The sequence below is a fragment of the Rousettus aegyptiacus genome, unplaced genomic scaffold (genome assembly GCF_014176215.1).
Source record: "Rousettus aegyptiacus isolate mRouAeg1 unplaced genomic scaffold, mRouAeg1.p scaffold_m13_p_14, whole genome shotgun sequence".
Taxonomy (NCBI): domain Eukaryota; kingdom Metazoa; phylum Chordata; class Mammalia; order Chiroptera; family Pteropodidae; genus Rousettus; species Rousettus aegyptiacus.
This window is the reverse complement of record NW_023416289.1, coordinates 33,924,256-33,987,160: the sequence shown is the minus strand read 5'-3', so window position 1 is coordinate 33,987,160 and position 62,905 is coordinate 33,924,256. Positions and strand designations below refer to the sequence as shown.

Here is a 62,905-nt window from a genome sequence, read left to right as displayed (position 1 = left end):
CGCTGCTGGACCGTAAAATCTCACAAAAGCCGTCAATGGCGGAAACATACAGGTCTCACCCCAGGGGCCTAAGCACAGGTCATGTGGCACCAGAATGCGGTCTGCACTAGGTGACTATGCTGACCCCAGAACTTTCCCGCCCGGACACTGACGTCGTGCTCTGTTGTGTGGGAGCTCCATTGGGTTCATAGCACTTCGCCATCCACAATACAGGCCGCGGGCCTGGAAACAATATGTCCCCTTCCAGAGAGACCAGTTTCACTCCGGGGGGCGGGGGTACTCCACGTGCATGCAGGTGAGGCTGCAGTTGGAGTTCAGAAAAAGGCTTCAGGTGCAATCAGTTCACCTGGACCCACCACCACGAGGGCGGCCCTATGACACCTGGGACACAGCACCTTGAGCCTCCCGTGCCCACTGTGAGGCCCTTGGCTTACTCACCACCCCAGTTCATGGGTCACATCTCTGGGACAGTCCTGAGCTAAAGAACATGATCTGCACACCCCCACGCCGCCTATGACTCAGGACTGAGGGAGCAGGGATCTGCCTGTGGCAAGGATGAGGTTGGACTGTGGCCTCGCCTTGGCGGGTGATAGAGAACCGCGTGCACTCTCAGAGGCACAGAACCAGACGTGGGCCCAGATGACCTCCCTGACTCGGAGTGAAAGGTGAGGCCCTAGGCAAAGAGCAGGCCAGCCCTAGCAGCTCGATCCAGGCCACAAAGGACAGCACTGTGCCCACACACCATGTGAGCCACAGCGCTGGTTGTGGGGTCCTGAGCTCACCCTTACTGATCACGGCCTCCTAGGTGGCCAGACAGCAGGGCCGCAGCTCACGCTGCAGGGAGTGCTTGGTTGGCTGAATGCCCGCAGTGGGGTCTGGAGCCCGCTGTCCCATCCACTAGGGTTCTCATGTTGCTTATGAGTAGCGCTTTCATTATGAAAACACAAAGTTGACTCATTAGAATTGGCAAAACAGCAGTGTCTGAAGATGCCTTTCTCTGGTCAGTGCCTAACCGCCACGCTTGCTCCCTCAGCCGGCACACTGCGCACACTGTCAGTTTTCATGGGGGGTGGGGGGGTGATTTGTGCGCTTCCCACTCTGACTGGGTCTCATTCCTCAGACGCTGTTGTGGTGGCCCGCGAGGGTTGCTAGAACAGTGGAACAGAAAGGATGTCAGCGCTTGGCCTTGGTAGCTAAGGGGCCATCTGTAGCCTCCAGAGACATCACAGAGAGCCCCGCAAGGCAGCCTGACCCTTGTGGGGAGACATGACCAAGGGCCTAGCAAGGGACCACTGAGTCAGGGAATTCCAACTGCTGAGGGCGCCAATCGTTAATGCCATGAGCATGAGGCTCAGTGTGGGAGAGCGAAGTCACCACCTCTGCAGCCTGCCATCCACTCACAGCCACCACTGGTGCCAGGAGAGGAGGGTACCGCAGAGTAAATAGTGCCCAGGAGCCCACCTATTGTGAACGCCCATCTCTGCTCTGGTGCAGTTGAGGCCCAGGGAGCATAGCCATTTAGGGAAGCCCTGAAGAGAGTAGGGAACACAGCACCTCGAGATGTCGTGTTGGCTTCGCCACCCCTTTTTCTCAGGGAAGAACCGCTGAAAATCTCGGGAGGTAATGCCTGATCAGCGACATGAAGTTCCACATAGTAGGGTCGTCACAGCCCCACAGGATACCTGTGGTGTAGAGCAAACTGGGTGACAATAGTGCCACCACTCAATTCTGGAGACCAGAGGCAGTGCTACTGTGAGAGACCTGAGCACAGGAGATACAGGCCCACGCAGGCCCACGCAGGCCCACGCAGGCAAGTTCCACGAGCAGGAACAAAGCTGGCCATGAAGTGGTGGTTAAGTCCATAGGCCTACATGTTCAAAGAGCCAATCTCTTCGTCCACAGACACTGGAGACCATGTTCACATGTCTGGTGACAGAAAATACCAATTTCGGGTGGAAAATTTACTGCGCCTGATGATAGGGACAACTCCATTACCCTATAACGGCAGCCCCACTTGGCTCCCGTGGGCAGAAGGGCACTGACAGGTGCTTGTGTAACAGTTTGGGCAGCCCCTACACATGCATGGTAAGTCGAGGCAAAGGCCACTGCCCCACATATCTTTGACTCCATATCTAGCAAATGGATAATGACACACCAATGGCCAAGTTAGGCCTAGAAATTCCTTGTAGAGCCACCGGCCTCCTGGAACTCTACCACTCACACTGTGGCCAAGTCATATCTTTCCAACTTTCCCGGAAGCAAGAAACAAAGCAGCCACCAGGTAGCGCTCGACAACCCGTGAGAAAGACAGCAGGAAGGACCCGGATGCAGCGTTAGCTGCCAGGTTGCCCAATGTGACCCTGCCCATATCCGAGAGCGTCTCTTGCCGGGCCCGGGTGGGAGGGGCCACGGGCAAAACGGTTGTTCCTGGTCTCCGCGGGTTTGTCTCGGCCAGGGGGAGTACAGGAAGCCAAGAGGGGAAACAGCAACCAAAGGAGCTGCACCATCACCACCACCACCCTTTTTCTCAAGTGAGGTCAGTCAACGACAACAGGACACCTGACACACGGTCCAGACCCTGCAGAGTGAGGTTGCAGAGTGATCACACCAGGTATCCGCTGCAAAAAGTGTATGGGCTGGGGGCACCCTGCTGCTCTTAGGTGCCGGTATCTAGATAGCAGCAGGGTAAGAGTCCCCGGCGAAAGAAAGCCCGAGTGCAGGCCCAGGCCGAATATTCGGAGCAGAGGCAGGGCTTGGTGTCGGGTCACTGTAGAACCTGGAGGACCTGGAGAGCCTGGAAGGCCGACCTCGACCTCTTCAGCCACATTCACCACATAGTCCTCTCCTATCTACCTGGAAGCAGAAAATATCAGTTTTGGGCTCGCTTGCTGAGTGAGCCAGTCCACAGGTCATGGCAGCCATTTAGAACTGCAGCCAGTCCACCAGCCCCACCCACCTGCTCTTGGGGCTCCCGGGGCCATCTAGTAGACTTCGGAGCTTGGCGGCCGAGGGGACTAGAGTTGGGAAGGCCAGGTGTGCTCTCGCCTGCCACTCTTGCGGGCGGGGCTCAATCCATCCATATCTCTGGATGCAGACTTGAAAAAATTCCGTGGAGGAGCCTCTGAGGACAGAGCCTCACAAGGGACCGCGGAAGGTCGATAGCTTGGTCTTGTCTCCACCTTGAGTTCGGATGCGGCCCATCCTCTCCGGTTCTCTACGGAGTCCCGTTTGGCTCCTGTAGGCGGAAGGGCATCACCGTTGGTCGACGTGTCTGGAGGGCCCTAACACTTGGAATGAGTTGCAGCTATGGTCACACCACGACCTTTTGGAATTGTGGTCCTCCCAAACCTCTGCAGATACAATCTCCAGTGAACGGACGCAGAGCCGACGCCCATGCATGACCGCGACGATCCTACTAGTGCCGCCGGTGTCCTGAAACTTTGCCTCGGGCACCTGGGCCAAATCCCATCCTTTACCGATGGATTTCCCGGATCCCCAGAGGGAGGAAACCACGTATATAGAAGCGGTCGCCAGAGGGCGCCCGAGAACCTGCGCGATTGTCAGCTGGATGGATCCAGATCGCCGCGCGGCAAGGGCGCGGCAGCGGTACACTCAGATCTAGTCCCCGCGTGTCTCGGAGCGCGTCTCTTGCCCGGCGGGGTTTGGAGGAGAGGTTAAGGGTTGCAGGCAGACCGCCCTTCTTATTCCATCCGTCCCCTGGCGCAGCTTAAGCCCAGCCTGGAAGAGCGCGGGCGCCACATCTACTGGTGAACAGGAAGCCCCTGGTAGACACACCCGGAGTGGCTGCATCGGTCGAACGCGGCCTACAACACTGAGAGGATCCTGCCACATGCATCGGAGCCCGTGGGCTAGAGGCGCCGAGAACTCACAGCGTGAGGACTCAGCCACCCTCGGGCCCTTGAACCCACTGGCGGCACCTTGGTCAAGGCCCCGGAGGCACTAGAGCAGGCGGGCGGCACCAGCAGAAGGGGAGGGCCGAGTCAAGCCCGGAGCGCCAACGGGTTCAACCTTCTTGACCACAACCACCAGACGGCACGCCAAACTATCTGGCTGCAAAATATTTCAATTTCGTGTAAAAATATTACCACGCCTGTTACGGAGCTGATCAACAGGTCACAGCGACCTTCCGGAATTGTGGTCTGCCCACAAACTCCCCTACACCACCCCATCGCCATCGTCCTTGAGCTCCCAGAACCATCTGGTCGACCCCGGAGCTCGGTGGCAGAGGCCAGGAGTGTGAGCCGGCGGGCTAAGTGCAGCTTCCCTGGTTCCGCCGTGTGGGTAGCGGCTGGGTCGTTGTCTCTCGATGCGAACTTGGGAAGATTCCGCGGAGACACCTCCGACGACCATGCCTTATGAGGGCTACAGGCTGGCCTGTGTTCCCTACCCGGGTCTCTACGTATGGCTCTGCCCGTCCCCATCTGCGGAGCAGAACCTGGAAAATTTGCTAAGTCGAACCTGATGACCAAGATCCCTGCAGGTACACATTCAGGAGAGGCGCGTCCTCCCCGTCCTCCTCCGCGAGCAGGGGCAGCCTATCCACGTCTTTGGTCCATGACTTGGGATCATTTTCAGTGCCGCTGACGCCCGGGTCCCACGCGTTCCCCCTGTCAAGCCCGTTGTGCCCTCCATGGCTACCCTGCACAGCCTGGCCTCCATCTTTAGAGTGGGCCAGCCTTCCCGCGCTAGACACCGTCTCCCTTCCCGGTCAGGTCCCCAGTCGGTTACCACAGCGGAGGAGCACAGGCCGGTTCTGATGGACCCATCTGGATGGGGCATTGAAACAACAGTCACACTCATAACTCTGCAGTACAATCTCCAGCAAATGGATGAAGCGCCAATGCCCGTGCATGACCAGGACGATCATGAAAATACCGCCGGCCTTCTGGAACTCCAACCCAGGAATACCGGCCAAATCCTATCCCTTACCGATATGCTCGGAGCTCTGGCCAGAGGAGAAACTACCTGTCTAAAAGTGGCCGTCAGATAACTCCTCGTGGCGCGTCTCTCGCCTGTCCTGGGGCGGAGAGAAGAGATGATCAGAGAGCCACGTATGCCATGAATGTCTGTCCCTTGCCTGGCATGGCTTAAATACGGCAGAGGAGGAGCACACATCTATCACTAATACAAAACCCCAAGGAGAGCCGGGTGAGGACACTCACACCCGGAGATGCTGCGTCAGCCTCGCCACCCCTTTCTCGTGCGCGGCTCGGAGTCTATATTGTGAGAGCCCACACAGGCATCGGACGCTGTAGTCTGGAGACTGCACCACGGTGGTGTCCCCGGATGCACAGATCTGGCAGTGGGGGCAGAGATGGGTGTCAGGTTGTGGTCAAGCCCAGGGCCTTGCGTCCCCAAACTTCCAACTTCTTGTCGGCACCCATATAGCAAAAAATACCAATCTCTGGCAAAAAAAAATTACCGCTCCTGCTGACGGGGCTGATCCACAAATTACATAGCTTCCTGGAACCGCGGCTGGGCACCAGCCCCATCGCAATACCCCATAACTCCCTCTCATGGAGTTTCTTGGGGCCATCTGGTGGATCCCGGGATGGAACGGCAGAGCGAGTGGAAGCGAGCGGGCGGTGCGCGCCCTTGTTGGTTCGCCCTCACGGGCTCCTCAGGGAGGAAACTATATAAAAGCGGCTGCCAGAGGGCGCCCGACAACCGGCGCAAATGGCAGTGGGACGGATCCGGATCACTGGCCGGCGAGGGCGCACCGCGAGCCCTCCAGATGCCCGACCTCCACCTGGTTCACCTCGGAGCGCGTCTCGCCCACCCGGAAGTCCTATTACTAACTTTCCAACTACGAACTATGGACTGTGTATTTTTATTTTCTGCCCAATAAGAAGGCGTCCTTACCTAGTTCCTTCCTGCCACTGTGATCATAAAAGCACAGTCCCAGTTCTTCAATTTCTGCTTCCTGACCCCTGCATGTGGCAGGCTTCACGGCAGGCTATGCTCCTCATTTCCAAGGGAACTATGAGTAATGAAAGGTCTTTTGATGGTATTAGCCTCTCCTGTCATCTCTCAGTCACCTCCATTAATTAAAATCCCAAGGGCACGGCTTTTACACAGTTGTAAAACTGGCAAGAGGCTATACTTGCATCTCAAAGAGAAGAAAAAGAATTTAAAATTAGAAGTTGCTAAGAGAAATGTCCTAAAGAAAGAGATTGGAGAAAAGTTTCTATCCCCTTTTTGCACCTGAGAGATTATTTTCTTATTTTTAATTTGCTTTTTACTCTTACACCCTTTCCCCATATTTCCTGTTTCCCCTTATTTCCTGTACACTAGATATGAATGAGATGGGTGGTTCAGGTGTTGTCCAGGTGGACAGCTGTGCAACGGTGACACTCCTGGAGATACATGGGGTGAGACGGTCTGTGATAATGACATGAAGGCCTCTGCACATATATCCCAAGGACACTGTGACAAGTGTGACACACTGACACCCCTCAACACAGCCTACACACATATGTATATATTAAACCACATCTATGATAGAAGAGATGAGTGATACAAATGAGACACACAATGGGCATATGCAAGTCCCACCAGGGACTTGTCGGAAGTGGGGGAGGTGCTGGCCCATCCCAGCAGGTATGAGGACACAAATGCACAAATACTTTGGGGAGACTTGTGAGACAAGAATGAGATAGGCACGTCCAAAAGCCTGGTGTGTGGATAACACACACACAATCACTCAGTCCCCATGAACTGAGTGTGACTAGGTGGTCTTAACCTGGGTTGGAGAGAACAACCACCCTTCTACTTCACCCCACCCATGCAAGTTTGCTGATCCCCTGGTGGTGGTCAGGCAGTGAGCCAGTGCACACCTTGGCACAATCTGGACACATATTTCAAGACTGAATGTCAACACAGTGACACGTGATGGGAGAAAATCAGCCCAAGCTTGAGTAGCAGGAAAATGTGACTCAGAAATGGTGGCTAAGAAGGCTCAGGAGTCAGAGTCTGAGGGGGCAGGGCTGTAGTCAAGGGAGGTTTTGGGCTCTACTGGAGGGATCAACATGCATGAGTCAGTTTCAGGGATAGTGGACCAAGGCTGTTCTGAGAGGGGAGGAACCATTTTGGTGGGTTATTAGTTATTGTTTGGGTGGAGATGATTATATTAGCAGTATGGCCATCCCGGGCAAGACCAAATTCTTTCCTCTTTCTGGTATTTAATGGGTTATTTAATCCTGAATAGACAAGTATTCCCACAATGGTCATATCAGTCAGGGTGTTTTGAAATGCCTCCTCTGGGGTTGCCTTCGGGGCTAATTTCAAAGCTGCATGAAATAATTAATGTGAACATTCGTTTTAAAAATTATCGTCTAGGTCCTTTTGTAGCTCTAAGTGTGATGATTGGGTGGTCATGCTGTTGTGTGAGATGTTCCTCTCTCAGACCTTGTTACGACAGCACATTACCTGTCTGATGTGAAAAAAAAATTATGTCCAGAAATATATAAAAATAATTATGTCCTCACTTTGAGCCCTCCTTAGAGCCTTTAATATGATCACATACATACATTATGCTGCTAAAGTTGGCATGAACTCTCTTTCGTGATGTTTTACCATTATTGAACACACCCCTTTCAGTAAACAAAATTCAATTTTTACATAGATTTATAGTGTTTTCAGGATAGCGTGTACAGTTTCTATATTGTTGGGGGAAGGAAGTTGTCTTCTGAGGCCCCTCCTCTCCTGTCTCCTTTCAGGAGGCCTGTCTGGGCTATAGCTGTATCCACACATGTAGCTGAGCCCTAGGATCTGTGAGAGTCGGAGATGCTACTTTCACTTCTTGGTTCAAAGCAGAGGGCTATCCTTTCCTTACTTTGGAGCTCTTTGGCACGAGGTGGCCCGTGAAGACTACCTGAAGCAGGAGTAAGATGCACCCTGTGGGTAAAAGACCCATGGAGGTTTATTCTTTCATCTTCTAGTTCTCTCTGTCTAGTGTTCATATATGTGGGCATTCATGGAGGCCTGCTGTGGCCTTGCTTCTATGAACCAAAGTGTCAGGAGACCCCTGTCCTTTTCCCACACACCAAGCACTGCGTTCTCTGTAGTGCAGCTACACACATGACAGAGATATGGGCCCCTGCCCTTGGGCAGGGAAGGAGCTCATCATTAAGTATGGTAAACATGTGTGGAAACAGATGAGTGCAATGACATTCCTGCTTCTATGACAGAAATGTATCCAGAGTTGATGAGACAGAGGAGAGTCAAACTTTGAAGTCATGGCATGGTGAGCAGGGGGAGCATTCCTCAGTGTCTGAGAGCTTTGATTCTGGGCATGGAGAGGAATTAAAACCTTTTTAAACTCTGCCAATAACCATGGGGGGATGCCATTAACTGTTAATTCTTCAAATGGAAACACCACTTGATTGTGTCCTCCCCAGGGATTCGTGTCATTCTCACGTGGGAATGTGTAAGGCACGGGAAAATAGCAGACATAAATGAAAAGTAGTATAGAGGTGGGGCCCCCTGAGCTGGTATGTCTGGTAGATTATGACCTGCTATGTGAGGAGGCACAAACCATCCACACGGGGGCAGCATCACGCTCCCACTTTGGGGCCCTTTTCAAAGAAGCAGCAGTTTCAATAACTTACACAAAGTTTGTTACTTGTAGATCCCAGAAATGCGGGGGCAGGAGGCTGGGTAGCAAGTACCTATTACTCATAAGGCTCAACTCTAAGTGGTTATTTTAAAGGCTCTGGGAAAATCAAGGAGGGATCTCGTGGTGGGAATCCTAAACTCTGCTCCTCACCTAATGTCCGGACTCTGGTGTCAGTCGGGTCATCACACAGTGAAATGCCCAGGGGGTAACTCAGAATGGCTGTTTCCTCATCACAGGACTGAGTTGTGTGCCCCAAATTCATGTGTGGAAGCCCACCTGGGTATCTTAGAATGTGAGTGTATTGGGAGACAGGGCTGTTAAAGAGGTGATTTAGTTCAAATGAGGCTAATTAGGACGGGCACTAATCCAATCTAACTGGTGCCTTACAAGAAGAAATGAGAACACACACAGACACTAGGGGCGCCTGTGCGCTACGAGGCAACAAGGTGGCGGCCAACTGCCAACCAAGGAAAGAGGCCTCTGGGGAAACCAACCCCTCCAGCACCTTGATCTTGGACTTCCAGCCTCCATAATGATGAAGTAAATTTCTGTTGTTTCGGCCACTCAGTCTGTGGTATTTTGTCATGACTGCCCTAGAGAACTATTACAATTACCCATTCACCTATGGATGAACATTTGCAGAATTTTAAAATTTTGTTACAGCTGTTGGTTTTTATCAGTAAAGATGCTGTTGATGTGAACATTCAAGTACAAGTATTTCTATGGACACACAGTTTTATTCTTCTTCGGGATATATCTATAAGTGACTATTGCATAAGTGAATGCTTAGCTTTGTGAAAATTACCACTGTGTTTTCTGAAGTGTCACATGTGGCATTCCCACCAGCAATGTATGGGGATTCTTCTATGCAACTTCACAGACTTAGTATTGGCAGTCTTTGAATGTAACCATTCAAATGAATGTGTGCCTGTGTTTTGTTGTGGTTTTATTTTGTATTTCTTTATGATTAATGATATTCAGCATATTTTCACATACTTAATCATTCACGTATCTTTGATGAAACATGTAATCAAAATTTTTGTTGTTAAATTGGGTTGTTTTTCTTGTTGTACAGTTTATTTTAAAATTCTGGATACCAGTTATTTATCAGATATATTTTGCAAATATTTTTCCCTGGGTATGGCTTGCATTTTTACTGGCAAAGTCTTAATTTTGGTAAAATCCCAATTTATTACTTTATTTTCTCTAGATTTTGATTTTTATGTCCTTTGTAAAAACATTTTTTTTTTGGTCTAATCCATGTTCAAAGAGTGTTCCAATACATTATCTCCTATCATTTTATATATATCCATTTCAAGTTAATTACTAAGTTGAGTAATTCAAGTAATCAGTAAATTAATTGGTAAATAACTTGAGGTGTTTTGAAGTTTTGTTATTTGTCTTATGGATATCATAATTTTAGAGCAATTTGTTGAAAACATTACTCTTTTAGTCTTGAAATACTTCTGTATGTAATTTTATTGAAAATAAATATACAATATATATAGTTTCTGGATTCTATTTTCTTGCTGTGTTTAGCCTTTCACCAATATTATACTTTTCATTAGTATAGCTCTATAGTGATTCTTAAATAAGATACAATCTTTCAAATTTGTTGTGCATTCCAAAATTTGTTTGGGATATTTTAGGTCCTTTGAATTTCCATATGAATTTTACTATGTTCGTCAATATTTATTCCCCACCCTCCCAAAAAATCACTGGTAATTTGATAGTCGTGTGAACCTATAGGACAATTAAGGGAAAAAAAAATTAAAATGTTGTCTTTAAATTCAGAAACATGGTATGTCTCAGTAATGTTTTATAAATTTCAGAGTTCTTGAAAGTATTTCTAAATATTTCACATCTTGATACTGTTGTAAAGAGTATAGTTTTTCAATTTCCAAACATTCATTGTATATTGATTGACCTTTTATCCTGGGACCTTGATTAATTTAACTTATTAGATCTATTAGCTTTTTGAATAGATAACGAAAGATTTTCTGAAGATAAGCATGTCATCTGTGAATAATGACAATTTTGGTTCTTCCTTTACAATTTGTACAACAATTTGTTTCCTTTCATTTATGTCACTGGCACAGAACTTCAGTACAATATTACACAGAAATTTTAAATGGACATCCCTGTTTATTCCTAATGTTAGGGGGAAAACATTCAGACTTTCACCATTAACTATAACCTTAGCTTTAGGTTTTTAATACCTTCTCTATACCAGGTTAAGGACATCAATTCTCTGATATCAACTACCCAGAGTTAGCATCTGTCTCCTCAGGTTTAAGGGCTCAGTCCTCCAGAAGAAAGCCTTCACTTCAGATTTCAGCGGGTAGTCACCTGCACTTCTGACCAACTGGCTATCATTTCAGGGGTTCCCATTAGCCCCTCAGGATAAATAATTTGCTAGACTAACTCATAGAACTCACAAAATGTGCTATACTTATGATTCCACTTTTGTTATAAAGAATACAACTCAGGAACAGCCAAGTGCAAAGGATGCACAGGACAAGGTTGGGGGTTTGGGGCTGGATGTACAGCTCTCGTGACTTCTCCCTACTTGGTTTTGCTATCAGGGTAATATTGATTTCACAAAATTAGTTGGGAAGTGTTCCATGTTATTACTTTTTTTTTAAGAGTTTAATTGAATAGTAATTATTTCTTCATTAAATATTTAGTAGAATTCATTAGTGAAGCCACCTTGGCCTGAAGTTTTTAGTGAGACGGCTTCTTACATTAACACTACTCATAATCTAGAAATACTAATAGTCTTTAATGAACAAAGGATTTTTCAGATGATCTATTTCTTGAATGAGCCTGGTTAGTTAGTATCTTTCAATCAATTTTTGTCCTCCAATCTCCCATTTACAGGAAAAGAGTTGTTTGAAATAATCAAACACCATCCATTATGTTTCAAAGATATCTAGTGCTATACCTTCTTTCCTTGCTTGTACTTGTCATATGTGATTTCTGTCTTTTTTTTCTGATGTGGCTGGAAGTTATCATCAATTTTGCTAATTTTTTCAAGGCACTTGTTTTTGAGGAAGGTGTAGTTCATAGATTTTCTTGAAAAAAAAAATGGTATGTAAGACTGATTCTCAATATACTGGACATGAGGCAAAGAACAATGACCTACTGCCTCAGGTTACTGTGAAAATAAATTCTCAGGCTGTATGCAAGGATGAGGAGTTGAGGCAGCCTCCAAATGTCACCCTGACTTAAAGAGACAGAACTTGGAGTCTGGAGTACACAGAAAACAGTACAGGAGAGAGAAAACTTCAGAGAAATATGGAGAGCTGCCTCAAGTACTGAGCTGAGTACTAATCTGTACATGTGTGTAGGAAACCACCAGAGGATAGGTACAGAAACACCTGAAAGGATTAAATGGAATAATTTCCAAGGCTCATTCAGAGGATGAAATAGTCCTTGTTCCAACTGGCTTGAGTGGGAAACCTCCTAACTAATTCTTTAAAAAAGCCATCAAGTAGATAATGTAGAATGGTTGTGTCTCAGCAGTGGGAGAGAAAAATTAGCCTTAAGATGAATACTGCAATAGTTCCATCTAAAAGTGTTGAGAATCAAGACCCTAAAAGGTCATATTGTTTCTAAGGAACTTAACCATGTAACAACAACAACAACAGAATCATCAAGAATATCTATAGAAATACAAAAGAGTTCAGTATTCCCAAAAGGCAAAATTCAGTGCCCAATCAAAATTATATCATGTTAACAATATTGGACAAGGTAGATTTTGGAGCAAAAGATATGAAGATAAAGAGGTCTATTCATTAAGTGGAAATATAGTAAAAAAAAAAAATGGTTGTGCACATAATAAAAAGGCTCAAAATATACAGAGCAAAACCTGATAGAACTAAACAGGGAAATAGACAAATCTACTTTTATATTCAAAGTTGTCAACAATGTTCTTCAAATAACTGATTGACACCAACCTCCACATCTATAAGGATACAGGAAACATAGACATTATCAACCACCTTGATGTAGTTGACATCTGCAGAACCTCCCACCAAACAAGGATACAATCATGAAAACTGATCAAGGTCAAATGAGAAATATAGACATTACCTTATCAGAAATAAGAGAGGTGGCACCACTACAGATTCTGCTGGTATTAAATAATAGGAGAATAGTTTGAAAAATTAGACTAAATAAAATAAACAAACTCCTTGAAAGACAAGAACCACATAAGCTCACTCTAGGAAAAAAATCTTTTATAGTTCTATATCCACTATGGAAATTACATTTGTAGTTACAAACCTTCCCATGAAATAAACTTCAGGCCTAGATACTTCACTGGTAAATTCTACCAAACAAGACAGAAATGATACCAATTCTTCACAAACTCTTCCAGAAAATCGAAAAGCATGTCGGGAGCCATTATGAGACACTGAAGAAGTCACGTAGCTGATAGCCATGAAGCAGCTGCTGAGACTGCTTAAACAATGGTTCTAGGAAGCAGGGTGTTGAGTTAAACATTACATTCTCCTAAACATTCTTTAGGAGGTTTACCTCCTAAAGAAATCCTTTTAAGATAATGGAATGTTTTACAGCCCAGAAAAGAAGGATGTTTGTACCCTGAAGAAAGGATGTTTAAGAACTTGTGTAAATGTCAGCATTCCAATAGTATGTACGTGCTTTGCTATTGTATTCAAAAAGGTATAAAAGGCTATGCTAAATAAACTCGAGGCTGCAGTATTGACTGTTAGGCCTCCCGAAAGATCTTTTGTCTTTTTTTTTTCTTAGGCTTCACCTCCCTCGTTTAGGTGCTGTTCAATCTTAACCGGCTGGCTCCAGCAAGAGCAGGGACTACTTAACCAACTTATTCTGTAAAGCCAGCATTATACCAACCAAATCCAGGCATTAAAGAAAATTAATGCCCCTCAGATGCAAAAATCTTTTTAAAACTATAGCGAATAGTCATGCGCCATGTAACATTCCAGTCAACAGACTGTGTATATATAATGGTGGACCAATATTATAAGAGCTGAAAAATTACTATTGCTTAGTGATTGTAGCCATGTCAAAGCAGAACACATTATTTGTTTGTGGTAATGCTGGAGTAAACAAACCAACTGCCCTGCTAGTTGTATGTAACACAATTATGCACACTGTATACTACTTGATAATGACCGACTACCTGAGGAGGACCATTGTCCAGGCTATTGCTGCAATTCAGGAAAGCACTGAGAAGATGCTGATGCAGATCACAACACCTACATCAGGAACCTTGCTTGGGCTTTGGGTGATGTCACCACAGAGTGTGTGACTAGCATCTTGAACACACGAGGTTCATTTGTGACTTCAAAGGATTCACCAAGGATGAAGTTGCAAAAATCAACAAGGCTGTGGTTGAGATGGCAAACAACCATACCCCGGGTGTGGATGAGGATGACATTGAAGAGCTCTTGGAAGTGGTTCCTGAGGAACTGACCAATGAGTTGTTGGAACTGGAGCAGGAGCACAAAGCTGAAGAGGCAAGTGCAAAGGATGCTGCAGAAGAATCCCCAAACCTCCCCCCCCCACCAAAAAAAAAAAAAAGAAAAAAGAAATCAGTGAAGGGCTTAGCAGAACCTTTTGGGAGACCTCAAGAAGCTCCTTAAAGTTTGAAAGCATGGACCCCAACACCCAAAGGTTTTAATTGAACATAGATGGTGCATTACCTGCTTACAAGCTAACCTATGACCAAAAAAAAAAAAAAAAAAGCAAACCACCATAGATATATTTCTGAGAAGAGGGACACCTCAAGAGCCTCAGGCAGGTCCTTTAGGTTGTATTCCAGAAGGCACTGTCATTACAGATGACAGCTCTGTGAATTACTGGCCCCGAAGACCTTCCAGTGGGACAAGATGTGGAGGTGGGTGATCTTGACCCTGTGCAGCCTGAGGCCAATGTGTCTTCTTAGTTTTTAACAAAGTTTAAAAAGTGAAAAAAATAGTTTTCAATAAAAGCCTGTAGGACAAAGACATAAAGATATAAAAATATTTTTTGTACAGCAGTACATTTCTTTTTGTGTGTCTTAAGCTGTGTTGTTATATTTGAAGTTTTTTAAGAAATTGTTTAAAAAGTAAAAGTTACAGTTAGGTTAACTTATTATTCAGGAAATTACAAGTATTTAAAAATAAATTTAGTGTAGTCTAAGTGTAGTGTTTATAAAGCTTACAGTAGTGTAATGTCCTAGGCTGTCACACTCACCACTCATTCAGAACAACTTCCTGCCCTGCAAGCTAAGTGCCCTATACAGGTGTGGCAATTAAAACAATCTCATACTAAGGAACGAACTACTGATGCACAGAACATTGATGAATCACAAAATAATTACGCAGAGTCAAAGAAGCCAGATACATAAAGTGTTAAATTATTCTCTCTGTATATACACATATGATTCTAGGAAACACAAACCTAGCAACAGAAAGCAAGATGAATGGGTACACGGGTATGGGTGAGGGAGAGGGTCATAAAGGGAATCAAAAAATTTGGTTTACAAGTGCAAACGTGTACTGAAATTTACCAAATTGTACACTATAAATATATGCAGTTTATTGCAGAAAATCTTTGGACTGATTGCTTTGACAGTGACCACAGCCATGAGACACAAAAATGGGAGCCTAGAGAATTTCTGTAAGCACTTGTACCAAAGCTACAGTGATGGAAACGTTTGTGGCTACACCTTTAGAAGAGTTACATTCCCTACACTTTGCTGCAGTCTCCAAACTCCCTATTAATCAGTGTCTTCGTGCTAATTATGATTCCTACTTAGTCCTTTTATGGGACAGTGATGTCTCCTTACTGAATAGATTTCAGGGATGCTGGTAGGTCCCAGGTCAAGTCCTCAAGAGGGCTGGGAAAAATGAGGCCTTGAGCAGCAATGCAAGGTAGGATGAAATGAGAACAGCTGTTCTTTGCAGTTCTACTCACACTACTGATACACAAGTTGGCACTCCCACAACAGCTGTCCATGCCTTGGTGCTGGCAGAGCCCATTTCTGTTCTCACCCCAACTCACAAAGTCAACAGAACCCCAAGATTAAAGGTAGTTTAAAAAATAAGGAATTTGTTGCAAAACCAGAATATCGAGGCAGCCAATTCCCAAGCTAGGTGACCTGGAGGCTAGACAAATCTATAGGAAGTGCTATGTGAGACCACTGAAGACCACAAAAACTGGGAACCTTACCTGCAAGCAGCCAGCAAAACAAAGCTTGCATCCTTCTGGCCCTAACTGGGTCACACCTATGTTTAAACCAGCTGGGGGCGGGGACAGGAGGGAGGGAGGATATTCAATGGGTTCAGGACACTGGGGATGGGGAGGTGCCCAGGCCTGCCTACCGAAGTGTGCTGGGTGACTTACACACAATTGAGGACCCTGCAATTGCAGATTGGTGGCTTCTTTCAAAGACACTGGCAGTGGTAGAATTCCGGCAAAGGCCCTGGGCAGGTGACAAAGTGCAACACTGCTCCAGACAGTTTCTTGTGGAGCTGGCCCTCAGAAGGATCTCCCTGGGGTGGGTGTTCAAATGAATGGGGTTCAATATCCAGTTTTTTCAAAGGCAACTCACAGAGCTTCTCCCTGGCATTAATCTATGGTGAATGAGGAGGTGGCATATACCCTGCTAGCCTAAGGCATTCCTCCAGTGTGCACTTTCCAGTGTCGAATGAGGGAAGCCCTCTGTCTGAACGCTTTCCCACACTCACTGCACTTATATGGCCTCTCCCCAGTGTGGATTCTGTGGTGCTGGACAAGCACATGTTTGTGGCTAAAGGCTTTCCCACACTCGCCACACACATAAGGCTTTTCACCATTGTGAACCCTCTGGTGTGCAATAAGGTCAGAGCTTTGGCTAAAGAACTTCCCGCACGCAATGCACTCATAAGGCCTTGCCCCTGTATGAATGCCCCAGTGCTTAATGAGTCTGTACTTGTGGCCAAAGTACTTCCCACACTCGCTGCACTCATATGGCCTCTCTCCAGTGTGGATGCTCTCATGTTGAACAAGTGTGGACTTGTGGCTGTAGGCTTTTCCACATTCACTGCATTTGTAAGGCCTTGCTCCAGTGTGGACTCTCTGGTGCACGATAAGGTTGGAGCTGTGATTAAACACCTTCCCACATATACCACACTCATAGGGCATTTCTCCAGTGTGAATGCGCTGGTGCTGAGCAAGTATGGGTTTCCGGCTGAAGGTTTTCCCACACTCGCTGCACTTGTACGGCCTCTCTCCGGTGTGGACTCTCTGGTGCTGGACAAGTGAGTCTTTGCGGTTAAAGGCCTTGCCACAGTCGCCACACTCGTAATGCCTCTGTCCACTGTGAAATGCCTCCATGCACTTGGTGTTACTGTGCGGCTTCCACTTACTGTGAGGACCATGGTGCTGGAAAATCCCTGAGTTAGTTGGGAAGTCCTTACAACCTTCCCCAGCCATTAAGGATACTTCCAATGGTCGGACAGGACAGCTGTTCAAAAGAAAGTCCTGGCCCTCGTCCCTTCTGAACGGTTTCTCTCCATTGCGCTGTTTCTGGGAGTGAAGGTTTGCACTGAACCAGAACTGTTTCCCACATACTTCACATCCATATGGTTTCTGCCCAGTGTGTGTTTCCTGGTGCTCGGCAAAGCGCAAAGTGTCTTTCAAGACTGGGACACACGTCTCACAGAGGTGGGCTTTCTCAGTTGAAAGGACTGCTTTGGGAGTATTCATTTGTGATACGCCTTCTATAGAAGCCCTCTGCTCAAAAGGTATTTCCTCTTCTTCCATTCCACGCCAGCAACCTGAAATCAGACAAATGCTGGTGAAGTGCACGCTGACACAGGTGGGAGGGGTGGTCTCGTTACACATGTGTCTACGAGGACTAAGAGCAAGGTCACAGGACTGCTCTCAGGACAGAGGCCCCAGCTCAAAGTATAAAAAGCTGCTATTCAGCCGTTGGCATCTCTAGGTCAGAGGCCTTGACTGGGAGACGTCACAAACATGGGGTACAGCCCAGGAAAGCCAGCGGCTCCAATGAAATCATCCATAAATGATTTCAAGGAGGCCTTGGCTACTGGAGACAGATGAGAGCTGTGTAAAAGAGTGTGTCCCCTGAAGACAAACAACTGAATCGCTGGTATTAAAGGACGATTTGGGGTCCATGTACCTCCCATGACACATTAAGTACAGACCAATGTTGGGGAGCAGCTAGGGAGAGGAACAAGTGAAACGTGGAGACAGAGGTAGGGAATAGCCAGAGGCCAAATGCCAGAGCATACATGACAAGGGTGTAAAGGGGAAAGCAAAGCCAGAAATGAAGTGTAGCCAGTGGCCTTGGCACTATAACTGCGGGCACAGAGAGATTAGAGAATGATTGGGACCCAGTCCCAACGTGACACCTCTCCCCATCTCCACTAACCAGGACCATGCCTACCCCGAGCCTCTCTGGTCATGGCCGGAGTCATGTCTGTCCAGTGAGATTCCTGGGCTTTGCCATCCAGCTCCAGGTGAGGAATCCCATGGGACATGGAAGATGCATATCCTAAGGAAAAGACCAGAAAGGTAAATGGGCAGCACTGGTCTGGGCAACCATCCCTCAAAGAAGTGAACAAAATGTTATAAAAAGTCCAGTGGTCCCAGCAAGTAATGATTATACTGGTCCCCGAAATTCCTGACAAAGGCAGGCCACTGGAAATGTCAGCTAGAGGACAAGAGAAGAAGCTGGGGCACAAGGTTGCTGGGTCGGAGGCACCCAATCGGATTGAAGACAAGCTAGATATGATCCACTGGGGGACTATCAGAGCCCTCAATCCTGAGTCTAACCATGTCAACGTTTAGGGCAGTAGGTGTTGGGACTGCTCAGGAGTCGGAGGTGGCAGTGTACACTTGGCCTCCGCAGTACCTACTCCAGGAAACATGGGAGGGAGGCAGTGCCCATGGCTCTGACAAAGGAAGGGCCAGGCTGCCCCTGGGAAACAGGAATGGGTAGAGCCCAGGCCAGAACACTGAGCCAGGTGGGAGGGACTTACCTAGCGAGGCCGTAAGCGCGAAGGTCTCCAGCATTACGTCGCGGTACAGGAGCCTCTGAGTGTCATCCAGGAGCCCCCATTCCTCCGGGGAGAAGTACACGACCACATCCTCAAACGTCACCTGCCCCTGCCACAACGGGGAGAGCTAAGTCCAGGAGCAGCCTCTCTAAGGACACCCTGTGTGCACCCACAGGTTTCTCTTTTCCTAACTCAACTCAGAGGAAATACCAGGACCAGGTGTCATGGGGTCTGCTTTATCCTCATGATCCTTTGGTCACTGTGCCTACTCACAGCAACAATAGGCAGATGGGCAAAAAGACACCACCTAAGCTCTGGGCCTGACATGGAGGGCCACCTTGCACCTCTCTCCCAGCAGCCAATCTCCTGGCGTTGCTAAGATCATGCTTACCAGATAACCAAAGTTGAGCTCACCTTTCTCCCTTAAGCCCCCAATACCAGGGCCCACGAGCCATCAGTTCACACTCCTCTGCACATGCACATTGCTCTTTTGGATCACTCTGCGTCTCACAACTCTAGCCCCAACCTGGATAGCATCCATCACCATCCCAGCTCACTAACTGCACTGCCATTGTGATGTGTAGATTTTCTCTCCTAAACCTGTCTATATGCCATCGTTTACCCTTTGGACATCTCCATCCTAACTTCAGTCATGTGTCCAGCAGCTCACTTGACAACATGCAGTATTCTCTGGAACATCTCAGACTCTTTATATGGTCACAAATAAACTCCTGATATCCACACCGAGCAATTGTTACCACTGATTTGCCCACCTCAGCCGATGGAGCATCTACCCTTTCAGCTGAAAAGGCCTAAAACCTTGGGGTTACCTCGTTTTCTTACATCAGAAAATCGAATTGTCAGTTCTCACTTGGCCCATCTCTTATTACCACCCACGTAGAATAGTAAAGCAGCCCCCTCCCTGGTCTCCACTGTAACTCCCTCAACACTCACCAGTCTGCTCTCTACTTGGCATCCAGAGGACACCTCGTAAAACCTGGATCAGATGACCCCCCTCCTCTGCTCTACATCTGCCATGGCTACACCACCCTCAGAACAGAGGCCCACCTTGTCGGCTGGGCTTTTCAGGCCTGACTTCTGCACCTGATTCCTACTAGACATGGTGAACACCTGTAGTTTCACGAACACTCCCATCTCAGTCTCACCTCCAAGTATTTGCACATGCTGAAAAACCTTTCACGTCTTATTCCAACGGTTACCAGAAATGGGAACCCTCCCATGTAACCCCTGGCCTGGACTCAGAACTCTGGGCCTGAGGTTTCTCCAGGGTCTTCACACTCAAGAGTTGAGAGAGTACAAGTGTTCTAGGACTCCACAATCCTGTAAACCATGCGGTGGGGGGTGGGGATGGGATGGAGGAGAGCACAGACATCCTTCCCTCACCTGCATAGGATCCATAACTACTTCCGAGTCCATGGGAACCTGCGGAAAGAGGGAGACTGTGAGATAAGAAATCATGAAGGAACCTCACGGGTTCATGCTTGTTCACTCCTCTTGCCCTGCCACAAAGACCTGGGGCGCTCGCTCTACCTTCTGTGCCTGGCCACCTAACAGCTGTGTTACCTCAGACCAGGTCTCACCCTTCCTGTGCCTCACTGTCTTCTTCATCTCCCCATCCCCACTCCAAGTCAGAGCAGTGTAGGAAATTAATACCCTCACATCGTGTCCTCTTTGCCAGAACATTCCATGACTCCCATCACCCTCAAACTGAAGGCACAGCTGCTCAGGCTGACATTCCAGGCGGAACTCCTTGCATTCTCTGATGCTGTCACACACCAAGGCCCCAGGATTCCTGAACGCTCCGGCTGTGTCGCACCTCCAAGGCTTTGCACATGCTGGCCCCTCTGTACGCCCTCAGACAGCCCATCATACCAGCTGTCGGAAATGGGATCCGACCACGAGCGGCCCCAGCGTCTGGATACAGGGGCCCCGGTGGCCCTCATTCGAGGGCTTAGATTTCAGAGATAGAGGTTGGCGAAGGAGCTGGAGGCATAGCACCCACCTGTGCGGGGTCCATCAGCGCGGCCTCCGCCATCAGAACCTGAGGGGAAGAAAGGGGTTAACTTGCGGGAGACAATTGGGATGAGCCAGGCTCGCGCGGCTGGGTCACCTGGGAGGTGTCACAGACGACCCTCAGGCCTACCTCTGTTCACAGAAGTACCGCCTCCTCATGAGTTTCCCTCTGGTGTCACATCTTGTCTAACCCTGCGTCGGGAGACAGATGTTGTGAATTAACCAAAAGCAAACAAAATGTCCGCCCATAAAGGAAACGGGAAGTCTCGCCTAACATCTCCAGCAGGATCAGAAACGCCCCTTCCCTGGGTCTTCATTGGCCTGACGCCGCTGACGCTCCTGGGTAATGTAGTACCCACAGTACCAACGGTGGAAACGCACACAGAACGAGACCTCCAGGGAAATAGCCAACCCGCAGAACTGGGGCGTGTTTAGTTTTGAGACGTAGGCAGAGCTTCGTTTCCTTTTAAGAGAAGCCGCAGCCGTATTTCCAGGGAGCGTAGTCTGTAACTTATTACAGAAATGCTTAGGAACATATTGTTTCGAGTTTCCTCATGCAAAGAATGCTCACCAAAAATTCAAATGGACGCACGCGTGCTAATTTCACTCCGACCTCTAATAGCTGGAAGTTCGTAAATAGCATGTTGTTTGCAAATAAACATATGTAGACTGAAGCTCTAGAGTTACTTTTGTGAGCATCAGCATTTTGGATCAGGACCAACAGAGAAAAGACTTTAGACACGGACACTACGTGAAACATGGAGTGGGGATGCTGGGATCTGCTGAAGTCTGTGGACAATGCCTGTGTCTCTGGTTATCTCAGAAAACATTTCTGCCTGTGTAATCAGTGATTATGTCAAAGCCAGTGAATAACACTTTTGTTTTTTTTACAGGACAATATTTCTTACTCTGTATACAGAGATGTATGCAAATCCATTTATGTATCTTACAAATATCTGAAAAGAAAGGCGATTTACCAAAAGTCATTTGGCAATTATGTGGGGAAGAATAAGTCAGTGCAGAAGAAAAAACCACCAAACTAAATTCCATATGCAGTAAGAATGTCTCTCAAGAAACTGTGACATAAGACTAATTGAGGCCAAAAATAAGGAATGCAGTGGAAAAGAAATTCACATGAAATAAAGTTCTAAACATAATATTCAAGTCTAAAGAAAGCTGAACCCAGATGAAAGGTCTACAATGAAACAATGAGGATTGAGAGACATACATCTTTCAATTAAAATAACTGTTCATTTGCTGTGTAAAACATGAATATATCTCCTTATGGAGTTAAGACAATGGACTTTCCATGCACAACCGCAGAACATATACATTGAGAGAAGGCTAATTTATTAATTGATAAATCTCTTATATTTCCAGGTAACTGACATAAGGACAAGAATGAGTCTTGTTCCAGAAACACCAGCCTTCAGCTTTATTTATCTCTAAACGTGTTTCCTAGGCACCCACTAAGAAATCAGAGCAGGAAAAGCCCTGCTGGCCCACACAGAGGTTTGGGGTGGGGGTGTTGGACTGTCATTACCTGAGCCTTGCTTCATCATTCCAATCACCCACATGTCCTGTCACCTCTGCTTCCAATATCTCCAACTCCATTCCTTGGGGCAGTTTACTCACAACACATTTTGGACTACACTATAACCTCTGTCCTGCCTCCAACATCAGGTCTTGATCTGCCTCAACTTACTCTCCACACATCAGACAGAAGGTGATTTCAAAATAAATTAGGTTCTATTTGGTAGTTTCGGTGGATTAGAGCACATTGGTGGCCAGAGAGACAAGGGCCTGAGTCTTCTCTGTTACCCGCCCTTCAACTTTAGCCTCTCAGGGTTGGTAACATGATCCCCATCATCAGTTAGCATCGTTTATGCATGACCTTGCCCTGTCTGTGGTCAGCCTCATTGTATATACCGAGACAAAATCCAGGAGAGGCTAAGCAGCTCCCTGAAGTCTCGCACAACCTACATGATGTCAATGCGTACACGTAGCCCATGTTTCCTTCTCTATTGCTCTCCTGTAGGTGAAGGGAGGCCTCTCTTTTTTTTTTTTTTTTTTTTGGAGTAAACAAAACATTGAGGGCTTTCAGAAATGGAGCTGTAGATTTCACCTAGGAGTGGCAGCTGTTTAATTTTTTTTCACTTCAGGTATTGCTTCATCACCGTGTGTTTGACACTAGGCGTCCTCTTGGCAGGGGGAATTTGGTAATGGTTGACTGGTTCCGTCCAAGGAAACCGCTTAACTGTGGCTCTCAAGATGGTTTTTAGGTACTTCAAGAAAAGGAAAGACTAGAGCCTCAGCTGCGCAGGGGAACTGATATCCAGATCCATCGACAATAAGGATAGTCTCTAGATGAGTGTCTGACGGAGTTGTGGACCCTTATTTCTCCTCCACCACCACTTCTGCAGCTCTTCCCACTTTCTCTATGTTTGGCGCTTTGGGAACTACATTACCCAGAAGGCGCGGCGCCCTGAGGCGTCAGTGCTCGGCCAATGAAAACGGCCCTTTCCGTGTGTGAGAAACACCCTGGGCACTTTTGGTGTAGCCTCAGAGGCAGTGATTTTGGGGTCTCTGGGGTCCTTCCGTAACATCAGAAGCTCCTGAAAACTGTTTTTGGGCCGACAAGAAGGGACGACGCGAGAGCAGGCAGGTGTTGTCTCCGTCGCACAGAGGTGGTTCCGAGGCTCGGCATCGGCGCCCGGGCGACCCGATTCCGGGTCGTGGACGGGGATGCCCTGGCCTGACCTGGCTCTTGGCTCCCGGTCCCGCTCAGTCCACAAGGTATGATGGCGGCGGCCGCGCTGGGGGACCCGGTTCAGGTGAGTGCGCGTCCTCTCGGCCCTCACTGCTTTCAACCTACCCAGACCCTAAAGCCCCGAGTGAGCGTCCCCTGCTCAAGGAAGTCAATGTAATAGACTAATAGAAAGTTCTGGTGGGGACTGGCGGCAGTAGAGCGGGGAGGAATAGTAAGATCTGGGAGGCATTTAAAAAACTGAGCAGACAGGTAATGAAGGACCATCCCTTTTCTGTTTGCATTTTTGTCTGTTTCCTGAGTATCTGGAAAGTCAGCGCAGGGAGCAGGCTTCAGAAAGATTAGGAGTTGGATTTTGGACATGGTAACCCTGAGATGTTCCAGTGTGGCGGTGTCACACTGGTAGCTTACTCACTCACTCCTGAGGAGGGCAGGAGATATTCAAGGGATGACGGGTAGTGGCCTGGACCAGCGCAAGGCCTGTGACTCATTTAGGAGGGAGAATCTTAAAGTTCTTATTTCAGATGGGCCTGGAGGGTGGGGCTGCCTCCACAGGGATGGTTTCCTGTGGTGGGCAATGGTTCTAACTGGTGTGTGTAGGAATGGAGGGTCATAGTGTGTGAGACCCAGGATAAGGATGGAGACTGAGATATTCAGTGGAATAGATGTGCCACTACAGGCTCAGCAGGCCCTCATGTCCACTCCTTGAGGAGAAAAGGAAAGGTCAGCCAGGCTAGTGGAGCAGCCCCTTTGGGGTTTAAGTTCCCCAGACTTCAAGACAGGAGGGATGAGCAACTGCTCCAATGAAAGGCAGCAGGATTGCCTTCAGGAGAGTGTGTAGTGGGCAGCCAAGCTGCCAACAGGACTAGTATCGACTCAGTTTCCTCAGGACCGACCCCTCACTTTATTAACTTTTATGAAGTAAGTATTTATTTAAACACTAGTTAATAAAAATACATATGTGTACATGTGCATATATACACATGTGTATACACATAGGTGATTAAAGTAACATGGATTTAACAAGTTAAAATCACATAAGCAGTTAGTAATTGGTTGAAACCTTAATGTACTGCTAAGCATTTGATTAAAATCAAACATTTTAACTCTCACATCTTCTTAGTTAAAAGGCATATAAAAACCCCTACATTTTCAATACCTAACAGTTCATTTGCACTAAAAATGTTGACAGAAATGTTCATTATGAGAGCCAGAAGAATCAATACTTAGTACTTGGCACATAGGAATGAGTTTGATACAAACAATAAGCCTATTGGATCAGCCCCATTATCATCCCCATTTTATAGATGACGACACTGAGGCACAGGGAAGTCAAGTAATTGTCCAAGGTCACACAGCTGGTAAGAGGCATTACCAAGGACTGAAACCCAGCTGGTGTGAGGGGGCTTGGATGAACCTTTGGGACCCAACATTGTTGCCTGCTTATGGTCTTGCTTTTCCATAGGTTCCTGTGGCTGCAGCCTTGCTTCCAGATTGTGCAAAGACAAAAGAAGGTGTCCCCTCCTCCACTCCCACCTGCTTGAGCTCCCAGGTATTCTGGGACTCTTTGCATGCTATTCTCCCTACCCTTCCATCTGAGATCCCTGGAAAGTGCTCACCCAAGATCAGGGGCTTGAGTCCAGACTAGGGATTATATGGGTTGGTTCCCATTTCTGGCAGCCAGTGGCATGATGCTTAGAAGATACTACATTCACAGTGATCAAGAAATGCTGGAGGTGAGGTTGAGCTGAGAATGCTCAGGCAACCTTAGGTCTTCTTTATGTCTGGTGGAAACAGCAGGAAGCAGGAATTAAACCTGAAATAGCAGCCTGAGGAGCTGGGCCTCTATTCTTAAGGTGGTGGGAGCCAGAGAAGATTTGGAGCAGAGGAAGGACGCGATCTGACCCTGACTTAACAAGCTTTTTCTGCTGCAGAGTAGAGAGCAGACTCCTGGGTTGCAGGGAAACTAGGGAGGAGGACACTGAAATAGTCCAGGTGAGTGTTGGTGGTGACTGGACCAGAGCAGTGGCTGTGGAGGTTGGAGACATGTTGGAGTCTGGCTAGTTTTTAAGTACGTCTGAGCAGACTCTCTGATGCGGAGGGTGAGAGAGAAGTGGAAGAGTCAGGGGCGACTCTAAGCTGTGTGGCCTTGTAGTTGTCAGAGTTGGTGGTAAGAGTAATTTTCAGTGGGATGTTAGGAGTCATTTGGGACCATCTTGAACTGAGATGTTCTAGAGACATGTAAGTGGATTTGTCAAGTGGGCACCTAGAGTTCAGGTGAAGAGTTCAGTTTGGCAACACTTACAACAATGATGGTATGTAGTCTAGGATGGAGCTATGGGTCAGGTTTGCCAGGGGGCACATTCAGTTCTGGTGGCAGTGCCATTAGGTAATGAAGGAGGGGAGTATAGGGCTGAGGAATGAACCTCTTGCTGAACACTTTGATGGGGGTGGTGGGCTTCACAAAGGCACATGAGGGAGAATAATGGCATGGTGACAGGGTATAGGAGTGAGGAGGGTCTGGCTGATGGCCCGGGTTTCCATGCAGAGTGGAGATGAGATGGAAACAAGGCAGTGAGATGACAGTAAAGCTGGTGGCTCCCCAGGCTCTGACCCTTGTTGGGACCTGGGATTATCTCCAGATTAAATAGGACCCTCTAGGAGAATCAGTAGGCATGATGTGAGAGACAAGTGAGTCTGGCCTTCCAATCAGCATCAGAGGAAGCTGAGGCTGGTGAAGGGACACTTTAGTGACAGAAATGTGGAAGAGGGCTGAGGGTGTCTGAAATCTTCATGTGGTTCCAGGTGGCTGAGGATGAAACAAAGATCAGGATCAGGTAGGGAGGCCTTCAAAGCAGCCCTGGAGGTTGCCCCGGGCAGTCAGGGCCATTGGAGGCCTATACAAGGTGGGATTCTGATCACATTTCCCTAGCACCCTCTAGATGCCATGTGCACACTGGCACATGGTGAAGTTAAGGAGAGATGCATGATGTGGTATAGGGGATGGTGGTGGCTGTGAGGAGTTGAGGATGTAAAGAGAGGTGTGGTAAGAAGAATGATGTGCACACTGGGAGGGAGTGTAAACTGGTGGCCCCAGGCCCTCGTATTGGGGGCTGAGGGGAGAATGGTGACCCAAGTTTGGTTGGGTGTGGGAAGCACAATCTGGAGGACTCCAGGTGAATTGTCTGATAGGAAAAGGGTGAGGACCTGCAGGCCAGGCCCAGAGCTTAGATGACATCTGTCTACCTATCTGCCTGTTGTTGTCAAGGGCTGAACAGTGTTTAATGGGACTGTGAGGAGAGGCTGGGCATCAGTGGCACCAGAGCCTGCTATCTCCTCTGAGGGGAAGAGCAAGGAAGGAGGGAGGATGATTGGAGAGATGCCTAGTCCTGGGAAAGACAGTTGTACATAAACTCAACTGTCTCCATCTTGGCAGGGCTGTGTGACTTTTGAGGACGTGGCTGTCTACTTCTCCTGGGAGGAGTGGGGGCTCCTTGATGAGGCCCAGAGACTTCTGTACCACAGTGTGATGCTGGAGAACTTCGCACTGATGGCATCTCTGGGTAAGGTCCTCCCAACCCACTCCAACATCCTGGCCTGTACTCTGCTCTTCTGCTTTTCCCCCAGCCTGGATCATGGGCACCATTTCCTTCTCCGTGTTCTGGAGTGGGTGTTCTGTGGGCACTTAGCTCATGCCTGGGCTGTGTGCACTACACCTTCTCTCTTTGAGCTGCCTTGATGCTTGCTGCCCCAGAGCCTTGTGGGAAAGGGCTTGGGGATTAGGAATCTTGCAGTCAGTCTAGTGTATCACACTGTTGGCCTCTCCCTGGCCCGGTGACACTGTGAAGATCCAGGGCTGTTCTGTGCCCCAGGTTCTGTCCTCTTCTTCTGGCTGACATACAGGATCTGCCTGTGGCAGGAATTGAGGCACCAACATGGCCACTGCTTGACTGGGTTGTTTCTGAGAGACCCTCCTCTAACATTCTTTATGTAATGTTTAGTTTTCTTTCCTGTAGTCTGTTGTGGGGTGAGTCACTTTGACCCATCTGTCTTGTTTCTCCCTTAGGACTTGCATCTTCTGGGACCCATGACATTACCCAATTGCAGCAGTGGGGAGAGCCCTTTTTGCCTGCCAGAGACGCCATGACTGTAGCCATGCCAAGAGGTACTTGGAGGGAGGATCTAGAGAGGCATGAGAGAACTCATGGAGGGGTTCAGATAGTACTAGAGCCTTTCCAGTGGACTCTGATGTTTTGTGTCAAGGCAAGAGGCTGTGGATTTCCATCTTTTCTTTCCCAGTTGCCTGATGTCTACTCTGATTTCTGACCCAGAACTATCCCTGCCTCCTCTGTATCACACCTGGCCCTCTCCCTGCTTTCTCTACAGTGCTCTCCAACAGTGGCCATGTTCTGTGTTCTTTTATGAGATGGTCCATCAGGTGTAGCCACAAGAGGACACACAGGAGAAGCTTAGGAAAAAACAAAATCTGTTGAGCTCAACAGATCCAGAGATACAGTCACTGCATGCCAAGTGTTGGGGGCGGAAAGGAGTCACATCAAAATAGTCACCAGGTGCCCTTTGGAGCTCCTCATTTAATTTGATTATGTTAGGTATCAGAGCATCAATGGGGGAAACAGTGTTGAGATTTCAATAATCAACAGTTAAGTGCCACTGTTGGTAGAAGCCTTAAGTCTGGCCAAGTAGTACTACCGAAAGGAGAAACAGTGGGGATAACTGCCTCTCTTTTAGTAAATCTTGGACAAGCTGCAGAAGGTCTGCAGTGCCTTGGCATGTAGTGACTGTCTCTCTGGACCTGCTGAGCACAAGTTTTCAGGCACAGTTGTGGTGTGCTCACCACTTTCACCAGGGGGGCCGCTTTGCGGGTTCTCACTTTATGGTTCTGCCTAGCAGAGGTGGGATCCTGGCTCATTCTAGCATTGTAGGAGGCAGGCAGTGGCATCTTTGTCTACAAAGGGAAAACTCAGAGTATCAGACATCACCACGATGGGCAGCTGTTTAATAAAGACCGTTGTAATAGCCCTTTAGTTTGAATGGGTCACCTGGAATGATAGTAATTTGGGTTCTTATATCCAGTAAAGCTATGAAGTGTGTATTTTTTGAGTTCTAATGAGCCACCAGTTGTTTATGGGTGATTGTCTCTGGGTGGTTTGACAAGGCCTGGGGACTGGCTGAATCCCCACTGGCGAGTCTTTGGTGGTTGCCAGTTTCTAAGCTGGAGGTATCTTTGGGTGGACTTGAAGTAGTTCTCTAAGCTACTAGATCTGTGGGTAATGGGTAAGGCTCTTTTAATAATATCTCCTTTGGTTGTAATTTGGGGGTATTTTGCCCAGTAATTTGTTCATGAGACAGTAGGAGGCATCAGCAAGTCGGGAAAGGAGCAGGCTGAATGGGTGTGATGAGCTGGACTGTGAGTCAGGTGGATGGAGCTCTCATGGCATGTCAGATCAGTTCCATCTGTGGCCTCCCATTTGGTGTTTAAGGAAACGCTACCCTGTATCAGAGGTGCCTACAAAGACAAAGGGGACCTCTTCTGGATTAGAAACGTGTTTAGGGTTTTCCTTGTCTGAATGTTCAAAGAACTGGTGGATCTGTGAACTGCTGTAGTTTCTGTGGAGAAGCATGTGGGCCTCTGTGATACTTTTCCATTAGCATCTCCAGGCCATGAGAATCCACCTCAGTGATGGCAGTGCTTCTGAATTCCAAGACAGGATAGAGGTTTCAGGTTCCTCATCTGAAGCTTTTATAATCTTATCAAAAGTTCCAGCCTCTGTCCTCCTTGGGTACCTTCAGCCCTGAAATACCATGTAAGAATTGAACGTGGAGTGTCAAAGGACCTTTATATAAATTATGTATCTTGAGCTGTTTAGTAATGCTGGTAGCTGCCTCATCACTGGGGTTGTCTGAGCAGGAGCTGCAAGTCTCTTATTAACTGCTCTCAGTAACCAATCAATCAGCTCTCTTTCTCAATGTCTTTGAATGAAATCTTTAAGAATAGCTTGGATTTCTAGTCTTGTGAAATAATAAATTTGGTTTCTAATTCTTTGTGATCCCAGGGTACAGTCACAGGGTATTCTGGAAAGATAAGATTCACAATTTAGAGCAGAAAGCTGTGATCGTGCCAGAGAGAGGCAACACAAAGCAGTTCAAACTGGCACAGAACATCGATGTAACACTGTTTAATGGAAGAGCCCAACTGGGACAGCCAGTTAGTGAGTCAAGCAGTTAAGAGGCATCTCCTAAGTCCTCCCTTGCCTGTGACTAGACCATCCTCTTCGTGATGCCAATCGCTTTTTATTCTTTTATGAGATGGTCAGTTAGATGTGGTCAAAGAAGAGACACAGGAGAGGTGTGGGAATAAACAAAGTTTATTATACCCACCGGTCCCAGAGAGACAGAATCACTGCATGCTGAAGGTGGGTCACCTGGGAGGGAATGCCAAGGGAATGAACTCAACCAAGCAGGGGAGAAGTGGAGTGAACCTGTGGGTAAGTGCCTTTATTGGGGGTCAGCTGGGGTACACTAGAAAAGATGCATGGGGCTTTCATTGGTGCATTTGAAGCGGGGGTGGGTAGCCTTGCAGTCCTTGAACACTAGCTATTCAGTTGCATTCAGTTTTTTTGGGTGAACATACCCTTTTGTATTCGTTCCGTGTAACAAGCAGCTGGGGCCCTGCTGGAAGCCATTTGCAGGGGAGACTGCCTCTCCTACATGAACTACACGTCATCCTGTGTCCTTGCTGCTCAGGAGGCCCCCACTGAGCTGGGAGCCTGTCAAGTCCAACACTGCATAGCAGGCCCTTCCTCATGCTGACCTCTGGCTCCTTGATCTGTAGTGGTCCCAGGGTCTCCTTACTGGGTGTGTCAGACAAACATTTGTAAGGGGGCTGCCCACTCCCACTGAAGTCTACATGCACTTCGTCAGCATTTCTGTACCCTCAGGTTGCTGGTGTGGAGCAGAGGTTGAGGAGGCACCTTCTGAACAGAGTGTTGATTCAGGAGTGTTCAGAGCAAACTTTCATCAATACCAGAAGCTGCGCTGTGGAGAGAAACCTGTAAGAAAAGAGGGGGGGCAACATGAGAAGGACTTCCTGACCAGCTCTGGCCTTGACTGTCAGATGACTCACAACAGTGAAGAATTACACAGGAACATAGAAAGTGGGGAGGCCTTTCACCCCAGAAAAAGGCATTACAAGTGCGGCGAATGTGGGAAAGCCTTTGGTCAGAAATATTTACTCGTTCAGCACCAGAGACTACACACTGGAGAAAAGCCTTATGGATGCAGCGAATGTGGGAAATTATTTAGCCATAAATCCAACCTTTTTATACACCAAATAGCTCACACTGGCGAAAGGCCTTATGGGTGTAGTGACTGTGGAAAATCCTTTAGCCGCAACGCGGACCTCATTCAACACCGGAGAGTTCACACTGGAGAGAAGCCTTTCACGTGCAGTGAATGTGGAAAAGCCTTCAGGCACAATTCTACACTTGTTCAGCACCACAGAATCCACACTGGAGTAAGGCCTTATGAGTGCAGCGAATGTGGGAAATTCTTTAGCTTCAACTCAAGCCTCATGAAACATCAGAGAGTTCACACTGGAGAAAGGCCTTATGAGTGCAGTGAATGTGGGAAATTCTACAGCCACAAGTCAAGCCTTATTAATCATTGGCGAGTTCACACTGGAGAAAGGCCTTATGAGTGCAGGGAATGTGGGAAATTTTTCAGCCAAAGTTCTAGCCTCGTGCAACACCGAAAAGTTCACACTGGAGAAAAGCCTTTTAAGTGCGATGAATGTGGAAGATTCTTTAGCGAGAATTCCAGCCTCGTTAAACACCAGAGGGTTCACACTGGAGCAAGACCTTATGAGTGCAGGGAATGTGGGAAATTTTTTCGCCACAGCTCCAGCCTTGTTAAACATCGGAGGAGTCACACTGGGGAAATGCCATATGAGTGCAGTGATTGTGGGAAATCATTTAGCCAGCGTTTCAACCTCCTTCAACACCAGAAAGTTCACAGAGGAGAGAAGTCTTGAATGAAGCTAATGTGGAAAGACTTTTAACCAAAGGTCTGCTCTGATTCAGCACCAGAAAATTCATAACTCAGATAGGCCTTATGAATACAGGGAACATAAAGAAAAACTTCAGCCAAAGGCTTAATTTAACCTTGTTGGGCACAAAGTCGAGACTGGAGAAAGGCTCTCAGAATACAGGACATGCTGTCTCCTGGCCAACCTAACATGACACACAAAAACTTTGAGAGTAGCCTTTATCATGGAGCCAGCAGTTGCACATCATTCATCCAAGTTCGCACACTGGGGGCAGGATAAGTATTGCTGGCATCATGTGCCTCCTGAGGAGACAGCCCTTAGCCTGGGAGCCTTAGGGAGAGGGTGCCCTGTGTTTTTGGCTCCCTCATTTTGGAGCAGAGTTCTCATCTCCCTGAGTTTGGAGGAGGGAGAGAGGAAATGGTCTTGGTTCAAATGTGACTGGTTCTATCTGTTTTTACTGATTACTCTTCTTGAATAAATGTTTCTTAATTTGCTGTATAACTTAGGACCATTTCTAGAGGCTTTAAAATGTGTTTTCATAATTTCCTCCAGTCTTAATGTAAAGCAGGCCCACGAAGCTTCTCACAGTTATGCTCAAAGTTGATCCAAATATATAACTTTTTAAGAACTTGCCAAATTGTGTTCTAAATGATTATGCCATTTCATATTTCCTCTTAGTATGTTAGATTTCCAGTTTCTTCACCTCCTCCTGACCTTTGTAGGTAAGACAAAGACCATTCATTTTAGCCATTCTCATAGGTGTTTAGTAGTACTTCATTGTTTCAATTTGTATTTCTCTAATGACTTGGTATTGAAGATTTCCCCTGTGTTTGCCATCCATATGTCTTATTTAGTGAATTATCTATTCATATCTTTGGCCTACTACTAAAGAGAATTGTTTTGCAACTTCTTAATATATTCTGGATATTAGTTCCTCATTTGACATATGCTTTACCAATATTCTCTCACAGTCTATGGTTTTAGTTTTCATTTCTTAAGAGTATCTTTTCTTAGAGCAGAATTTCTTAATTTTCACAAAGCCCAATTTACCCATTTGTTCTTTTATTGACTGGCATTGTATCCTTTTTCTCTTACAGTTTGGTATCTTTGCCTGTCAATACAAGCCTTATCTGAGTATGCTATTAGAGTCTTATGAGTCTTTAAATATCCAATCTTGTGAAATCTTTAGATTTAAATACAGATAATGAACTCAATGTTTAAATGTATACATAGCTCCCATCTCTTCTGAGACAGCCTACAAAGCAGTGGCATTCCAGTAGCTGTTAAGTATATTTAATGCCTAGTTATTAGCTTATACACTTAACTTTTTCAATAAAGAGAACCAGAATTCCTTAGAAAAGAGGCTATTTCCAGGATGGGGCAGGAAAGGTACAACATGAATCTAGGAAGTAGTCTTGCATTAGAAAGTAAAGAAACTCTCACAATATAATGTTGATATATTAGCTTTCTATTGCTATCCTAACAAATTATAACAAACCTATGGCTTATACAACACAAATTATATTACAGTTATATAGGCTGTAAGTTCAACACAGGCTGGGTCTCACTGGGCTAACATCATGGTGTTGGCGGAGAGTCTGAGGGAGATTCTGCTTCCTGCTTGTTTGAGTTGTAGGACGATTTCAGCTCTCTGTGGACTTAGGACTGATAGTCCTGGTTTTTTGTTTGTTTGTTTGTTTGTTTGTTTGTTGTGGTTGGCAGCTGAGGATCACCCTTGGAATATGTAAGAACTTTTACAGAATATTTAAAGATGAAACTACCCATTATATACAAACTCTTCCAAAACAAGGCTCAAACACTTCCTGATTAACTAAATGAACGCAGCACAAACATGATACCAAAAGCGATGATGTTAAAACAACTTACAGACTGATACCCACATGAATGTAGCTACAACAAAACTAACAAAATGTTAGCAAACTGAATCTGGCGATGTCCATACATAAACACTAATAAATCATAACTGTGGTTTGCCAGGAATGCAAGGTTTTGACAATCGAATCTATAATGTAACTTACATTAACAGACCAAAATAAAAACAATTATTTCACAGATGTAGTGAAAGCATTTCACAGAATTCAAAACCATTGTATGATACAAATTCTTGAGACTAGTGCAGCAGTGCAGGGGGCGGAGAGGGCAGTGCAGGCTGCTGAGTGGGTTGTGTTCCAGAGAGATAGGGCAGCAGGGCTGACACTTTGACAGCTAGCTGGAAAGAGCGCAGAGTCAGTGCCTGGGGGAGCATGAGGACAGGTTCGGGAAAAGTTAGCTTTATCCGTCTAAGAAATCTGCACAGACCTCATCATAGATTCTATGGGGGAAAAAACACATTGGGAGGACCACCTGGGTTTTTGCCACATGTGGTAGTGTATATTTGGGGAATTTAACTGTGCAGTTCTTGAAAGGCGAGGCACTTGTGTACACACTCAAGTAAAGCAAAAGCCTTCTGTGATTATAGCGCAGCAGCCTCTCCAGCCCGTGCTGGGCGACATTCCCCTTAATGATGCGCTGTCCATCAGTGAGGTCCCATACTGCCAGATTTCTTTTGGATCCTTCTGGGCTGCAGCATACAGCTTCTACCTCACAATACCAGCAGCATGATGGGACCCCACAGTCAATCTTTCGTGTCACCATGATACACAGGCTCCCATCTGAATGGGAAACCACCAGGAGGAGTTTCTGGGGCACTGCCACTGCTGCCCACTTCCATAGATCCCCCGTGACAACAAGGGCACCTCAGCATCGGATCAATGCATACAATGAACCTTTCCCAAGGCAGGGGACCCATGGATCCTGGCCCACAGAACATGGCAGTGGCATGAGACCACAACCCAACTCCCTTGGCCTGCCATGCTCGGGATTAAGATGGACCTGGGAGGGGGCAGGCCCCAGCCCAATCCTAACAGTACTACGTCAATTACATCCTCCTCCTCCTCACTCACTACCTGGTGGTGGTGGCCAGGCAAGAACACCCATCATGCCTAGTCCTGCAGATTCAACAAATTCTAGTGACAAAATTTACACAATGATTAATCCATTGTTAACCTGGAGCCACACACCCCATGAACAGATCATTAAGATCAGGTCATAGAAACAGACTTCCAAAACATTCTAGCAACACTAGTGGCATTAGGAATCCTCCATGCACCCTCTCTGGAGACAGTAGCAAACTAGGAGATAACTTCCTCCACTCCATCCAAAATGACAGTTATTCTTCAAGCATGACGATGAGTGTGTGTGATCCCCACCTCTACTTCTCCAAAACACAAGAAAGCCAGCATTGCGGGCAGAAAAATGACTGAAATTATGCAAGTGAGGCGTCTTTACTCAGGAGCTGGGCAAGGGGCATCTCCTGTTCCTTCTCATCCTCCACCCACCTTCCCTGATTTTAGCTTAATGCAATAAAAAGGCCTAACTTTTTATTCCATAAGACATGAAGGACAAACCTAAAAATAAAAATGTACTTCAAGAGAATGATCACAAAAATCCTACCCCTTGTCCTTTCCTGAAAGGAGCTTTTAAGTACATGGACACTTTATTGTTTGGGGTTTTGCTATTGTTGGGATTTGTTGTTGTTGTTATCAGGGGGATATTTTGGGGAAAATTATTTTTAAGTGGAAGCTTCTAGCAAGCCCCACCCCAGTTCAAATCAATTTCTTGCTTTATTCTTAAAACAAGAAAAGAAAAAGAAAAAAAGACCAAAAAAAGCATGCTGTCTATGTCTATCTGCACCCAATCCATTCCACAAGAAAAGCTTGTCTGTGTGTGGGCTTTCATGCTGTCTTTGTAGCCATCTTAAAAAATAAAAAATAATAATAGTAAACAGGGAAGTTTACAAAAAAATTCTCAGCAAATTAGATTAGATGGGAATTTTCTCAACCTGATAAAGGGCAGCTATGAAAAACCAATAGCTAACATAATATTTGCTGGTGAAAGCCTGAATGTTTCTCCTGGTACTAGGAATAATGCAAATATGTTCCTGCTCATCACTCCCTCCTACTGAACATTGTACTAAAGGTCTGTGTTAGTAATGGAAGGAAAAAAGGTCTAAAGATTGTAAAGGTAGAACCAAAAACGTCTATTCACAAATGACATGATTATGTTGAGAATTCTAAATTATCCACTAAAAAGCTACCACATCTAAATGATTGAATTTAGCAAGGTCCCGGATAAAAAGGCCGATATACAAAAATTATTTGTATTTATATATACTAGTAATAAATAGTAACTGGAAAAAAAATCCTTTATGATAGCATCAAAATATGAAGTATTTAGAAATAAATTTAATAAAATATGTTCAATAACTATGAGAAACTATCAAACATTATTGAGAGATATTAAAGGCCTAACTAGTTTCACCGAATTCTGCAAAATATTTAGACTAAATAATACCACAATAATAAGTCCTGTCGGAAAATAGAGGATCAAATGCTTTCCAACTCATTTTAAGAGGCCAGCATAACTCTGAAAACCTATTGAGTATAACAACAAATTACAAAAACTATAGTCTTAATTAATACAAATGAAAACCCCTTAACAAAATATCACAAATCAAATCCAGGAAAGAAAGTACAAGTAATAAAATATAAATCACTAGGTTGTATCAAAGGAGAATATGGTTGGTTGAACACTAGGGAGACAATCAACCCTTAACCCACAGTCAGAGCATCTCCCTCCTTGGCTCTAAACCTTCTATGGCTCCCACCAACTCAGGAGAGGGGCCTAGCTCCTCACTAGGGCTGATTTCTGCCCACCTGCTCTCTGGTCCCAATGGACATAGTGTAGATCTGCGACTTCAGTCATTCCTAGTTCAGTGTCACAGGTAAGCATAGGCGCATGCTAATTCTTGTCCCCGAAGCACCTGTCTCACCTCATCTGACTGGGCTCCAGAGAGTGGAAGCGCTCCATACAGTTCCAGGTCTCCATTAAGGGCCATGGACCAAGAATGGGCTAAGAGTGAGTCACCTCTGGAGTCCCTACACTCAAGGGCAGGAGAAGGGAAGGCGGAAAGTCCTAGACAACGGCATCTTCTACTTTAGGGCTCTAAGGCTAGCGGGGCGTGAGTCCCAGTGACTGGGGGCCTGAGGCAGGTCCACTCATCTGCCCGCAGCCAGCAACGCCTCCATCGGAACCTGTGCACCGAGCGGGAACTGGGCGGGTCCCTCCAGCTTAGTCTAGTCCACATCTCGCCCAGCGTGTGATTTCGGCTGACCGCACTCTGGGCCTCAGTTTCCTTCATGTAAGAGGCACACCACCTTGGGCATCTGGAGGAAGAAGCGCGGGTGCGGCCCCGGAGAGAGTGGCCTGCGGCGGTAACAGCTCGATGAAGGCACTGAGGTGGGTCTACTCTGTTCCACCATCCTCATTCGGGTCCTGAGAGCCGCCTGGGAGTCCCACCCATAGGTGCACAGACTTGCCACAGCCATTGTGAAGTACCCAGGAGTCCTGTCCGCACACTTTTCTGCTTCATCATTGGTTGAGTGCCTGCCGCAGAAACACAAGCATAGCCTTCTGGGTAATGTAGTTCCAAGTGCTCCATCCCAACCGGGGAAGGATGGGCCCTTCTCAGTCACAGCAATGGCCACACAGCGCGTGAGAGTCCCTGGGAAATAATGCTCTACGGTTTTAAATGCAGTGACTTTGCCCAGACTTCTGTGGCCACGTTGGGCAAAGCCACATCTTGAGCTATTAGGAGGCCCCTACCTGTGCAGCCTTAGGCAACCTGTTTCCACCTCTCAGACCCTTGGGAAAAATATATAATTAAAAAACATAATAAATATAAAATAAGTCCTGAGGATGTAATGTACAGCATGGTGTCTATAATTAATACTGTATTGGTTTCTATATTACTTTTTTTGTTTCATGTTCCACCTATGGGTGAAATCATAGGGTAAAAGTGTAACAAATGAACAAAACAGAAACAGAGATACAGGCAACAGAATGTAGGTTACCAGAAGGGAAAGGGGGTGGGGAGAAGAATTGGGTAACGGAGGTCAACTATATGGTGATGGAAGGAAGCCAGACTTTTAGTGGTGAGCACACAATAGAGTATAAAGATATCGAATTATAAAGTTGTACACCTGGAATTTATGTTATTAACCAATATTATTACCTCAATAAATAATTTAAAAAATATTAACAAATAAAAGATTTAAAAAGATAATAGAAAGATGGTAATTTGCTTGCATTGTCTCTGTGTACTAACATTAAATGGTACTCTAATTCAGTGGTTCCCAAACCAAATATATCAGCATTACCTGGGAATTTGTGAAAAATACATGTACAAGGGCCCCACCCTACCATAAGTCCATAGCCTAAACCTACAGCTCCCAAGAGGGTACTAAATCCTGGGGAAGTGGGAAAATTAAAATCACAGGCCCAAGGAGATATCTCTATGGAGGAGCACAAATGAGAAAGCAATGAAGACATATTTCACAATCACTTCCACTTATATTCCGTTGCCCAAAACTCATTTACATGGCCCATGTAAGGGAAGCTGGTATCCATAAAGAGAAAACTGGATCAGAGAGCATCTACCCAGTTTCTGGTATAATCCACCAGCTACCCATATTATACTCCACCTACACAGTTAGCATTATTACCCTGTGGGTGATAACCCCAAACCCTGATGCCTTCATCTTAATCTTAATATTTCTGTTCCTAACCTGAGACCCTAGGCTATAAAACAAAATAAGTTACTTGTTGTCACTCACTCCAATATAATTATGGCTCTGGAAAATAGTGGAAGGACTTATTCAAGGATCTGCTGAAGAAAAAACCCATCAACCTAGACTTCTGTGTGTGGCAAAACTGTCAAGAAAGTACAACATAAGACTATTTCAAGCCAAAAAGGAGAAATATAATGGAATAGTAACACAGATTAAATAAAATTCTAAGGTTATATTTAAGGACTTTGGAAAGTGATCCCAGAAGAAATATTGGCAGTGATAGAAAGAATGGAGACCTAAGAGGGGAGTTCATATGTGGATTGACATACTGCTCATTATTTGCACTAAGCATGAATAACATTTCCTTGTGGAGTTACAATGATGTAATTAGCATGTATAGTCTCAACACATACATTGAGATAGGGCATTGGTCCCTTATATTGCCTGGGGAAAAAATAACATATTTATAACTCTGTGGTGTTTTAAGTAAATGTCTGTAAATTTTAGCTTAAACAATAACAAAAAAAAATCAGAGTATTATGCTTTCCAAACCAGAATAAAGAAAACTTAGAATGTAAATAATTAATAGAAAGTTTTTTTTAAAAGGACCAGAAAAAGAAGTGAGGCAAAGAAAGCTACAAAATAACAGGACAGGTCCCTCTCAATGCCTTTATTGTCTCTCTCACTGTCCCTCTCACTCTCTGCCTCTGAGAGGAGACCATACTCTGTCTGTGGAGTGTTACCCCTTTTCTAATAAACTTTCATTTGACTCCAGAAAAAAAAAATAAGAGGACATATTTAAATTCAAATATATCAATTATCACCTGGTAAGTATGGAATGAACTAAATTAGCACTCAGTACTTTTGGATAACTAAAAACTCCCTTCACAAGGGCTTTAAATTTCATCAATAAATTTCAAGCACAAGTTTTCAATTTCCACTCAAAGCACACCTACCATTCCATGACATCCTCAGCCACCCCACCTCCTCTAGCTGATGGGGAACCAAGACCTTATGCTTGAGGTCACCAGAACCCCTAATCAAGCTTCCTAAGGCCTGAAATCAGCTGAGATGTCATTGGGACCTCCAGTGTATTTTTGCCAGCAAATTTCATCAGCACATCTCCTGGTGAATTGAAGAAGGAATAGGATGGCCAAGGGGTAAAATAAGAGTGACAATACTTTTAACAATATCTGACATTTAAGCATACCACATATCCAATACCATGATAGATACTTTCCAACGCTGTCCTTTGACCTGAACAACAATCTAATGAGGTGGGTCAGTCGACAATCTAGTGAGGTGGGTCAGTCGACATTCTTGTTTCATAGACAATGAAGCAGAGGCTTCCAATGGCTGTCAGACCACACAGTTTTTAGGGATCCAACTACCCAAAAGGTCTCTGAATAGCCCTGAGTTATGGCCATTGCAAAGTAGCACAGCTGAGAATGGTGCGTGCAGGGACACAGGTCTCTTTACTTGCCTACACGACCTCCTGCCAAAAGCCATCTAATCTGGACAGGGCTTGGGCTCTTTCTGAGCCTGAGATATAAGGCCATGGAAACTGCAACTGCCCATGTAACCATCATGGTGACAAGAAGGAGTCCTGCCTTTCCTGTTCAAGAAAATGAGGCTTTAACTTCACTCTGTCAACACACATGCTAGATGTTGGTCAAGAAACTGGAACTCAAAGACAGGCCATATTCACATTCCCATGGATGTGAAGGGCTCTCTCTTGAGGGCTGAGTGGGGGGGAAAAGGCATTCCCTGGAGCTCACTTATCATTCCCATTATGCACATATTCTGTTGGCTCTGACTTCTAACATGTCCCTGGTCATCCTCTTTCCATCATCTCCAATGCCACCATCCTGGGCCAGTCCACTGTCCACCCACTCCTGGACTACATAGTGGCCTCTGTATTCTCTACCACTTCAGTTCTTAACCCTCCTCAGTGCACTCTCCAGACAGCAAAGGGAGCTTTAAAGACAAATAAGGTCATTCCATTGTCCTGCTGAATCCCTTCCACAGCCTCCCAGAGAGTCAGAATAAAATCCATATTTCTCATGATGGCCTACAAAACCCTGTGGATCCAGGCCTGCTCCCTCTATCGCACTGTACTTCTCTCTCCTCCAGACACACTGGCCTTCAGCCGTTTCTAGCAACAGATCCAGCTACTGCCTGCCTCAGGGTCTTGGCAAATGCTGTCCTCTTTGCTAAGAATGCTCTTTTCCATCTTCAACCATGGCTACAGATCCTCTAACCCGCATGGGTCTGCATGGTTCAATCACTGTCTGCTCCTCTTCCCTGCTTTACATTTTCATATACATCTTCCCACTTTAACAGACAAAAAGAGAAGCCTATGGAGAAGTGACATGACCAAGGTCACCCAGTTGGTAATGGAAACAGCTCAGAAGTGCTGGATTCCCAACTGTCCCAAATCCAAGTACTTAGCTAGTGGACCACTCTTCCCGATGCCTGTTTGTTCTCCAAGCCTGAGCTCTGACCTTCCTCTTCATTATGCCTCATGGAAACCAGACACATTATTATCAGAGCAGCATAGTTCCAGACCACACCTCTCTGTTATCAAGTGTTATCAAGCAGCAAGGCCCATGTCTCAGTCTCTCATGTATCTCTGTGACTCAGGATATTGTGTGGGTGGATGGAGATGAAAGGTAGGGTTCTCACAATGCCTGCCCATTATCCAGCAAGAGCACACCAGTCTCCTCCACACAGAGAGATTGAGATGGGGAGACATGAACCATGAAGGAAGGGGGTCCTTCAGCCATTGGAATGCACATTACTCTTGCTTTGGGATAAACTGAGGCTCAGGTCTCTGTGTGTGCCACGTGGTAGCAGAGTTCTCAGGTGTGGAAAGGTCTCTCTGCTGAGACCCAAGTCATGTTTCAGGAGAGAGTGGTCTGCAGTCTGAGCAGTGCAAGGGCTCAGTTACAGGTAAAGGTCATTCCATGGCCATGGCATGAACTGTGCAGGTGAGGGAAGACAAGGTTTCTCTTGGGTATGAACTCTTAGGTGCCAAGGAACATTGTTCCTCTGGCCAAACAATTTGCTACAGTAGTGACTTTAAGTAGGCTTGTCCTCAGTATGAGTTTGTTCATGTTGGCTGAGGTCTGCCTTCTGGTCAAAGGCCTTCCCACATGTTACCCTTGTAGGATTTCATTCCGCTGTGACTTTTCTGATAGGTCATGAGGGTTGAGCTGTAGCTGTAGGTCATTCCACATTTACTGCACTCATAGGGCTTCTACCTGGAGTGACACTACATGTGTCATGTTACAGAAGAGCTGTCACAAAAGGCTTTCCCACATTCTTGGCACTCAAAGGGTTTTTCTCCACTGTGGATTCTACTATGCCGAATAAAATCAGAGTGGTGGGCTAAGACCTTCCCACACTCACTGCACACGTGGGGCTTCTTTCTGCTGTGAATGCGCTGGTGTTCTGTGAGGTGTGACCTGCAGCTGAAAGCCTTCCTGCACTTGAAGTACTCATAAGGTTTTTCCCTGACATGAATGCTGTAATGTCTAGCGAGGTCTGCGTTCTTGAGAAAAGCCTTGCCCCACTTTTCGCATTTATAGGATTTCACCCCAGTGTAAATCCGCTGACGTTGAAGAAGGAAGAGATTCTCCATAAACTCTTTCCCACATTCCCTGCATTTGTAGTTTTTCTCTCCATGAATCAAGGGGTCTTTCCTTGATTGGCGTGATTCACACTCACGGACAGCATCTTCAGGAGAGATTCGTACCTGTAAATACTCTAAGCACAGACTGTCACCTATTCCCAAACCACCACAGTCAGAGCTTATCTTTCTATGGAGGGTTTCCATGTGGGGGACTGTCCCTGTCCATAGGAGCGCTCCCTGTTTTTCTGATAGTACTTTTTGTTCCATGGCTTGCCCCAGCTTGGAAACACTGGAGTCTTCGTGAGTCGGTGACCTGTGGAGTAAGCATTCCTTGGACGAGGCTGGCTAAGAAGCAGGAGGTTCTGCGGTCTTGGTTTTTGCTTTGTTACCTGAAAAAAGTCCAATACACAAGAGAAGCCTATTAGTGATGCTAACATAAAAGAACAAAATCACCGAGCCAGTAGAAAAGGAAGATGGAAATCATGCCACTGATACCTGCTGGGTTCCACATATCTGAAACTTTGATTTGTATATTTTTCCATTGGTCCTTGGATTCTTGACACCTTTAAAGGGACAACCTGAGGAGAATCTGGGACAGGAGCCAGAGTCCATACCTCACTATCCAAAGGGGAGAGAAATGATGACACTTTGTATTTTGTGTTTATTATAAGAAAGGACGCCATGTGGTGCTATGGGAACACCAGAGGCATCTAACCCAGTTGGAATGAGAGAGACAATGGGGGACGCTTCCCGAGAGAGAGATGTCCTGAGATCTGAGTCCTAAAGAAGCAGGATGAGTTACCAAAAATAGAAAGTGAGAGGGCACCAAGGCTGAAGGAGACAGAGTCTAGAGAGAATCCTGGATGTCCAGGGAACTTCAGGGATGAGAAGATGCCAAGGATGCAGACAGAGATGCAGAGATGTAGAGGGGGTGCTATTAGAGGGTTTGGATGAGTGACACTGAGGACAGCTGAGGTTACTCTCAGAATAGGGCCTTGCCAAAGGAGAGTAGGACCTGGGGAGACATATGAAGTCCACTGCACAAGAAGAACAGATAGGGGACTATAAAATAGAGGTGATCTAGTTAGAAAAATTTGAAGTGTTTACTTCAAGATATTGAAGAGAATTTATAGAAATGGAGACATTAATAACAAAGTTGTCAATTCTCCTCAAATCTATCCATAAGCTCATTACCACTCCAGATAACAGGATTGTCCATGAAACCTGACAAATTGATTCCAGACTTACACAGAAGAGTAAAAGGCCAAGAATATTACTGAAAAAAGAAGAGTAAGGAGAAGGAACTTGCCTTCCCAGCCATTAGGGCAGCAGTAAATTTACAGACATCAAAACAGTGTGGTATTGACACAAATATAAGAAAAACTAGTAATAGAAAACAATAGTGCTCAGAAACAGACTCATGGATGTAAGAGGTGGCATAGCAGATCAGTGGGAAAGGAAGGGACAATATAATGAATGGAACTAAAAAACTGGTATCCCATATGGAGAAAAAAGTTATTGGATTTCTACCTCCCACCATATTGCAAACTTAATTCCAGATTCATTACAACGTAAGTGGCAGAAGTCAAATTTTAAAACATTTACATAAGCAACAGAAAATGAATATTTTTTTGACCTTGGTGTAGGGAAAGGTTATTTTAGCAAGACATGAAAGGTAGTAACCAACCACTTGGGCCCTTACCCACTCACAACTGACTAAATTTGTTTCGTATCACCCTTCATTTCCCTTGTCTCTTTCACTGTGAGCTGAGCACTGGTGAGTACCACAGCTTTGTTGTGAGTTGTGAGAAAAGGGAAACTATTGTATCAAGTGGTTGGAGAAAAAGAAAGACTCAGAGCCATTGTCACTTCCTCAGTGGAAATGGCTGGGGGCTGAATCACTGTCCTCATGGTAGAGGTCCCATGTGATCCATGGATACCAATTAGTAAATTCCACAGGGGGAACTCAGAGAAATAATTTGTTTGGCAGATGGTCATGCATGGGGAGTTAAGAGAGACCTTGCACAATATTTTCAAATAACGTACAATGGTTTTGAAAGCATCTTCATTGATCGTGAACAGTATTCCTTCTTGGGTTGAGGAGATAAGTAGAGGGAATTGGAGGTAGTATGTTAGTGTGCATATTCACTTTGACTTTATACATATGTGGATCATTTCAAATATTCATAGAAAATCTCACTTTAACTGAACAATAAAAAGATGAAGAGAATTGAAGATATCACTAGTATAATAAAAATATACACTAGAACTAGATCTAAAAAGCAAAATAAAGGAGAAAATGAAAAAGTGGGGATCATGGAGAAGAGAAAACATAAAATGAATTGGGAAACAAAGGCAGTATAACAATAGACATGGCAATGTCTTTCATCAATTTCTTCAAGTTCTTTCATCCATTTTTAAAATAATTTTTAATGTACAAGTATTTAACCTCATGCGTTAAATTTATTCTTGAGTATTTTATTTTTTGATGTAATTTAAACTATAATACTCTTTAAAGAATTACTTTTGTAATTTAAAATACAAATGTTCAGCTCTTGCCTGTTGTAAGTGCTCACTCAAACCTCCATCACTTTCCTTTCTTGTTTCATAGTCTGCTGTTCTCCCCACCTCTCTATACTCTAAACACATAGCATCTCTAACCTGACAAGGTTCCTAGGGTATTTCCAAGTGATTTTCCTTGTTGGAAAGAACCAAATCCACTTATATTTCAAGTATGTTTAAAAAAATGATTTCCTCATAGCTAACATCATACTTAATGGTGAAAAAGCTAAAAGTACTTTTCTTAACATCAGGAACAAGATAAGGATGTCCACTTTCATCGCTTTTATTCAACATAATATTGGGAGTCCTAACCACAGCAACCAGACAAGAAAAAGAAATTAAAGTCATCCAAATGGGAATGGAGAAGTAAAACTGTGATTATGTGTAGATGACATGATACTATATGGAAAATTCTAAATATTCTACTAGAAAACTATTAGAACTGATAAACAAATTCAATAAAGTGGCAGGAAACAAAATTATTGTTCAGAAATTAATTGCATTTTTATACAGCAATAATGAAGTCTCAGAAAGAGAAATTAAGAAAACAATCCTATTTACATTGTATTAAAAAAATAATAAAATATCTATGAATAATTTTATCCAAGGAGGTAAAAGACTTGCATTTAGAAAATTATAAGATATTAAAAAAGAAATTGAGGAAGATACAAATAAATGGAAGCATGTACATTGTTCATGAACAGGAAAAATTAACATTGTTAAAATGTCCACTACTGAAAGCAATCTATAGATTCGATCCTATCCTTATGAAAACACCAATGATGTTTTTCACAGAACTAGAACAAATAATCCTAAAATTTATATGGAACCAAAAAAGACCCTGATTAGTCACAGTAATCTTGAGAAAAAAAAAAAAAAACAAAGTTGGAGGTATTACACTGCCTGATATTCAACTATACTACAAGACTATAGTAATCAAAACAGTATGGCACTGGAATAAAAATAGAGCAGTGGAACATACTAGAGACCCTGGAAATATGCCCACATCTATATGGTTAATAAACCTATGACAAAGGATGGAAAAACATAAAATGAGGTAAAGACAGCCTTTGCAATAAATAGTGTTAGGAAAACTGAACAGATACATGCAAAATAATTCTTATACCACATTCAAAAGTAAACTGAAAATAGATTAAAGACATAAGTGTAAAACCCTATACCACAAAACTTCTAGTAAAAAATACAGGCAGTAAACTCTTTGAGATTGCTCTTAGTAATTTTCTTTTTGGATATGTCTCCTTGACTAAAGCTGTTGTAGAAATAATATTTTCTTGAGGAAATAATGTATAGTTTATATCACATTTATTTTCATTTTATTTTATTAGGTCACTACCTTTTAATCCTTAAAATAAAAACCACATTCATGTATCTTCATAAGACCCAAACTGGGAAATTTCCCAAATTTCCTAAACTTAAAAATTTCCTCCTTTTACACTATTCTAATATTCCTTGAACTTCTTCTCTAAAGATTCTAATCCAGTTAGAGTGGGTAACATTTGTATAACTTCAGGAAGTGATGTTCATTTTTACCTCCATCATAAGAACCAGGGGGCAGTATTGGCCTTATTTGTCACAGTATCATAATTTCCTAGCACACAATAGTTAATTAAATGTTAAGAAATGTTGAAATGAATGACTTAATTGCCTGAAGAGAACAGACTCACAACCCTTTGATCAGCTTATAAAAATACTTCATCTTTGACCTGCAGACAAAAAAACCTTAGAGACTTGGGTGTCAATGACCATGAGCACGTAGGGGCTGAATGCTGGAAAACATGATGACACAAGCCCAGAGCTGTTCACCACCCACTGTCCTGGAACTGCAACTATAGTCATCCAAAAAGTCAAAATGCTATAGACAGAATAAAAGGTAACATAGAAGCATACCAAAATCAGGATAATTTATGTGGCTCTGGCCTCATGGGAGGGTCTGGATGAAAGTCTGTTGTTATGAATGTGTTAGACTCGCTGCTTATGCCTGAGCAGGACAAGGACCATGGAGCCACTGGCATACACCATGAAGCCCAAACTCAGAAAGTGGGGGAGATAATACACAACTGTATATAACAAGCTTAATTTCTCTGCCATTGTCCATTGATTGGGTACATAATTGTTTTCCCCACTAAGGTTCTTGCTATTCAATGGCCTACTTATCTCAGTGAGAAGACATGTATTTATCAAGAGATGTAGGATCCAGCAGAGGAAACAGCAGAAGACAATGCACTTGGGGGATCTAATCTTGAGCTCCATCCACCTACAAATGTTAGGGTTCAGCTTAAAGGCCTGAAAGCCATTGAGGAGATAGATAGTGCTGAAGGAAGCCCCTATGCCCACTTTGTGAAAATAAAACATACATTTACAGCCAGCATCATCTAGAAAATGCTTTAAATTAAAAGCCACTATTGTTTGAGGAATCCCTTTGGAGAAAAGGACCAGGTTGTTGGCTAAGACCAGCTGGTTGAGAATCAGTTCTGTGGGTCTCAACTTGTGTCCAGCAAGCAAAGAGAAGTTATATAAACCAAGGAGGGAGGAATTTTCCAGAATCTCAACTGCAGTCTGAGTGAGGAAGATAATCCCCAAGTCCAATTTTCCAGAACCCATTGCATCATATCTACAGGTGTTAACTGTAATCAAATTCAGAAGAATGAGGGAAAAAAAGCAGAAATAAATTACATGCCATCGCTATATAGAGTACTTTTTAGGATTATCCTAAACCATATTTTATCATTTTAAGCAGGCCGTAACACTTTATGCTCTTTTTGGTACAAAGTAATTCACAGATGAATAACATTAGAAATAATCTCAGATGACAATCAAACTTGCGAAGCAAATAGAATTTAATTATTCTAATCCAATAAAAGAAAGAAAAATTACGAAAAATTACATACAATGATAGAGGTGCTAATTATTGATACAATGGCAATTATGTTACAACACATGTGTACCAAATTATTTCCATTAAAATATGTCAAAATCATTTCAAAAATATAAAATCTATCAAAATAAAAAGAAAGGAGGAAAGACAACTGCCAAGTGAGCAAACAAACAAACAAATAAAGAAAGAAGCAAACAAAAGAAATACCCTGGGTATCTATGTGTCCTGGTCTGGGTGAATGAATGAGAGCACACTGCACACAGTTCTCCACAAAGAAGGGTAAGGTGATCTCTGTACAATGAGCCCATCGGTATTGTTTAAATTTTTTTTCCAGTATGATTCAGAAAACAGGAAACACCTTGGGCAAATTTTGGTTGCTCTTGTGTGTTTTTTCATATCAAAAAAACCCTAAACGAATGAAGAAAAAGGCATTTAGCTGCCAAACCATGCAGGCATACAAAAATGAACTAAGGACACAACTTACAACATGTACCAGACACCCCAGTTCTTTGTGTATTGTAGTTTATATACCCACCGCCATGGTAAAACTTTCTGCCTCGGTCTATTAATGTACTTTTTTATTATGGTTCTTTTTAATTAAATTTATTGGGGTGATATTGGTTAATAAAATTATATAGGTTTCAGGTATACAATACAATAATATGTCATATGTATATTGCATTGTGTGTTCACTATCCAAAGTTAAATTTTCTTTCATCATCATATATTTGACCCTCTTAACCATTATCTACCTCTCCTCCCACCCCCCGCCCCACTACCACCTTTCTCTCCGGTAACCACTAAACTGCTGTCTGTGTCTATGAGTTTTTGTTTGTCTTGTTCATTTGTTCCTTTCAGCTTTATATCCCACATATAAGTAAAATCATATGATTGTTACCTTTTTCTTTCTGACTTATTTCTCTTAGCATGATAATCTTAATATCCATCCATGTTGTTGCAGATGTCAGTATCATCTTTTCTTATGAATGAATAATATTCCATTTTTTATTATGCTTCTTGTTTTGTACTGTTGACTTTTCTACTTTGTTCCATTTTAGCCTAAAGCTTTCATTACTACACATCATCTTCATTCTCCTTTAGCTTGAATTTATTTTTTTATTATACATTTACTTGAGAAATGTTGGAAATATTATGATTTGGATTAGAATAATGTTAAAAATGTACCTATATTGTAATAATAATTTTATGAATATAATCTTGGGCCATGGTTTCTATTTGATGGTTTATTTCTGATCCTAATATTTTAAGATTTTAAGCTTTGCTTTAGTTTTCCTTAAAATTACCTAATTTATGTGTAATTTTACCAAATTTTAATACATAACTTTATTTTTTAATGTAGCAATACCAACAGATTTTTGCCTTTATATATCTCTTGGATATTATTTAATTGAAAATTATATAGAGATAATTAGTGATTCACATGAGGCTGTAAAAAACAATACAAAGAGATCCCATGACCTCTTTACTTAGGCTCCATCAATGATCATTGTTCATGACAATGAGTGTGTGCTCTGATCTTATTCAGATTTCACTACTCTACTCGTGTGTGTGTGTGCACGTGCGTGTGTGTACACTTGCACTTCTCTGGGTTTTAAAGCTATTTGAAAGCTTTTTCTTTGGATAAGACATAAGGCCAATACAAAACAAAGCTACCATTTTCTTTCATTTTGCTTTTTAATTTATTGAGTTTTAAATTTCATTTTGACTTGACATTGTTTAAAAATTATGTGAAATACTTCAAGTGTTACAAAGTCAAAGTTGTAATACCAGACAAAATGATAAACATTTATATTGGTCCTTCCACTCTGTTAACACTCTGTTCCTTTATTTAATTTATTAAAACTAAGAAATACATACATACTGTACTAAATATGATGTTTTACCTTACAGAACTGAAATTTGCACATGGAAGTGGTGTCTGGAGCATTACAACTTAGGAGTTAGTGTAAAGTGATGGGAAATAGATTCTCTAGAATCAGGTGGGTGGAGGTGGTGAAGGAAATCAAAAGGTTATAAATCTGTAATTGTGTATTTTCATGGATGTTAACTAGATTTATTGTGGTGATTACTTCCCAGGATATACAAATATTGAATGCCTCAAATGCTTTATTTCAGTTTTATTGAATGAAATATTTTATGCTAAATTTTAATTTATTATAATATTTAGTTATCTTATTTCATTATTATAAAATAAAACACCATTATTTTGGACCATGTACTGTGATGATTTTCCCAGCACAAAATTATAAAAAAAATAATTTGATATTTTTACATAAGGGACTAGTCATTCTTACCTTTTAAATAGTGTGTTATTTAGTTCTAATTCTGAGGTTTAAATACCTCTATTTCAATTTCATGTAACAAATAGACAGTTTTTCCAGAAATTGATTATTTGATCAGGAAAAAATATATGCATATACAAATGTACTTATTTCTTGTGATGATGTTTTAAGATTTACTGTCTTAGCATCTTTCAAATATGCAATCTAGTATTTTTGACTATAGTCACCATGCTGTATATCAGATCTCAGGATTCATTTATTTTATAACTGGAAGATTGTGCCTTTTGATTCCCTTCACTACCTCCAATCATCTGATTTTAGAGAACCTGTTTCCCACCACTTCACACTAACTCCTAAGTTGTAATGCTCCAGATATCCACTTCTACATGGAAATTTCAGCTCTGTAAGGTAAAGTGTCATCTTTATTACAATATTTATATATTTCTTAGTTTTAGTAAATTAAATGAAGAAATAGGATGTTAACAGGGTGCAGGGACCAAAATAAACATTGACGATTTTATCTGGTGTTACGGCTTTGGCTTTGTAACAATGTAACTATTTTATATAATTTTTAAATAATGTCAGGTCAAAACAAAATTTAAAACTCCATAAAGTAAAAAACAAAATGAAAGAAAATATGAGTTTTGTTATATGTTGGCCTTATGGCTTATCCAGACAGAGAAAAATCCTTCAAGAGAAAAAAAAAATGGTGTAGATCATAGAGGCCTTGTTCATCCCTCTTGCAACCAAATCAAAGTTGTGACAGAAAACATGGGGCAAACAGCAAGCAGTCACCTGGGTTTTAGACGAACAGAAGCACTACAAACTAGGAAGAGAAATAATTAATCGACCTGCAATGGTAGAAGGTAGGAGGGGGCAAAGACATGAGGCTGCCAGGTCCAGAGAGGCTGAGTGGGACAGATGCTGTGGCAGTGGCAGATGGCAGCTGTAGACACTTCTTAAAGGGGCCATGTCCAAGAGTGGATTTTCGTGGTGATGGACATACTCACTCTATTCCTCTGTTGAGCCCTGCCCCACACCCAGTGTGCAAGGATGCAGTGCTGCCAATACTGAGATGTCATCAAATTGGATAATAGAGGTCACTCCATCCAGAAGATTCCCTGAAACTCCACCACCCTAACTCATGGCCTCACCCAAGTTATATCCAGGTGTATTCTTGGCAAGTCTGGTTCTCATTGCTGAGCAGTGCCAAGACACAATGGTGACAGCTGGCCTCATGAATTAGGTAATGTTAAGGAAAACTAGAAGTAAAATTGAAAACTCTGTTAAAATATTTGGTTCAGAAATAAAACGTAGCAAATAGAAAACATAGCTTAAGAAATATTCATAAAGGTATTGCTACAATATAGTTACCCTATTTAACATGATTTTAATCCAAATCATAATATCTCCAATATTTCTCAAGCAATTATAAAATTTAAAAATGTGTAGTAATGTAAGCTTTATGCTAAAATGGAAAAAAGTAGAAAAGTCAATAGTACAAAATGAGAGGCATAATAAGTATACATATTTATATATGCATATATTTTTCCTTATTAATATAATCAATTTCTGGAAAATATCTATTTATTACATAGTAGTAATGTATCTAAAAGTAGAAATAGAGGTATTTCACCCTTACAATTAGAACTAAATAACTGGATCTAAAGATAAAGAATAACTGGGATCCTACATAAAAACATTAAAGCATATTTTCATAATTTTGCGTTGGGCAAATTGTCACAGTACATGGTATAAAACCAGGGCATTTTTACTTTACAATAATGCAATAAGAAGATTACTAGATATTATAATAAACAAATTAAAATTTAACAAAAAAATATTTCATTAGATAAAACAGAAGAGGAAGCTATCAACTATTATCTCAGGAACAAAACTAGATAGACTATCCAAATCAAAACAAATGTTGACAGCATATATAAACAGGCAGTACTCAACAAACACTCACACATTTATCACATATGTACATCTCATAAGTGATTATAAAAAACTGAAAAGGGTATTTTATTATTTTCAAGTCTATATATATCAATTTTCTAAAATATTACAGTGGATTATATTTCTCTGATACAAAATTTCATTAATCATTCCTGTCACAAATCATAATTAATAAAATAAGGTTAAAAATTAGAGATTCTTAAGGACACTGAAAAATGAGAAGATAGTTAAAATTTTGTGGGGAGTGCCCAAATTTATTCATATTACATCTGACAATGGTGACCTTACTGAGGGTGTGGATGACTCCACCCTTGAAGGACCTGCAGTGCCTGGAGAAGGGAGTGATAGTGAAGGAAAAGACAGTGTGGATAGAGTTAGAAAGTGTATCCGGAGTTGTGCGCACCAGGAAGTCTGTGTTCTGATCTTTGTTCAGTATTTGAACAAATGTTTATTGTAGAGTTTATGTGTTTCAGGCACATTTCTTGGCATATGGAATCTATCAGTGCACCAAATAGAGGTAGACATCCTGGAACTTTCTCTCTGGTGGAAGACAATGAACAATGCGTGTGTGATATGAAGTCACATAGCAGGTGAGAAAGTGATAGATTCTATGGAAATAAGGAGAGCAGGGTGCAGATGACAAAAAGTTTGGGAGCTTGTACTGAGTTCAAATTGTAACTTACATGTCAGTGTTTGAACTGATAGTTAAATCACATTTGAGCAAATATTTGTTATCTATTTCCATCCCTAATGCACAAAATTTGAGCTTCAATAAAATACCGAATAAAAGTACAAAGAGCAGCCATCCTTTTTTATGTTTCCATCTCATGGGAATATTTTAGTAATGGACCATGATTTTGATATTTAACACTAGATTTTTGTCAATGTTGTTTATGAAATTAAAGGTGATCCCTTTTATATTTTTTGTTTATATATGTTTGCGTATATGTATATATGTATATAATTTTCTAACATTTTGAACATTTTGAGAGTATGTTGAGAAAATTTTAACCCTTGGCCAAAAAATACTTTGATGTATATTTCCTATGTAAATGAACATTATCCTACATAACTTGAGTACAGTATCTAAAATCAAGAAATTTAATCTTGATAGAATAATAGCAATCCACAGACCATAATGGAATTTATGATTAAATACTATATATGCATCCCCTTTTTGTCTTACTGGGAATTATTTACCATTCATTATTTCATATGTAACAATATATAAGATTTTAAAATTATTTTTAAAACATAGATCAACTTTTTTGACTCTGCATTCGAATGTATGTATTTTTATTTTTATAGGTTTCCACTTAATATGTGATATTTTATATGTATTTACTCCAAAACTTTGTCTTCATATTTTGAAAAGTGATGTACATATGGAAAATAACACATTTACATGGTCAGTTTAATAACTATATTTACACTTAAGATCTATTTAGATCTATTTAAATCTTTTTTTTGCTCATCATGTTTTATGCATTTTTATTGGAAAACTATTACAATAATCCTTGTGCATGCCAAGGAACCTGGGATTCTAAGCTGGATGTATTCTTTATTATTATTATCATTGTTATTATTATTATTAAAATTATTGGAGTGACATCGATCAATAAAATACAATGTTTCAAGTGTACATTCAACAGTATGTTGTGTATATATATATATATTGCATTATGTACTCACCATCTATAGATAGATTTCCTTCTATAATCACATATTTGACCCCTTTTACCCCATTTACCTATTTAATTCTTAACCTAGGTCAATAAATGGAATTTTCCTAGCACTCCAGAAGCCTCACAAGCTTTCTTCCCAAAACTTAACAGTTTTCCAATATTCAAAATATGCATTTCCTTGTTTTTCTTGATAGTTTTACCAACTGTGTGGTGAATACTGACCTAACTAGTAGAATTTTGCCTTTTTGGAAACTTTGTAAAAATGAAACCTGTGGACCCAGAAAAAGAAGATACCTACCAACAAGGGCTCCCGATTGTTATCTGGGCTCAAATAAAAAAAAAAAGAGAGAGAGAGAGAGAGAAGTCTAGCAGCCATTTCTAAACAAGGGGTTCTCACCCAAGTCACACTACAGGAAGAAGCCTACACTAAACTGCCTGCCTCTTGCTTTGCACTGCCTGCGTGCACTGTATAAGGGTCAGTCTGAGTCGGCCCTTATAAAGCAGTTCCTGGAATTGCATTTCAACCAATAGAACTGAGGTTCTCACTGTCCAAGAGCTGCGCAGGTATATCTCAATTAGTATTTATCCAAAAAAGCAGCTCTATTCTGACCAATCAGGACAGCACCTTTTGGACCAATTAAAATGTCAGAATATGGAGTCTTAATTTGCATGAAGACAGACAAATCAGAGGTCAAGGGAGGGAAGCACACTTTCATTTTCCACCAAAGAATGAAGACTATGTTCCCTGCTGGAGTTGAAACACTAAAGAATTCTCATGAGACCAGAGCAGAGCAGGGCAGGTGAAGTTGCCTCACCCCAGGGCTACTTCACAGCCATACTGTTCCACAGCCATGCTATTTTATAATTGAGTTGTAACACTATCGTGCTGTTCCACAGCCCTGCCGTTCTCACAGCTGTGCTGTACAACAGTTGAGCTGTTTGCACTGAATAAAGTCCCCTTCTTCACCACACCCCAAATTAGGGATGCCTATAGATGTTAAACTGGCACCACCAACCATTGGTTGATCAACCATATAATAAGGATTACTATGTGCCTTTCTCTACTTAGGTACTACCATGTTTGTGAGTTTACATATGTTTTGAGTTTGTATTTACATTGGGTTTGAACACAAAAATGTTTTAATGTATGTAGGACAGTTGTATGCTTGGAATCACAGAAATATTGCCACCATTATTTCCCTGTGTAAGGGAAGCCTGACATCTTTCCTCTTTGCCTGCCTATCACAGCCTCTCTGTCATCTTCTCTAGTTTGTCCCTGAACCTCACGGTTATCTGCAACTGGCAATCAGATAGTGAAAATAAACACCCAGCTGCTGAGTGGATGACTGGGGTGTGTGTGTGTGTGTGTGTGTGTGTGTGAGAGAGAGAGAGAGAGAGAGAGAGAGAGAGAGAGAGAGAGAGAGAGAGAGAGTGTGTGTGTGTGTGTGGGAGAGAGAGAGAGAGAGAGAGAGAGAGAGAGAGAGAGAGAGAGAGGTGCTGATACGTGCATTTCTCTTGATTAGGGATCATGCTTTACTAAGAAAAATCTGATAATATATCTGCATTTCCATCATAAGCAGCAGGCTCTTAATACTTTCCTGCCATCAAGAGAAATTAATGTCTCATTTTCTCTTCCATTTATAGACATCAAATATGTGAAAGTAAATAGTGCTGAAAGATAGTAGGAGTCTGACACGAAAAGTAATCAGGAACTTTAAAATTCTTGATATATACATCAAACCAAAAAGCTTCTGCATAGAAAAAGAAACCATCAACAAGGTAAAGAGAATCATCTAAATGGGAAAACATATTTGCAAGCAACACCTCTGATAAGGGCCTAATATCTAAAATATACAAAGAACTCATATAACTTAATAACAACAACAACAAAAAAAACCAGTCCAGTCAAAAAATGGCAGAGGACCTGAACAGACACTTCTCACAAGAAGACATATGAATGGCCAACAAATATATGAAAAGATGCTCAACATCACTAGCTGTTAGGGAAATGCAAATCAAAACCACAATGAGATACCATCTCACACCTAATTAGAATAGCTATAATCAACAGGGCAAGTAATAACAAATGCTGGAGAGAATGCAGAGAAAAAAGAACCCTCATACTCTGCTAGTGGGACTGCAAATCGGTACAGCCACTATGGAAAACAATATGGAGGTTCCTCAAAAAAGTAAGACTTGATTTACCACATGACTCACCAATCCCTCTCCTAGGTATTTATCCCAAAGACTTGAAAACTCATATCCAAAAAGATACTCGCACACCGATGTTCATAGCAGCATTATTCACAGTGGCCAGGACATGGAAGCAACCGAAGTGTCCTACGATAGATGATTGGATTAAGAAGATGTGGCACGTACACATTTGTACCACACTGTGGTACACAATAAAATACTCAACCATATGAAGAGATGAAATACTGACATTTGCAACGACATGGATGGATCTTGAGATAATCATGCTAAGTGAAATAAATCAGACAGAAAACATTGAAAACCACTGATTTGACTCATATGTGGGAAATAAAACTTGACAAACAGACTCATGGACACAGACAGTGGATTAGTAGTTACCAGAGGGAAGGTGGAAACGGGGAGGTAGATAGGGGTAAAAGGGGTCAAATATGTGGTGACAGAAAGAATTCTAACTATGGGAGGGGAACAAACAATGCAATATATATATATATATATATATATATATATATATATATATATATATATATGTCTTACTGTTAACTTGTACACCTGAAACTTATTGGATATCGTTAACCAAAGTCACTGGAAAAAAATAAAATTCAAAAAAAATTCTCAATATAAGTATAGTCTTGTAATTTGTTTTAAATGGCTTGTTCTAATTCTCTGTTCTCTAAATTCCTGGGTTGATCCTTCTCCTCTCTTCCCACACTCAGTTTAAGACAAGGGGTTTTTTTGTAATTAAAAAAATCTTACCAGAGACAACTCAGGGGCAGTTTCATTTCCCTCTGTCCGGGAGCAGGAGACACTTAATTTAGATCTTCCCCATATCTGCACAAATCTCTTGTGGTCAGAGGAAATTATGAGCCACAATCACATGTGAATTGTGGCTCTTTGGAAGATTGGAGTGTCATCACCAGAGCAACATGGTCGTCTTGGTTTCAAGAAACTTTGTTAATTCCCATACTTTGTCTATGGGCATGTCTTGTGTTAATGAAATTCATTTTATTAATATTGTTTAACACACAAATCCATGCTCTGTATAAATCTATACTAAGTACTAGAAACTTGATCAAATTCAGGTTCACATTTACTCAGCACTCTTCACAAGCAGTGCAGTGTCCTTCCTGTTTCGTTCTGGTGCAGCCATGCCAGCTGTCTCCCCTTCTGTATTATGAAGTTTGATCAGCAGGTACATGTGGTATCAGTTTCCCACAGCCCTCATCTGTTGGTTCAGCAGCCATTGATGATCACAGACTAAATGAAGCACTTCATTCCATACTGCGAAATGTTGATATTCTGATTCTATTACTGTTTCTGTATTTACTACCTGGAATTCTTTTATAAAGAACTTACCCTCATTGCCTATTTGGTACCCTGAAATACAGTCTGTACAGCAAAGGCAAAAAAAAAAAAATGATTGACACTTTCCCTTTATTTATCCACTTTAAGAAAAGTGAGTTGGTTCCTTAACATCCTCCTGTCATTGTGAATCGAGGCCCTGGTCTTGTTGAAAGCTGTGTCCCATTAAAATGACATCAGCTGTCTTTAAGAATGTCTTTGCTTGCTGAATCGGTAATGTTTCAGACATTTCCAAACCTAGACCTAGAATTGGCAATTTTTTTCAAGAACTTTACCTTTTCATTGAGAGATGGCATTTTGAGAACACAGTTGGGTAATGAGAGTGGCAGTCACTCAGGAGTTCATCACATTATTTAGGCTTGTCCAATGGAAAGAGAATGTACATATGATGTGATACAAATCGAGTATACATTGGGTCAGAGGTGGCTTCCACACAAATTTAAAATCACAGTGTTTTTGCATAAATGTATTGCCCTTATATTTCTATATCTTTTCTCTTTTTGTGAAAACCCTAGTTTCCAATTATAAAATGTTAAGGCCTTTTCAGATATTTTTATCTTGATGTATAATTACAAATATAGTCAAAACTTTTTTTCCTGTGTGATTCAAATATGTCAATCAAGTTTACATTTTTTTTACCTTTGAATTGTTTTTATTTCATTTTGATTTAATGGTTTGATACTTATGTAAATCATTTATATTTGTCTAAAAATCAAAACTATAATGACAGGTCAATTCAGATCTAGCTTTTATTCCTGTCCCTCCATCTCTGCCCCTGTAACTCATTTTTCTTATAATGATTCACTCTTAAAAACTTTTTCAGAGTGACTGAATATATAACTATATATGTACACATACATGTATGTATGTGTGTTCGCATTTGCATTTCTTCTTTTCTATTAAAAAAAAGTTCAGGATATAATATAGTGTACTGAACTGGATTTTTTTCTACCTAACAAAATATTTCATATTTTATTATTTAATAGTGTTTAGAGATATTTCTCATTGCATTTTAGTGCTGTAGTTACTACCTAAATTATGATCAATTTAATTGTTAATCATTCCTAGTTAATGTACACTAACATTGTTTTGAGTATTGATTTATAAAATGTGCTTCAATGAATATTATTGCACACAATAAGGGCAGATCTTTGCTAATTATTTTATGTGGAGAAGGATGTGCCATGTTAAGTGCTGTACTTTCTGAAAATGAGAATGCTTATGTAACTTTCATTTCTCTTCAGATCCATCTGACAGCTGTGAAAATTTGTGTTGTAAAATTAATATGATGGGCTGTTGAGTTGGAAATAAGGGTCATTTTACTCATGTAGACCGGAGTGGGCATCCTGGGAAACTCCTCCCTTCTTTGCCTTTATAACTTCACTTTGTTCACTGGCAATAAAGTGAGACTCACTGATCTGATCCTCAATGAAATGGTCTCAATAAACTCCCTAGCTCTTCTGACGGTGTCCTTCAGACAATGGTGGCTTTGGGTTGGAGATATTTCCTGGATGATGTTAGATGTAAACTTACCTTCTGTTTTCACTGAGTGGCTAGAGGGGTTTCCCTGAGCACTATCTCCCTCCTTGGTGGTTTCCAGGCCATTAAATTTTGCCCCAGTATCTCTAGGTGGATGGCACTTAGAATGAGATCCCCAAAGTGCACTGGCTTCCGCTGTTCCCTCTGTTGGATCCTGCATTTCCTGCTAAATATCCCAATTTCTATAAGAGAGCGTGACCTAATGAATAACAAAACTAGATGTGTAGAAACAAGGGGTGGATACTGTTCCTGGCTCATGCCAGGCACATCTGTAGCTTCCCTGCTTGGAGCCACCATGTTCTCCAATGATGTGGTGTGTTTAGGGCTCTTGGTCTTCACCAGTGGCCACATGACCTTTTTCCTGTGCAGGCACCAGCAGCAAATTCGACACATTCTCAACAGCATTTCCCCTAGAACTTCCCATGAGGCCTGAGCCACACACACCATCCTCATACTGGTGAGCTCCTTTGTCTTTTTATTTTCTCTCTTCCATGTTTTCTCTTTTACTCATAATTGCAAACCCAAGTCAGTGGCTAATCCTTATCTCTGTGCTTATAGTATCATGTTTTCCTCCCTTCAGCCCCTTTGTGCTAATCAGTAGTGACACCTGGATCTCTCCACTCTGCTCTGACTTGTGGGATAGAAAATGTTTCTACTCTGCTTAAACATTTGTAGTCTTTCTGATTTCTAAGGATGGATCAATACCTAAAATGTTCTTAAATTTTAAGTGATTATTAGGTATAAGAAATTCTACTAGGAATCTGTGATACAATGGTAAATAAGAGAAATTATATGCCTTTGTAAACTTTATAGCATAACTAAAAAATGATATTTTCTACACCATTATAAAAAGATTACTTAATTTCATTATATGTTACCCAGTGGTGAAACTTTAAGTGTGAGAAAGTGTAAAGGAGAGAAACAACACATTCAGGGATAAGGAAATGGTGTCACAGTGTCCTTGTTTTTATGTGGATACTTGAATAATTTTATGAATTGCTTTATGCATAGCTGGGTCCAACAATTTCAGGGACAGGAAAAATGACCTGGGGAGTCTCATTTATGGGAAGTCACTTGTCATACAGTCTTCTGGGAGGTGATGAAATCCTATAGCCTTTTTAGGATGCAGAGAGTGGGATGACAAGTAGGGGTACATGAGGAAGTATATTTGCACAACTGCGGATCCTGGCAGGTGCTATATAACTGATCAAGAGTTCTAACCTCTGTCCTAAAATAATGATGACACCATCACAAGAATGAACAGATGAGACAACTTGCCCTTGCTGTTCCCATTTCTAGTACAGTGTGTTCGTCCAGCCCCTTAATGTCATTACTCAAGTTACGTTTGGGCAAATCCATATATAAGTGGAACCACATGATGCTTCCCGCCCCTTTCCCAGGCTTCATTTTTTTTAAATAGGCAGGTTTACCATTTTACTCTGTTTAAAAATAATGCTTATACCCTGAATTTATCCTTCACAAAGGAAAGTTATTATGAATATGCTCTTTCACTGCTGCACAGAGCAGAGTTTACAAAGAATAGGTGGCAAATATCTGTTTAAAGAATTAATTCTGTGCCGAAGCCATCCTGAGAAAAAAGAATGAGGCTTGAGACATCACTTTTCCTGACTTCAAATTATACTACAAAGTGACAATAATCAAAACAGCAATGGTATTAACAGCAAAACAGACACACAGACCAGTGGAACAGAATCGAAAGTCCAGAAGTAAAGCCATACTCATATAGGCAAATAATTTTTGACAAAAAAAGCCAAAAACATATAGTGGAGAAAAGAAAACCTCTTCAATAAGTGGTGCTGGGAAAACTGGAAAGCCACCTGCAAAAGAATGAAACTTGACTATTGTCTATCACCACACACCAAAATTCACTCAAAATGGATTAAGGACCTGAATATAATACCTGAAACAATAAAATGCATAGGAGAAAACATATGAACTAAACTCAAGGACCTTGGACTTAAAGAGGATTTTATGAATTTGACCTCAAAGGCAAGGGCAGTAAAAGCAAAAATAACGACAGGACTATATCAAACTAAAAAGCTTCTGCACAGGAAAAGAAACCATCAAGGTAAAAAGACAACCATCAGAATAGGAAAATATATTTGCAAACAGCACCTCTGATAAGGGTCTACTATCTAAAATATACAAAGTACTCATACAACTCAATAACAAAAAAAAGTGAATGATCCAATCAAAAAATGGGCAGAGGACCTGAACAGACACTTCTCCCTAGAGGATATACAAATGGCCAACCAATATATGAAAAGATGGTCAACATTGTTAGCTATTAAAACCTCAATGAGATACCATCTCACACCTATTAGAATAGCTATAATCAATAGGGCAAGTAATAACAAATGTTGGAGAGGATGCAGAGAAAAAGGAACCCTCATACACTGCTAGTGGGACTGCAAATTGGTACAGCCACTATGGAAAACAGCATGGAGGTTCCTCAAAAAAGTAAGATTTGATCTACCATATGAGCCAGCAATCCCTCTACTGGATATTTATTGCAAAGACTTGAAAACCCATATCCAAAAAGATACTCGCACACCGATGTTCATAGCAGCATTATTCATGGTGCCCAGGACATGAAAGCAACCAGTGTCTTATGTTAGATGATTGGATAAAGAAACTGTGGCACATATATACAATGGAATATTACTCAGCCATAAGAAGAGATAAAATACTGCCATTTGAAACATGGATGGACCTCGAGATAATCATGGTAAGCAAAATAAGCCAGACAGAAAAAGTTGAAAATCACATGATATCCTTTATATTGGGATATAAACCTAAAAGTAATAAATGAGCAGGACAAGCAAACAGAGACTCACAGACATGGACAATAGACTAGAGGTTATCAGAGCGGGTGAGGAGGTAGATGGGGAAAAGGGGGTCAAATATGTGGTGAAAGAAAGAAATCTAACTATGGGAGGTGAACACACTGTGTAAATATATATATGCCTTACTGTTAAAGTGTACAGCTGAAACTTATTAGATTTTGTTAGCCAATGCCACCGTTAAAAATATAATTAATTAATTTAAGAAAAAAAGTGGATTAGCGTTTGCCTGAGGACAGATGAAAGGGGTTAAAAAGGCAGCAACAGGGTATTTTGTGGGGTGATGGAAATGCTCGCCAATGTGATGATTTCAGGGGTGTTCACATATCTTAAAGCATCAAATTGTAAACTTGAAATATGTGCAGTTTACTACGTCACTATACTTCAATAACCTGTTTTTAAAAAATTGTCCTTTGCAAAAAAAAAAAAAAGGCCCATCTTATGTAACAGTGGATTCATATAAAACACCTTGTACACTGACAGACTCAGCTACTCTAAGAATAAATATAAAACAAACTAATTTTTAAAATGCTAGTAGTATAATTGTTATGCCTGGATAATTAATTTAAAATCTCAGAAAATGTAAAAATCTTAATTAAAAATGATAAATATTTCCAATTAAATACTTTTATTCCATAAAACTCAGGAGAGGCAAATTTTAGATACCAATGAAAGAAAAGGCAAAACTACATTAAGGAAGTCAGTAAAGTGATTGATATTTACTGACTCAGGCAAGTGGGCATTTTCTGGCATCATGGAATTGTTCTATATCTTGATTGGAAAGTTGTTTCCTCAAAATGCATTTGTCAGGCATGAAATTGTGTAGTTAATATTTGTGTATTCACTGAATATAAATTTTACTTTTCAAGAGTTTAACAAATTTCCTGAACATTACCTAATGGCTGTGATCTTGCCATGGAAATGAGTAGTGTTTGTGAATTTAAATTCAGTGTAGTCGATAATGGCCTAGACACAATGGTTTACCTGTGTCCTTAAGCACATCCAATACCCAGTTCTTGATTTCTCAATACCTTCCTCTGCCAAACAAGAAGGAAAACTCCTTGATGAAAATACTGATTTCTGGCAGAGCAAGGAAAGTTATAAAAGGAAACTAATGGCTTTTGTACCAGAAAGATGTACCCAAAATGTGATGGTGACATGAGAAGGGGACCAAAAAGCTAGCTTGAAGGAACTCTCATGGGCTCAATCTAGGAAGATCTGAGCATCAAAATAAATGACAGTGCTGGATTATAACCCACTAAAGTATTTAAGAATCTATTGATCCATACGGATATAAATTAAAAAATGAATAAGGAGACATGTCATTCATGAAAAAGCTTACTTCCAAAGCAGAATGCCAACCAATAAATGTGGAAGACCGATGGAATCTAAATGTCATCAGTGGTGGCTAAAACTAAGAGGTGAAATAGTGATGTGCATCAGTATATCTAGCTTCAAAATATATTCTGAATGATTTTTACTAAATATAAAGGGAAAGAGTAATTTTAAAATCAAGAACACAAACTTATAGAAGTGACTAAAATTAATATCAATATGGATCTCATGTGCCTCCTGATACAAGTACCATGGAAGAAATAATATCATTTCTGTGGTTTCATCATAAAATAATACAAAAGTAAAATATAATCCATAGGAAACATCA

General features: G+C 42.5%; 3 protein-coding genes, 1 non-coding gene and 1 pseudogene across 15 annotated transcripts; 3 read left to right on the top strand and 2 right to left on the bottom strand.

The window, feature by feature from the left end:
- Positions 1-7,359: 7,359 nt before the first annotated feature.
- On the top strand, positions 7,360-7,459 carry LOC118611569. The gene has a single exon (XR_004954525.1). It is a non-coding gene; the product is annotated as a small nucleolar RNA U13 (small nucleolar RNA).
- Positions 7,460-15,001: 7,542 nt separating this feature from the next.
- Positions 15,002-20,963, bottom strand: ZNF772 (zinc finger protein 772). Of its 10 annotated transcripts, none has more exons than XM_016129363.2 (6): positions 20,837-20,963; positions 20,696-20,756; positions 20,077-20,115; positions 18,655-18,781; positions 18,060-18,167; positions 15,002-17,427 (listed from the first exon to the last, which is right to left on the bottom strand). In XM_016129363.2, exons 2-6 carry the CDS (start codon positions 20,726-20,728, stop codon positions 16,280-16,282), a joined length of 1,455 nt encoding a protein of 484 aa, XP_015984849.2. In that variant the 5' UTR covers positions 20,729-20,756; positions 20,837-20,963; the 3' UTR covers positions 15,002-16,279. The 10 variants fall into 10 exon arrangements, with proteins under 10 accessions (XP_015984849.2, XP_015984853.2, XP_015984847.2 ...); XM_016129367.2 differs by having other exon boundaries at positions 18,655-18,775; XM_016129361.2 differs by having other exon boundaries at positions 20,696-20,734.
- Positions 20,964-23,237: 2,274 nt separating this feature from the next.
- LOC107502300 (zinc finger protein 773-like) lies at positions 23,238-32,444 on the top strand. 3 transcript variants are annotated; one of them, XM_016129371.2, is made up of 5 exons: positions 23,238-23,502; positions 24,939-25,025; positions 26,910-27,036; positions 27,540-27,638; positions 30,433-32,444. In XM_016129371.2, the coding sequence occupies exons 1-5, from the start codon at positions 23,452-23,454 to the stop codon at positions 31,521-31,523; spliced, it is 1,455 nt and encodes a 484-aa protein (XP_015984857.2). In that variant the 5' UTR covers positions 23,238-23,451; the 3' UTR covers positions 31,524-32,444. The 3 variants fall into 3 exon arrangements, with proteins under 3 accessions (XP_015984857.2, XP_036088080.1, XP_036088079.1); XM_036232187.1 differs by having other exon boundaries at positions 23,238-23,540; XM_036232186.1 differs by lacking the exon at positions 24,939-25,025 and having other exon boundaries at positions 23,238-23,540.
- Positions 32,445-34,090: 1,646 nt separating this feature from the next.
- Positions 34,091-35,790, top strand: LOC118611427 (annotated as a pseudogene).
- Positions 35,791-46,136: 10,346 nt separating this feature from the next.
- Positions 46,137-47,045, bottom strand: LOC107502289 (vomeronasal type-1 receptor 1-like). The gene is given in 1 exon segment (XM_016129349.2): positions 46,137-47,045. A coding segment is annotated over 1 exon segment (909 nt).
- Positions 47,046-62,905: the final 15,860 nt, after the last annotated feature.

What these genes read in the sequence shown, in the direction of transcription:
- ZNF772 (XM_016129363.2), bottom strand. Translation starts at nt 20,728, where the DNA reads ATGGCGGAGGCCGCGCTGATGGACCCCGCACAG. An exon ending in CGCTGATGGACCCCGCACAG is followed by an intron (nt 20,116 to 20,695) that starts GTGGGTGCTATG and finishes CTCTTTCCGCAG; the next exon opens with GTTCCCATGGACTCGGAAGT. An exon ending in TAGTTATGGATCCTATGCAG is followed by an intron (nt 18,782 to 20,076) that starts GTGAGGGAAGGA and finishes CCGTTGTGGCAG; the next exon opens with GGGCAGGTGACGTTTGAGGA.
- LOC107502300 (XM_016129371.2), top strand. Translation starts at nt 23,452, where the DNA reads ATGCCCTGGCCTGACCTGGCTCTTGGCTCCCGGTCCCGCTCAGTCCAC. An exon ending in CGCACTGATGGCATCTCTGG is followed by an intron (nt 27,037 to 27,539) that starts GTAAGGTCCTCC and finishes TTTCTCCCTTAG; the next exon opens with GACTTGCATCTTCTGGGACC. An exon ending in GACTGTAGCCATGCCAAGAG is followed by an intron (nt 27,639 to 30,432) that starts GTACTTGGAGGG and finishes CTGTACCCTCAG; the next exon opens with GTTGCTGGTGTGGAGCAGAG.